A 72,089-nucleotide genomic window follows, 5' to 3' on the forward strand; every position below is an offset into this window, starting at 1 on the left:
CACAGTTGTTAATAGTATAGAAAATGTAAATACTGACAAGAGATGTAGTCATTTTTAAACTCAGTCACTGTGTTTCTTTCTCCCCTCTCTATAGGTAATCTTTTCTTTTTCTTTGATGGAAATAAAGGTCCATCTGTTTTGTCACGCCAGTGTCCAGAAGATTCCATGCTTGCTTTGTACAGTGGATAAAATTACAAAATAAATTTATTTGGAAATACCAGCTGGCAGAGTGTGGAGATTTCTTTACGTGTGGCTCTCTCCTGCTTCTTAATGATGATCACATGTAGTATGTTTGATGCACAAAGACAAGAGTCTAATGGAATCTCAGAGACTTGTGTAATTCAGAACAGACCTGTGGTGCACAAAAGCTAATTAACAGGACTTATGGAAGTAACACTTTTTTTGGAAGGCTTTTCCCTTTTTTTAACTTTTCTCATTAAGCAGACTTGACATGTCGTGTGGAAAAGGTTATTCAAATTCATACTTCTGTGGCGTTTTGTCGGATATGTAGTGAATGTTTCAGCCACTTGGGGGCAGCAGATATCAGCACTATGTCTGAACCAGAACATTTCAGATAATATGATTAATTTGTTCTACTTCTAGTCCAGCCCCAGTTTCCGGGAAGGTCATTTTATTTGTCATATAACTACTGCTGCTTGTGACTTTCCTTCAAGGCTTCTTTTTTTTTAAATGTATTTCTTTGCATCTGCTCTAATCTGGTAAAGGCTTAGTCACTTTTACTGTTGAGAGCCCTCTTGTGGGGTGGGAGTTATTTGGAACCCTCAGTCCGTGCGTTGATTTAAATGTGTTGGCAGTGCTTGTTTGTTGTGAGTTATGACCTCAGGCTTCTGTGACAAAGCCAGGAAAGTCATTCGCTGCCCATCCTGCGGAAAGCGCGGCCTTTCTCTTGTTTCATAACCACAGGTTTCAGCTTGGGCTCACTCCAGGAGGCACTGACCTCATTCACGTGCCAACATGAGTCTTTTAGGGTTGAGGCCGCAATCGGTTTATTTTGAATGTCAAAACCCTTGAGGGCCATAACCAAGTGTGATTACAGTGGAAGTATAAGTGTTTACACAGAAATGCTCTCATGACTGCTGCTTTTATTTTATAAGGCTGCATTAAGGTCTGGCATCTCTTCCAAAACAATTAATAGTTTTTCCAGGGAGGAAACTCCAGTAATAAGTGAAGACAAATAAAGGCATGTTTTATAACTGTTGAAATCTCTTTCCATTGATCAGGCATGTGCTGAGTAGACTTGCAGTCTGTGATTTAGGTCAGCATTCATTAATAAAAAAACTACTTCTCATCGCCTCTCACACATCCTGCTCTCTGTTCTCATTTCCAACCGGTCTGTCTCTTTCATCAAACCCTTCTCGTCCCAGCTGCACGCTCACACACTCATAAACAACACACACGCACTCATCAGTCAGCCCTCGGTGCCTGGAGACATGCGAGTAACACTTCAGACAGACGAGATGAAACGGCCCTGTCAAAACCACCACTTCTTTAATCCAGATTTAAGATAGGGGATGTTGAAACCAAGATGTAGTCTATATACCATTCTCTTTTTCTACACCACATTTTTAAGGCAAATCTCGTCGAAAGGCAAAGCAGAAAATGACCTTGTACTGTCCATGCACAACGTCTGTTCTATCGGCTTGTATTCAGTTATGTATCTAAAAAACAGTGCAGGACATTCCCACAATATTAGAAAAGAAGATATAAGGAACAAGTCTGTTTGGGCAGTAGCTCATTCAGATTAAAAATGTTGGTGGTTTTACACTGTCATGCCAGACATTTTTGGTGACGAGAAATGAGTCAGAGGTGAATCACTATCTTCTTTTTCAGTGTACAGCAGTTTCCATCAATAACTGCCTCAGCCACATATCCTAATGAAGCTAATGTCTCATAATCCAACTTTCTGACCTGAGTGTCAAAGTGCTGCCCATTGATATAGAAGCGATAGAGTGCTGTACGTTGATAAAGGACAATGTGTGTTCAGTGAGAGCCCTTACTCAAGAGCCACTCGATCGTGTATCAGGGCTGATGAGGCCTGAGATAATAAGTTGCTGTCTATCTCCCATGGATGCCCGTGTACTGCAATTAAAAGATTTCACCGTCTGCGCCCGGGAGTGAACAACATGATGCATGCTATGACAATGCATGGTATCATCTTTGAGTAGTACTCTAACACAAAGCGGCTCCCAGCTTTGTGTGAGTTTCATCAGGCTATATTTACCGAGTCCACCGTGGCAGGAATAACAACCAGCCCATGTGAATCATCATCATTTAGGATGATGTCAGCTCTCAAATGATAGTAGAGTATTCTTGAAACGTGATCACGACCATAAATGCCTCTAGTGTCATCGGCAGCCGTTTAATCCTAAAAAATGTCTGGTCGAAACAGCTCATCGATCTACAATAAATGAGTCATCGACTATAATGATATTGTATTTACCATTCAAAGTATTTATCAAAAAAGCATGAGCATTTGCCGTCTTCATGGTTTCATCTTTTAATTGTGTGAGTTTTGGATTTCTGGTTATATTAAACTTTTGCTTGAAAGAACAATGAATGGCAATTCATATCTTTAAAATGATGTGGTTTATGACCAAACACGTAAACAAAATAATGATATTTTCAAACAGCCTCAGCAGTACTTTGTGTTCAGAGCCTATTAGCAAATATTTTCTGAGAAACCATGCTAAACCAGCTGTGATTCATCATGCCATTGAGAGAATGTAACAATACTAATACTAGCATTTCTTATAGACTAAATATAATACAAATATATGTGTTGATGATTATGGCAAAACCAAAGTAGTGTATAACAAAAAAGGACAAAAGATGAGACCAATGAGGTGGTGGAAATTGATTTGAGCGTGGTCTGGCATCTGTCGCTGTAATGGTAAGAGCTCACAGTCAAGTGGTGGGCAATAAAATGAGTCATAAAGCCAATGGAAAGAATTTCTTTAGGGAATGGCGGAGGCTCCAACATGAAACAGACACATTGGCTGTAAAAAAACGTGTCACATTTTCCTGTATGCTGTATGAACGTCCTGATGTCATTGCATTTGTGTGGATTGGGATATGTAGTGACTTTCACCTCATCAGACTTTGAAACACAGATGAGAGTCTCTCAGTAGATACTCAAAACAAAATCCTCTTCATCTCCTCAATGCTCGTTAGCCTTATTAAATCATGGGACACACTTCACATGCACCCCCCATTGACATTTCACTCCTCATGTTAATGACTGTTCAGGCATTGGGAAACCTGTTCATTTATCAGGAACAATTATGAAAAAATTAAACGGTGTAATAGGTGAATAATAAGGGAGTTATGCATAAAACGGGGGTGTGACAGATGATGCATTGTGAGAGGGATCTGATTTTTAAACAGGTGCTGTGACTCATCGAAGAACATCAAGATACCTTCGATTAAAAATAAAAGGTATGAGATCACTCTTTTGATGACTAATTTCCAGGAGGAAATGTCATATTTAATTTTGAATTAAACAACAAATGCTTTCAATGCGCCGAAACATTTCTTTTTCTTTCTTTTTTTTTCTTCTCTTATTGTCATTTCACAGTACAGGTAATATGTAACGAAATTGTTCCTCTGCATTTGACCCATCCTAGTGTTAGGAGCAGTGTGCTGCCGTGGACGCCGCCCGGGGAGCAGTGTAGGGAACGGTGCCTTGCTCAGGGACACCTCGGTAGTACTTGGTCTTGCCGGTACTCGAACTGGTGACCTTCCAGTTGCCAAGCCAAGTCCCTATCGACTTCGCCACCACCGCCGCCTGTTGGTCCAGTTTTGTCAGTGCTGTATGAGAGGCCTGCCTAGTCTCATCACGGTAAATATTATTTGAATTTCCATTTTTGTACGTTTGAAAAAAAAAAGAAATCCCTGTGGCAGGTGGTCGGCTACAGGATATTGAGCGCCTGATGTGTGAAAGTAAATTAGAGACCAGAGACGGAACTAAGAGGAAATTAAAGATCTGGAACATTTTAATGCTTTGAGCAATGAGCCAGTTATGACTTTGGGGGTGGCAATTTTCCACACACCAAAGTGCACCAAAATTACACATATCATACAGCACGCATAATCTTCTGCCTTGGAACTTTAATATACTGCAGATGTTACATACTGCAGATATATAAACTCATTTTGAGGCTGCATTCCTGTGTGTGAAAACTACATTTCCACCTGCTGGATACGGTCAAGCACGGCTAATGTGCATCAAGAGGCCAAATTGAGGCTTTGCAGCAGCAAGGGAGTGAGGGAGGCATCCAGAGAGAGGAGCTGATTGAAGTGCTGACCTTTTGGAGGGACTGTGTAAAGAGGGGGCCTACAGACTCTCAGTCAGCTGTCAGATACTGCATCCAGCCTGGTAGTAGGAGTAGGGCCCTGACACCAGCCTCCCACCACTCTGCCCTGTTTGTGTCATCCATCTCTCCATTCTTACAGCTATTCCATTCTACACACACACCCACCCACCTGTCAAACACACACACACACACACAGCCAGCCAGGCACCGCCGCAAACACTCACCCAGACGCAAACATCCACACAAACACAAACATATTTCAGCTTGTGCCAGCTAGGTAACATTTCTACAAATAGCAGTGTGGGCATTTGGGAGAAAATCGCAAAGCCGCAAACCCAGCCTGCTGTAGGGGTGAGATAATCAGCTTTGTGGTAACAGCAAATGGCCCCTGAGTGGCAAGGCAGGTAATCATTGCACCGAGTGTTTTTGTCGGAGAGCAGAAGAGTGCTTTTCCGGCCTTGTTTGTGTCCATGCATTTTCACATAGAAAATAACAAGCAGTTTATAGGCATGTTGGTATAAAAACGACCACTATCTATAAGCTTAATTACCACGTATATTCATATGGATGGTTGGGTACACACCAAAATATCAATACAAAAACAACTCAAAATAAACACATTTAAGCAGCCATAAAACGTGAAGCTGTTTCTTGTGACATATCATCTTGAAAACCTGAGCCATACCTGCGTAACTCTTAAGTGACATAAAAAGGTCTCTGTTATGTTCAAAGCTGCTCTTTCGATGACAAGATTTACATAAGCGGTGACAAAAAATGTAGATTTGCTTGAATCCTGCTTGGAGTTATTCCCTATCCCCAGTCTGTCTCCAGGTTTGCAATGCTTTGATGATCTCCATTCATTTACGCATAACCAAAGTCATCCACATTTCCTTTCTAATTTTAAATGTAAGGCTCTAATGAACAGATTTGAGTTGTTTCATGCATATTCAACAACAAAATGGCAAAAGGAAGCAATAGCTGTCAACAAAAGGCATAGCAGGCCGAATTAAATCTTCCCTTGAAGAAAGATTGAAGATTTAAGTATGACGCAAGGCTGACTTTGGCCTGGAAAGGTGTACAATATGTCCTTCTCTGAAGCTGCTGCTGACAATGGGCATTGTGTCTGTTTAGCATTCCAGCTCAAGGAGCATGTATCAGTAGGGCGGGACCCAACCTGTGTGTACAGCTCAACGATAGTAGGCGTGTGTGCTTGTGTGAGGGTGCAAGCAATGTTTAAGAGAGACAGATGGTTCTTTTCTAAGATGTGAGATAAGAGCAGCTTGGCCTTTCATGCCCCTGCTGATAGTGTGCACAGATGCATGTTTAGTCATGAGGCAGATGAACAGGCTACTCCAGTCCGGCTTTACATTTATTGTGCGTTTCCAGCGGGAGTTCTCCACCTAAATGAACAACAAAACAGAAAATAGCACAGAATGCTGAGCTGCAGTTGTTTTACATCCGTAAATCCCAACCCGTGTTTGCTGGGGTTCACCTGATGGACCCTCTGCATTTGCTGGTGTAAAGAAAGTTGTGGAGTAGCTGAATTAAAAAATAAGATAAATAAGAGTTATTTCCCTATGTTGACTCAGAATTATCACACCTGAACGCATGCTTTGCATTAGAAGTGTTATCAAGCCAAGAGTTGGAACGAGTTATGTTTAAACAGTTAAAAAGTTTATCTGAAGTAGCACATCAAATTGTTGACTTAAAGTGACATTAACGTGAACAGTAATGATAGTTAGCATACCTAACAAACTGTTAAAATGGTTAACTAAAGTAACGTTGATGTAAACAAATGAAAAATAAAAGTTACAGAAAACTGTTAAAACTGTCAGGTAAAAGTAAAAACAGGTGACACGATTAGCTACAGCTAGTTTAAAACAACTGATCATCAGTTAAATCCAAATAACAGATAGCTGGAACTGTTAGATTAAAGTAACCTCAAGGATAGACAGTTAGCTTAATCTTAAAGTTGTTAGGTAAGATAACAGATAGGCTAAACAGGTAAAACGCCAAACTGAGAATAAGAATTAGCTTAAAGTAGGCTAATTGGCTAATAGTTAAATAGCTCAAACTAATGGATAAATGGTTGGAATATGTGTGCGTCAATAAAAGGGTATTTGAGGTGACAGGGCAGTGGGGGGGACATGTGAAAAAAATGTTGTGAAGCACTGCATTACATAATCTGCTAACATAATTCTCACACAGCGATTGATCACCATGGCAGACAGCTGGTACAGTTGCCACCTGTAACTGTTCATGTTAGAGTCATGATACAACCCGCAGCTCTTGCAGGGGGGGGGGGGCACCTAGGCCGACAGCTGTGAACCAAAGCTAACAGTAGCACCAGCTGAATGCCGCTAATCTTGGCGCTTGACTCTTACCAAACAAGGAATGCTGATCCTTCAGATCAGATGACGTCTGATTGCTCCACTGTCCTTTAGCAGGGTTAGTCATCTCTTGGATGATTGCAATGTTCCCACACGCTTTCCTCTCTCCTCTTCTATTCAGGTCTTTGAGTCCCATGTGATATTTCCATCAGGCCCAGGGTGTGTGTTTCTGCCTGCTGGGACTCAATCCACAGCTTGGTAAAGCTGCTCTGTCCCCTGTTTCCAAAACATCTGCTGCACATGCCTGGGCATGAGAGGACGCATTCACGTATACGAACATGAAGACTCACACTCATCATGAAAGTGCAGCGGGTTATTTGTTGCCCTATTAACCCTCCTGTTATCCTCAGATTTACTTTACACCCTTTATCCTCTGGGGTTCGACCCCAGTAGTTTAAAACTCAAGACAATGATCATATTCCAAATTTTAACCAAAATGTATGTCTCTGGTGCTTTAGGTATCTTAGTTGACTACCTAAATAACCATTTAAATAAAACATTACCCCAACCTTCCCCCCCACAGACCCCTTTATACATCCAGAATTCCTATTATGTGACTATCGAAAAATATATAAATCACCATAAAATCTCACTGATTGAAATAAAATGTTAAAGTAAGATCTTTTTGATGTTGTTAAAGGACCAATAACTAAAGCAGAGGGTAGGGTTTTTTTTTTATAATGATACATTTGCATGTAGTCACCTCAATAACATCCTACACAATCAACACAAATATGTGTAAAGTGTTGACATATGTTTTATACTACTAAAACAGCCTGGGGTCAAATTGACCACAACAAAAAAGATCTTCATGTTCATTTTATGTTTACCCATTAGTCCTCACTAAATTAGGAAAAGTCATGAAATACTAAGCAAAAAAAATAATGTGAACAATTTTTTTAGATACGTTAAACATTGAATGGGATCAAATTGACCCCAAGGATAACAGGAGGGTTAATTGCATGGTGAGCATGGGTGAGAGCTCTGCCTGTGAACATGCTTAACCACAACACGTCAAAAGAGGAATTGAGACAGAGTGTAACACCGGGGCACCTCCGTGTTGCCTTTCCTTCCTCTTGTGCTATGGTGAAACCTTTGGGTTATCCTATGTGTTCTGCGTGTGATGTTTTGAAACTTCCCAACTGACACAGTATTTCTTAAAGTTTCACTGATGATGTAATGTAATTGCGTCCATTAGGATGTCACTGAAGCAAAAGATAATTGACTTCCTTTATGTACAGCACAGTGATGACAAAATAATGGTAACCAACTCCTTATGTAAAAAAGAAGTTATACACACATTGGACTGAAAACAACGCAGAATGGGTAAAAGATAATACTACTTGTGTTTGAGCCTTTACAAATGTGCCAGTTTGCACACAGTCAGCCTAGTTGAATATTTGAAATTTTAAAATTCACCATCACTCATTTACCTCCAGTATGAAAAACAACTTCCTCAGAAATCTCCATTCTAGGTAGCCCATCAAAGTTAACATGAAGCCCATAACTGTTAAGTAAGTCAAATCATATGTAAATAAAGTGGTTTATCATTTTATTGCATATACTGAAAAGAAGACATTTGAAAGCAAAATGTTACCCCTTTAAAACCATGCTGTCATGATGATAATTAATGTCTCATACATACATATATCTCATACACTTTGCAATTTGCAGAAAGATCATGTCAAGTTTCGAAAAATAACAATTTTTTGATGGAAAAACACGGAACCAAAACACAGAAATTAATGCTGTTAATGAGTTCCCCTTTACCAGTACAGCTAATCCCTGTGTGCTAGGAGGTGACACTTCTAGCCCCAGAGTGACTTATAATGCATTGTGGCTTCATAGTCACAAGCCTCTTTGCTAAGGCACTATAGGAAAATATGCAAACAAGCTTATTTCCACCTTGGACATGCAGGCACGCAAAAATAACTCCATTGACACGCACAGACCAGCTCTGACAGGCAGGGTCTGGATTCCAGCACCCATTGGTGGCATAGGTTTCAACAAAAGATTTAAAAAAGGTCAATAAGTCACTTTGGATGACAACCAATAAATAAGAGATACATCTTAGCCTGCATGACTGCTTAAAACCTTAATGATATGGTAATCACTGAATGCCATGATGATCCATTTGGTCTACCACAAATGTATTTTATTTTATTTAAGCCATATTATTTCCTTTTCAGCAATATGAAACATATGGCATTTATCACAGATAATTATCTGCATTTGGTTGCCATATTCTCTATTAAATGAGGAAACTCCGATTACCACTGACCCACTGATGGATTCCTCTTTTTGCTTGCCCACCTCCCCCATTAACCCTGCTATCTCTTGCACTGGATTTTCCCATCTTTCATCATTTGGGACAGCTAAATGACTTGAGAATAAATATTCACAGTACACATCAGAAACCTAACTTTATCCCATTCCAACAATAACCCGTGCAAACCTGCTTTTGACTGCTGCGTTGTAACATGCAGCCCAGGTAGCAAATAGCTCTTATTGCATGAACATGTGTTTAGCATGAGTTCAGCTCAGGCCAGACCTCCTCTGAATGCAGCTCCTGACTGATTCACACGTGGAGGCTTGGGAGGTGGGGTTGTTCCATGACTCCAAATAGAAAGCAAACATATTTTTTGAACGGCTGTGAAAAGGTCAGGTAAATGGATTCCAGTATAGACGCAACTCTATGTAGAGTAACTGTTAACGATGTGGTTATCATGTTTTATCAGAATACAGCCTTCAAAGACCAAGCAAATTCTCAACAATGTTACATCTGTTCCATTGAATAAGAACATTCAATTTGATACCACATATTTACAAACATGTTCAACATTTTGGGAGGTTAGATGAATAGCTTGAAGTAAGATAAAAGATAGAAACCACTATATTGTTTTTTTCATCTAACTTGACAATAAAATGTCATTCTATTTATTTAAGACATAAAGATAAATTCCAAATGACTGATATCCAGTAAGTTTAATTTCCATCTTTAAATATTGAACAATATTATGCTATACCTGCGCACACAGACAACACACAACTGCTCAATTTTAAGATATTTGTGTTACTACTAACTGAACACATTTAGGCCAACGAATACACATTTTACTCAAACCAAATGCCCAGAAACCAAATAACAAGCAGGTCTGGATGCTATTCAGTATGTTGTGACTAACCATCTAGATAATAACAAGTATGCTGTTCACAATTCACGGGTCAAGAATTACATTGTTTCAAGTTGACCTAATGGTGAACCTTAACAATAGATTATCATTAAGTTGGAGAAGCAAGCCACGAAATGTGTTTGTTTTTTCAGAGGCAAAAAGTCAAACTGTTGGATAATGTGACTCGTTTATTCATGATATAATCAAACAAAGAATCATAAAGGTCCTTTTCAAATAGCCTGTGACAATACTGATAACCTTTGTTGTCTCGATTTATAAATATTTATTTGATTAGCACCCTAAACAGCTCAAGTGGAACAATCGTACAAAACCGTACATGCGATTTAATCCATGACAGACATTTTCCAATCCTCAAAGGTCAGATACTGAATTAACCTGATCTGCTGTTGACATTGACAAAATATTTTATTTTATGATGACACACTATGAAGCAGTGAATTACTGCCTCCGCCGCTATTTATAGTCTCGAATTACACTGCAGCTGAATTTGGTACATCACAACCAACCCACCAAGAAATGTGTCTGATTATGTGAGATGTTTCATCCACATTCTTGCCTTTGTGCGCCAAATGCTGGTGAGTTCTCGATAAACACATCCTCAACAAGCAGTCAGCACCAGAAATGTCAGCAGTATAAATAGACACAACTGACTAATTAAGCCTGAACTCATAGTTGGCAGACTGGCTGTATCAAGTAACTTCAGACAGAAATAATAGAAATGACTAAACATAGACAAGGCCAAGAGCCTTGTTGAGTGGGTGAAGTTGGTTGTCATCTGGTTTATACTTCAGAGCTTCAGGCATGTGGATGAAGGTTAAAACCAGCTTGATGGTGATAGACAGGGTCAAATATGAGCTGTAGGATTTGTATGTTGACATGAATATTCTTGCTCTGAAAGGCTATTTTTAAATGACTCTGGTTCCTGAAATGCCATAGTGTTAATAATCCAATACTGAATGAAGCAGGGATGAAGCAAATAAAGGTGTGAGGATGATTTAGTGTATCTAATGTAATCCTGCTTTTAGAATGACATAGGTTAAGCAACACTCATGGTCTGAGGCGCTACATAGGCACAGTTGTGCTTTGAGCTAAATGCTACCGTCAATATGCTAAGACACTATATGACAATGTTGATTTTTAGCAGGTAGAAACTTACCATGTTTAGCGTGTTAGCACGCTGTTGCTGTGTTTGCTTATTAGCAATCAAAGACAAAGGAAATCTAACGCTGATGAGAATGGCATTTGTTTTGCAGGTATTATTCAAACCAAAGACATTTAAATGTTGACCTAATGAAGGCGCTAGAGGTAAAGTTAAAAGTCATGACAGTTAATCCTGAGGGACATGTCTCTCAAACCACAAATGTGAACCTCATGGTCATGCTATAGGAAAAGTTACAGGATTACCAAAGTCATTCAGATGTATCCTCTGAGTGTCAATCCATTCTCTTGTTTTGATTCCATTCCCATGCTGCAAAAAAAGGGTCAGTTTCGCTGAAGAAAGTAGAAAAGTCGATTATGTGTATTAGAAACATGAGTACCAAAGATTACACTGCTTGTTTAGCATGTTTGCTGTTCCTTTTCTATTTTGTACTGGCTTGCATTAGCCTCAAACATATCCAATCATAGTCATGTAGTTCAAAGTCATTGTTTCTCTTGCTGAAACATGAATTGAGAGGTCGGAAACCATCAACTGTGATGGTTTGACCGTTTATGGTATCACTTCCTAGTTTAATAACTATATGATAATGAAAGCATCAGATTCTGCTTGGTGTGGGCGGTGGAGCTGTCACGGCAGAACAAACGGTGCCTTGCCTGTGCAAAGGGTTAACATTGAAGCCTCACCTTTGATCATTAGTTATATAGATACAGAGGGTTAGTGCAGCCTTCCCTGTGTGACTCATTTTTACTTCACAGTATTCCGCCCATACACAGTAAATATTTAACTACATTGATGGCATTCTGTTTTCAGTATCTAAATGCACCTCTTCTGCGAAATGACGGTGGCATTTCAATGCTTTGATTTTTCACAAGTGCCTGGCAAGTGACAGGCCGGGGAAGGCCGCATTCATTTGCATGTTATTATTACTATCATTTTTCAGATGAAAACCCTGAATGGAGGTTTCCCTTATTGCAACTGCTAGAAACATGTTTTAAATATCAGGCCTACTGTGAGAGAGCAATATAGAGAGCAATCAGCATAAAGTACAATGAACTCTCTTTTATGGAATTACTGCTGTTATCACGAAACACAAACAGTGAGATGGCAAAGAGGAAGAAAAAGGGAGAGACGGGGGCAGCATGCCCGGAAAGAAAGAGGGGGAGGAGGCATACAAAATAGAGAGCAAAGGAGTGAAGTGGGGAACAGATGAAGGGAGAGAAAGAGATAGGAAGAGAGGGAAGAGGGCGGCAGAGCCAGAGGGAGACGGGAATTAATGACGTCATCGGTGGGGACGGAGGGTATTTTAAGAATGTGACAGGCAGACGGCCGCTGCACACTCCTCTGGGCCGACGTCACAGATGAGATCAACTCTGTGAGACCTGCAAGATCATGTGACCCGTAATGACCTTCGCTATCAGTGATTAGATTACTGCGTGTCAACTGCAGAGCAAAGACCTGCTGTAGGGAGCGGACACACTGCTGCAAAGAAACAGAACATAGTAAAACAAATCAAAAATAGAAAGAGTCAAAAGAGTGAAGGAGTATATTTTAAGTAAGCAGATGGAGAGATAGAGAAAAACTAATTAAGCAGGAGTGTGAGTGCAAGGACCAAGGCGGGGGAACAGGAAGACAACAGGAGAGATATGAAGCAGAGGAGCACCAGCCAAAATTGCATTAGCCCGCAGCATCGGCTACCCCTAAGCCTAGGACGGAGGAGGATTAGTGGGCAGGGATTCTGGAGTGTGCGTGGGTGTGTGTGGAAGTATTCAACCGTGTGGGAGGAGAGCAGAGCGATTTGGCAAGTTCTGAACTTGCTTGCACCAACAAAGGAAATGCCTGCATCTGGTATTCATCACACTGTACTGTACTGTACACACATACACACGCACACAAACACACACACATGAACACGATCACTGCTATTATCTACTATCTGTTTTCTTGAAAAGTGCTGGATGTACTGATGTGTCAACATGTTGATCTTAAACTGATTTGGTGTCACCTCTATAAACACTGACCTCAAAGGCCACATTTGTACTACTGATACTTCTACAGTGAATGAGTTGAGCCATCCCAAAAGCTATATCTTTGTTTTACCAGAAGTAATAAGCAAGAAGTCCATTCCGCATTGCCAAAACCACCTACCCAGCCACCCACACTTCCTGCCCTGAGTGTCTCTCTCCTCCGCTCTCTCTCACTCCTATTTTCTGCTCTGTTCTATTTTATACACTCCACGCTGACACCTAACCTTTGTCGGACCACCAGTCCCTCTGGCGCTACGCTGTGGGCTGTCAAACAGACAAATAAACAAACAGATAGAGCTAACACACTCCCAGCTTGGCCGAGTTTCACAGCTATAAAGGTTCTTATCGTGCCCGGCTTGTGTCCTGTGGGTGGATTTCATTAGCTTATTTAGCACATTCAGCCTAGTTCCTGGCTGAGTACTATTGTGGGCTTTTTAGTGTGAGCAGACCGGCAACAAATTATCAAGTCCATTTTGTGAGGGTGTTGAATTTACACCATTTGGATTAAGCTGTCCAGTAATTGACAGTCGTGGATCTGGGGTTTGAGAGTAAACCACCACTATATGAGTCGTGCATCGACACGACACAAGTAAGACTGTGAACAGGACAAATGGTTCGCCGCACATGGACAGAATATGGAACAGAGTGTGAAGTATCCTGTTACAAACGTGATAGGCTAAGCCATAACAGTACATCGTATTCTCACAGGATCCATGTGGAGGCTCAACTCACAGTGCTGATTCACAATACTATGCTACTACAAGCAAATGGTGGTGACTATAAATAGGGCATTTAGGAATAGTCTGACATTTTGGGTATTATGCTTTGCTTTCTTTAATAATATTTGGATGGGAGAAATGATATTATTCAGATGTTTTTACACTAAATATGAAGAAAAAGTTACAGCGTTTAACTGGGGGATACAGCTAGCCTGACTCTGTCCAAATAGCAAACAGAGCCAGACTAACTGCTTCCCTGTCCTTATCTTACTTTAAAGTAGGCTAGGCTTATCATTTTTTTAGCTATAGCTTCATGTTGAATGGACTTGAAAGTGGTATTGATCTTCTGGTCTACCTCTTTGCAAGAGTTGTTCAAAATATTCCAAAACATTTTAACAAGCAAGTGTATAAACTAGTATGTGCAACTGTGTTAAAGTAGAAAGAGTGATGAGTACTACATCATTTAATCGGTTTCTATCAGTGGTGAGGAAGTTGTTGGTTACACAGTACTAGTATCAAAACAATCAGATGCCAAGATGTGTGAAAGATGCACTCTGATACAAACTTGATTCAACACAAAGCATGCCTCATCTACTCGGGAATGTGTCAGCTAAGGATAGAGTGACTAACATGTTCAAAATGTAATATACAAACAACCCACAAACAGTAAAATTGTACTCAACACACATTCACACATAAACTCAGCCATACGACGAATGTGTCTTCTGTAAAGAATGAACACAGATGAACTTGATTGTGAAATGTTTGGACAGTATCCAGTGTGCCTCTGGGCAGTGTTCAATCTACAGAGGTTGTTGTGCTTAGTCATCGCTCACTCAGCAGCAACTGAGAAACATAAACTTCACAGTACGTACCCAGGCTATTGTTGTGATTTATTTATCAGTCATTGACATGTGGAATTTGTTAGATGGAGTATGAGCTTCCTGAAAAGTTTTCAAAAAAAGTTTCTTAGGACAAAAGTCAGGGAAATGTCGTGACTACTGGATATGGGGGTCTGGTTGAAATGTCCCTGGCTTGGATTTCCAAAAGTTACTGTAAGCTGTGACTGTGACTCATATTATAGTCTGATGTGACACTTTCTTTTCTTGTCCCCTGTCATTGCACGTTTTGCACATTTTCTCTCTCTTTCTCTCTCTGGCCGGGACTCCTTACACTCTCCCTGGCACATTGTCTGCTTTAGTGTGTAAAGCCGTAGAGGTGTCGTTGATGTGTCATCAATCATCTGTGCTGTGAGCCGGGAGGGAGAGCGAGCAGCACTTCAAACAGAGCTCCTTCTGCAGGTGTGGGATCAGAGGCTCTGTCCACACAGAAGCTCTTCCCACTCCCACTCTCAGCTCCTCACCCCTCTGCTCTCTGATGACTCTTTTTTTAAACCCTACACTGTATCTTGGGTCCAACTCCATACAAAAATGTAACACTGATCCCACTCCACAGTTGCCACTATGACCAGGGTTCCTCAGTCTATGGAAGTAGGCTAGCACCAGAATGCCCTTATTTATAGAAAAGTATGTAAAAACTATTATTGACATATCCTTTCCTACTATTTTCTAAAGCATATTATAGGTAACCCTGGATAATGTTACATAATTTCTGGCTTGTATTTATCTTTTTTGACTGATTATGTAATAATGTTCTCTATTCATTTGTCACGTTGCATATACTTACATACTGGCTTACACATGAGCATATGTTGTCTGTCTATGACGTATTTTCTTGCACGAAAACATTAAATTAAATTCTGTATCTGACGCAAAACTGTGTGTATGTTGGTTTAATTGACAGAACTCCATGCTACACATTTTACCACCACGTGTCAGTACATGTATGATGTGTCATCACTTGTGCCAGTACATGTGTGATTGCATCAGATATGTGATTTGTAGTGTAAAAGGTTCTGTGTCACAGAGACCAAAGCAATAACTGATCACGTAACTGTCTGCTGATTTTGGGATGAATAGTGGAGTTATGAAATAAAAAAACATCATTTGGATACTAATTATTGAAATCAAATAGAAAAAACATCAGGAAAACACTGTTATTGTGAAATAATGAGCAGAGTTATTGAACTGTACTGGATCATAGATCACAACTTGAACAAAATGTCATTGTTATAAATTGTGTCTGTATTTATTTATATGTTAATTTTTATGTGATAATGTCTATTTTTATGTCTGAAGACAGAGGTTTTGCTACAAAAATATTTCTTATAAAGAGCCTCAAAATATTCAGTTTAAATTCACTAATTTTGTTGAATAGTGTTTTCATTCACTCACAAATCTTGCACGTCTCCATCCTAGTAACCTTGTGTCCCCTCATCGCCCACTAACCAGTAACAACTTCCCAATATTTCTGAATCTAGTTTAATGTTTTTAGTTGAAACTGACATCACAGTTCAATCTCATCCACTAGTCTGCCCGTACAGATCATTTAAATGGCTGAAAGTCTGCATCATTCAGAAACGTTATCCCCTTAACAGGCACTTAGGCTGTAGTCAATACCATCTTAAATATATTATATGAATCAAATTAGAGACACATAAATATCTGGGCCTTATTTAGTGAAAACCAAGAGTAAAGGCCGGGAAATCATGCGGGTTAGTCCATGAAAATTATGTATCAGACATGGGTGTTCTGCCTTTTAGTTATGTATATGTGAATATGTGTACCAGTATATATAATAAAAGAGACACTCCTAGTATGATGACACTTTCACAAGTATGAATTCACAACGTTTGTACCTGCATGCAAGGTATTCAGGCATCTGTATGTGTCAGCTTCCTGTGGTTATGTTGTGAATGCGGCTTGGTGATGACCGTCGAGGTGTGTCTGCCCCACTCACAGCCACTCAGAGTGAATCAGGGAGGAAATGGTGGCAGGAGAACAACAGCGGCAGGCTGAGTACGCCGGGCATGGTTCATTTTTCTCCCGAGGCAGAGGGCGGCCCACTGGTGACTTTGATGGATAGGAATGCTGCTCACCCACACACACACGCACGCCCACACATGTCCCACACACTCAGGCTCTCACACAACAACTTGCCCGTTGTTGCTCGCGCATGGACACACACACACACACACACACAGACAAACTGGGTACACAAGCAATCACACGCAGGCTGCTCTGTCCCACCAGATCTGATATCCAATGTGAAATGTTTACGACCCGCCCACAAGGCCTTCCTCCCTTGTCAATAAACTTCCCAGAAGTATGTGTGATGCATTATCATGTAGCTTCATATGGGGGTTGCTCTTGCGTCCTCCATCACAGGCTTAACCATGTGCATCTTACTGCACCACGCAGCACACAGGGGAAAACATTTAGCTTTTAGCCAGCCTGATGATAAATTTGAGCATTAACGCCATTCTTTTTCTTAATCACAGTGTGATTAGTCACATTAGCAAGGATAGAATGAGGGGACATACTGCTGTGGATTAAAACAAATTACATACTAAAAGGAGGGCTGTTTACTAAGAATAAGAAACCCAGCAGTTTGCAAAACAATGCCATGATCAATATTACCTGTAATGAGGATTGCACCTTTGTCATGAAACATATCAGATTGTCAGCTCAACTACAAGGTCTAATTCAGGCAAACAAGGTCAGAGTGTTCTGCATGACCTGAGCTGTGTCGACAGCCAAACCTGCTGACGAGCGCAGCCAAGCCGTCTCATTGCTGAAACAAGAACTTGACTCTGAAGCAGCCAGAGTGACAAACATCAATGCACATTAGCTCCCGCTCTGCACTAAATTCTCCAACACACACAGATCCCATGATGGGAAGTGTCAAAACAAGCTACAGAGCGAGCTAATTCAAAGGCACAGCGTTTGAGTCAAACAAAGGGTTGTGTTTCAAATGCAGGAGGGAGTTTAACCAGCTCCTTTCACTTTGTTCCACTGAGTCAGCATCTCCCAGAGAGAAAGAAAGAGATGGAGCCAGATAAGGCTGAACGGGCCGGGCACAGACAGAGACCTTTGTCCTGCAGTCTCTGGAAGATGTTTCTTTTGAACACACTCTGCTTTCTCTATATCTCACACGCATTCACACAGACACATGAGAATGATTCAGTTGTTGTGCAGTGTGATATTAAGCTGGTGGGGCACAGGGCACAGTGGGGATGAGTGAGCCTTTGTAATCAGACAGACTGTCCTGCTGGAAGGAGGGACAGTTCTTAGTTGGAAAATGTTAGGATGTTATGAGGCTAATTTGTTTGTTTTTCTTGCACAACATCCCTCTTGTCCCCAAAGTCAACCTTATTGTGATGATTACCGCCTAACTGTGTAACAGGGCCAAATATCTACACATGTCTAATACAATAGATTCCCTAATTTACAGTTTATGGAAAGCACATACTGTAAATAAGTATATTAAGGGTGCTACTCCATTTGAATTTAGCTTGCATTGATATTTTCTATCTGGATTTCAGCTGGAAAACAGCTTAACCTTAAAACCACTAGATTTATTTGACAGCTATTGTTAGTTGTTATTTAAGTTAAGATTAACCCATACAAAATGTTTCAATGAAGGTGTCGTTATGAGCTACACCTAGCTGTGCAGCAACATGTAATTGCTGCTTACACCCTGTGAGTATCAGTGATTATACAACAATCATATTATAAACCTGAATGGGGCAGTCCATTAAGACTTTTTTTTAACGTTTACTTAATAGCATTTGTAACAATGTCTATTTTATATGATGGACATTTGTTTTTACTTTGAGTCTAAATACTTATTTATTCAAAAAAATAAAAGGAAGTTATGTTTAAAAGTGTTAGTTGCAGGTCTGGCTTTTTTCACAAAACAATAGTAAATATACTTGTGTTTTATCAAATTCCCGTAAAATTCCCTAACTCCAAAGGAGTGTTGTTCCCCAAACACAAAAACAAACCGTGCCAGACACGTTTTTGTTTATCGGTGTACGTGCCCTCGTATCCATGGAGCCTGTTTACCTGCTCTGTTGCCCGGTGACATTTCTCTATGTCGTCAGAGACTGGTGGTTACACCCCTCATATCGCCAAAGCAGTCTTTTCAGTAATTATTTTTAAGGTGGTAGAGAACGGCGTGACAGAGAGTATTCTCTATTTAGGTATATTGCATGGTTAAAAGTCTTTCCTGGCGTTCAGAGAACCACTGACACAGATGGACATCTTTATCTGTTGGAGCTTTGCGTAGGCACATTCTTTCCCAACGACGGGAACACGTTGGGAAATAGAGGCGGTTACTGCGAAGCGAGGCCACCTTAAAACACATGCTGACATACAGAGAACACTTCTCTCCACCCCTATCCGACAAGTGTGTGCTAAGAAGTGTCTCACCTTCCCGACTGTGCTCATTACCAAGGAAGACGCCGGTGTACTAACTACACTCCGAGGCATCTCAGGACATTACTGCAACCTCTATTGGTCCGAAGTCTCCCGGTCCGCCGCGTACAACGAGGCACACTGAAGAGCCTACCGGAGAATTACTGAGGAAAACCTTGTGGATATTCAGGACAGGAGTTTGGAGTTTTACCTCTGTTTGGGTTTATTTTACATTCCAAAGCTGGGGGAACATACTGGAACACAACACACTTTAACGCGAAGCTTTAAAGTTCTCGCCAAGATAGTTGGTGAGTACACTTCAATGTGAAGTCTGTCATTGTATGCATGTAATCTGTAATGTCGACAAGTTTGACGCAGGCTGTAGCCCATTGTGTTGGTGGGTTGAGAAATTGATTTGAGAGAACCAGTCAATCGCGGATCGATAAAAGCATGTTGTCAAGTGATTGGATGAGCCACCTTCCATGTAAATGCTGTGGACATGATTAACTTAATAAGGCCAGTATCGACGACACAAGAATGTCACCGTTACTGTACATTATAATTAGTACCTGACAGCAAGTCGTTGCTGCTGTTGTCTTTTTCGAAGCAAATTAGAAACCTGATAAATTATATTGACAGCCATGCTAAGAGTTTCATAATTACTCTTTATGATTGAGCCAAGAGCAACCCAAAGTAAATTCATATTTATAGCAGATCTTGCAAAACTCTACCATTGCAAAAAGTCTAAAGTATGAATCACTTAAGTTTTGATTGGTAAAGTTCATTCCTTGACCACTGGGTGGCGACCGAGTATTTTCTATGTTATGTTAAAGCCCCTACTTGTTTTGGATGAATGCGTGGAGGTGAACTAAATACCTGCATGGTCCTATTTGTCCCTCTTTGTGTGCAAGTGTTGGTTTTCTTTGCTCAGTTTTGTAATCTGGCCATATCAAAATGGAAGACATGAGCTTGTGGCAAGTGTGTATGGTATGTTGAAACATGCAGAATAATCATGTCATGTTTCATATTTGGACATTAGCCTTTACATGTACTTTTTGAAACAGTTACTGGCATATGTAGCCTAATAATATGGCACTCTACTTTCTGTAGGGAAAACTCTGTCCAATGTTTAATTTGCATGTACGTATCACTTCAATAGTGTTGCGATATGCTACCGTGGTATGGTCTCATATTTTGTTCTATCCTGTAATTTATTATGAATGGCATAAACTCGCCTGCCCTCCACGTGGGTGTGAATCTCGTCTCTCTATTGGCTGAAATTCGCAGCGTCCTGAACTAGCTCTGCTGTGATTGGCTGGTCTGTCTGCGTATTTGTATCGATGGTGGAAGTGGGATACTTTGTGACTGTTCATTGTCGATATTTCACTGGAGCTGCGGTGGGTAGGAGTGCGCAGCGAAGAGCCTCTCACAACTAACCATATGAGGCTTTGCAGAACACGGACCGTTTGTTTTCTCATACAAAGCTTGTAAAAGCAGACAAAACACTGCGAGGGATTTATATTCTTTTTTTACTAGTCCTCCTAGTTTTAGTTGTAAAGGTAACCGTGGCGTGTTTTTGCTGACAACATACTTGCGTTTCTGCCTGGCATTTACACATATCTGTAGCATATAGGAAGACTTTTGCTTGCAACAAAGAAAACGATCAAACAAAGAGAAAAGCATAGTAGACTTTCCTGTGGGAATATTCTCATGATACCGACGAGAGAGAATACGGACCGGGTTTTATTGTGACTCTTGGAGAGCGAGTGAAAGAAAGAGAGAAAGCTCCCTGAATGCTGCCTTTGATTTGCGAGCAGAACAAGGGACGGTAGTCGGAGCGGAGGATCTGCGTCACCCTTCTCCTCCTCACCCGCTTCATACCCGGCTCTGCTCGTCTTGTCTCCCCCTCCCTGACTACAGGTTATCGGATGGACCAGCACCCCAGCGCCCGGAGCTGCACCAGCCGCGGGGCTTCGTCCTGCGAGGCCGTCCCGACTGAGCCCTCCATGAATCTGTACATCCACTCCACCACCGGCACACGCTTCGAACTGTCCCTGCCCCAGGAGGAGACCGTGGATGGACTGAAGAGGAGGCTGTCGCAAAGACTCAAAGTACCAAGAGAGAGACTCGCTCTGCTGCACAAAGAAACGTGAGTACACCGGACATATAATATAATATAATATAATGTATTTACTCTAAAAATGGTACCCTTTTTATGCATGGTTCTTAATCGTCTTAACATTTACACTTGTGTCCCGAGTGTGTAGCGGTAGTAAACGCTGACATCATGAGCCACATTGTTATCCGCAGTTTATAATGCGAGTAAACCGACTTTAGGTGCGTGCACCCCCCGGGCCTGCAGTGATATGCTTTAATCTATACTTCGGATTTATGCGTGGCCGAGCTCCTGGGGGCCTCAGAGACAACCTTGGCTGCTTTTGGTCATCAATACATTCAAGGAAAACCACTGACCATCGGGACGCACAGTATTGGAATTACGCATACGGGACGCACCGGTCACTGGAACAGTATCGACGAGGCGATCTGCAGACTTGCATTGATTCATGCCTCCTTCATTATAAATACTGAAGCCTGACTGAATTACTAATGCTGAGGGAATCAAACATGTTAAACATTAATGAGTGAAGTCACACGGACTTGCTAGTCTGTAATTTATTTACTCTGCTGCAGCACAGGCATATGCAGTACAATGTATTGTTTACAGTTGACTTGTTACTGTACAATGGGAGGTGGGTGTATCCTGTTCTTGGGTGTAAATGTAAGTGTTACATGGTAATAGCTGGTAGCTTTGGAAGCAGAAACTCTTTCTTTCTTTCTGAGAGGTATGGGCTGCTGATAATGGCACAGGAAGGCACTGCATGCTGAGGCAAACCCTTTATCATTCAGAAATTACCAAAACCTACAGTATTAGGCGGTTCCCAAATTAACCATGCTCAGGTTAAATGAGATGACAACAGTGCAGGTGGTGTTATGCAAAAAAAGAGAGGTGGGTTTTAGTACATGCAAACAGTCGGCATTGTTTTTCAGACCCCTTCCCCTCCCACCCATTGTAATCACCCAATAAATCACATCATCCTTTAAAACCCGAAACCCCCTTTTCAATCCCCCCCTGTTTCCCAAACTGTAGACTTACAGCACATCTTTGCTGAGGGTCTTTGTTCAGTTGCATGGGGTGAGATTTGGGTCATGCATGTACAGCAGGCTGTCCTAAAAAACCTTCACTAAACTAATCGAGGCAGTCAGTCAGACGTGTGTGTGGTGTTGGTGCTTCGTGACCTGCAAGAAAATACTATTTCCTCCATTGTGGAGCACACATTCCTGCTCTGCACCAACATTAAATAGTGAAGCCCTGGGAATGTATTGCGTATCAGCTTTCTTCAAAATCACAGAGAAAGCCATCATAATACAGCTCAATAAAGAATTGAGTAGACTTGCAATGTCAATAATAGCTGCATGTCGTGCCGTTTATCTTTTCTCATAACTCTTAAAGGATTCTGGTTTCATAGTTTCTGCTCCTCATTTGTACAACTCAAAATGGCAAAAGAAAAATACTTACCTCCACTTACGCAAGTGGCAGTGGGGCCAGATATGCACTGCGAGAGGTTGTCAAGCTCCACTATACTCGAAATTGAAATATGACAGCCCAATCAATACTTCTCTTTCATGGAGCTTTCACCCACGGCTCTTTTCCAAACTAGTTTTGGATTCTGTCTGCCCCCCTGTCTGAAGGCTATTTGTGTGTCTGAAGAGAGAAGATATTGTCAGCCTGTCTAATTATCATGCTCTCTCTAACCCTGCAGGCGACTAAGTTCAGGCAAACTCCAGGATCTAGGTATCTCTGATGGGAGCAAGTTAACACTTGTACCAACCGTCGAAGCAGGATTAATGGTAAGGCTCACCTGGCTGTGATTTTATTTAGTTTGCAGTTTTGCATATTTATTACTTTACATAATTGATGTCTTCTCATATTTGGTTCATTATAATTGATTGATTGTTTAATTAATTGTAAATTATTTTCCTCTCTCTGCAGTCTCAAGCATCAAGACCCGAACAGTCCGTAATGCAAGCCCTGGAGAGTCTAACTGAAACTCAGGTAAGAGAATGTTTCCATGTGTTGATACTGCAATAATGTTTAGTATCCTACCATGGTTGCAATCTAGAGAGAGCTTTTAAGCCTTGTGTGTTTGCATGGGATATGGGAGTTTGTAGCTTTGGTTAAGTCCAGAACAACACAGGGACTGAGAGGAAGAGACGAGATGAGCAGGCTGCACAAGCACAAGCCTCTTTGCTTGTCTAATCTCAGCCTCTTAAACAAGCCAAGCCAAGCTAGACATCCAGTGTGAGCTGTTAGGATATAATAAGCAGCAACACCCCTTGTATCCTAGTAACATCTGTGATAGCGTGTATGTGTGTGCACGCCGCTGCAGGAAGCCGGGGCGGACACCACACAAGAAAGGCTTATTTGTAAGCTGCTGAGAGGACCAGCACACAACACTCACTTGCACCTCTCTGTGTATACCTTTATCTGTAACCTCTCTCCACTCCTCCTGTATTTCATGCTCTAACACACATTCTAACACACATGCAGAGGCAAGTTTCCAGGAAGTTTGCTGTGGCTGCATTGAGATTGAGTGTAGTCACACTCACTCATAAGCATAGTGCTGGATCATCAGATGGCAGCCTTCTCTCACTATTAGCACAGGGTTCCTGGAAGCCCAGTTTTCACATATAGCCTGAGTGGGGCCTGCTCTCTCTACTTACAGTGAAACGGCTCTGCTGAAATACAGTATGCATTTGAGTCAGTTCGGCATGACTCACAGAAATGATCAATAGTGAGAGTAAAGAGAAAAGGCAGAGAGTACTCAGTGCTGGCCGCAGAGAGAGCGTGAGTGAGGCGATAAGGCTGAATGCACATAGGCAACAGTGTGACGTATGAAACACTCTGCAGCTGACTGACTGACTCACACCACTTCCTTTTGTAGCGTTGGGCAACACTGAGATGTACGTAAGTGCACCAGTGATGCGCTGACAACTGATGTCAAAACAGCACAAGATTGTGAAATGAATGATGCATTTGTCTAAGGAATTGTACTATATATTAAGGAAGTGGGCTGATAGGAGATAGTGTGGTTTGGTATGGCTTCATTCCCTGCTGATCATTTTCTGGAGGAAATCCTGGCCTTGTTGCGTGTGTGTGAACTCAGCATGCGCCTCGTAGCACTGACAGCAGATGATTGCATGTGTGTAGGTGTGTCTAAGTGAACGTGGGGCTGTTACTGGATGTGTGTGTGTGTGTGTGTCGGAGTGGTAGTGGGCTGGAATCAAGCCTTGGCCACCATTTAGTACGCCTTTGCTGGGCAGCCACAAGTGAACGTCATTTTCACCAGAGGCAGAGGATATTTCTCACTTTGCCTTTCTTCCTGTGTTCTTCCTATTACGGTGTGATTCATCATGAGTCACATTCTTGCTATTTCCTATGAATTTCTGACAGTGCATTACTGTTGCAATCAAATTTATGGGATATTAATTGCAATGCTGCAGTGGGGATGGAGAGAATGAAGGGCAGGGCAAGGCGGAAAGCAGGGTAAAGGTTACCCAAAAAAAGCACAAAGCTGCTTTAGTGTGTTTTTTATCCAGAGAAATTGATTCCTTTTTATTATTCATGAAGCGGAATGGACTGATATAGATTGCAGAGAGATTAAGGATCTGAGTAAGATTAGAAAATAGGAATACAAAAGCTTTCCTTCATTTCCTCTCCCCCCCCTAACTCTGGGGCTATCAAAAATCAATCAATGCACTTAGCTCTTAAAAGTGTCTGACATGATAACTGATATGCCCATACACCCAAAAATAGCCTGGGGGAGATGTTGGGCGGTTGAGGCAGTACTTGGAAGAAGCGGGTATGAACCCCTCACCCCCTCCACCCACCTTCATTTTCTTCATGTGTGAGGTCTCACTTCCAGATCGGGTGTTTTTGCCAGGAAGTGTGTGTGTGTGTGTGTGTGTGTGTGTGTGTGTGTGTGTGTGTGTGTGTGTGTGTGTGTGTGTGTGTGTGTGTGTGTGTGGTGTGTTGTGTGTGTGTGTGTGTGTGTGTGTGTGTGTGTGTGTGTGTGTGTGTGTGTGTGTGTGTGTGTGTGATGTGTGTGTGTGTGTGTGTGTGTGTGTGTGTGTGTGTGTGTGTGATGTGTGTGTGTGTGTGTGTGTGTGTGTGTAGTGTGTGTGTGTGTGTGTGTGTGTGTGTGTGTGTGTGTGTGTGTGTGTGTGTGTGTGTGGTGTGTGTGTGTGTGTGTGTGTGTGTGTGTGTGTGTGTGTGTGTGTGTGTGTGTGTGTGGTGTGTGTGTGTGTGTGTGTGTGTGTGTTGTGTGTGGTGTGTGTGTGTGTGTGTGTGTGTGTGTGTGTGTGTGTGTGTGTGTGTGTGTGTGGTGTGTGTGTGTGTGTGTGTGTGTGTGTGTGTGTGTGTGTGTGTGTGTGTGTGTGTGTGTGTGTATTCAAGGAAGACAGGGCTGAGCGGATCGCCTTCTGCCTGATCCTTTATCAGGATTCTGGGTGAGTTCACAGCTAGCAGCTAGCTAGCCAACCAAGCAGAACATGACAGCTTGCAGGGCTGTTTCAGACTTTTGTGGAGCGAGTAAGATAGAAAATGTTTTATGGAAATGGAGCCCCGGCAATTATCGAAATGGGATTTTCTTTCCTTCGCTACGTCCCCCCCCCCTTTTCCTCCTTCTCGCTCTCTTGTTTCTGCTTAACAGCTCTCCTAGGGCCCTATAATTTAAATGTGCTGTGGTCTGCAAGTCCGGCTAGCTGCTTCTATTTGACCGTGATGGCTGACTTCTTCAGCAAGGACAATCCCAGCCTGCCTTAATTCCTCCTCTGTCATCTCACTACACTTTTTGCACGACATCTAAGCTGTATTAAGCCACTGCCTTCTGACAACCCATCAAAATACAGTTGCCTGCACTACTCTCCTCTCATTCTGTCTGCTAAATAGAGGCTGTGTGTTCAGCTTACACATACAGTGATGCACGGACGGACACACACACCAGAATTGAAAGGATATATTTAAGAGGATTGAGTTCAGAGAATGAGAAAATGTCTGATCCCGGTAGTAAAATGAATGTATATGCAGAAGACAAGCAGTGAAAAGGAAATGAAAGCAATATTCATGATTTTCTGGCCATAGACAGTGACATCAGCTCTCCATCTATTGATCTCTGTATTTGACAGAAAGAAAAAGGATTATGTGTCCCTCTTAGCACACAGGGACTATTTGCTCATTGATGCACATTGATGTTAGTATAAAAGCCAACCAGGCAGGCAGGCATCACCCTTACCATCCCCCCGTTACCCTTCCCCCATGCAGCCACCTCTTTGTTCCTGTCTTAAAGCATGAGCACCAAACCTGCCCAGCTGACAAACCCTCAAACACACAACAATGATTGAGGGTCACCCTTTTAGGTTTGTTTCTCCCCCACAAACCCCTTTTATCCTTCATACATCCATGGGCGTCAGCTATACCCAATTGAGTGCAGCTACAGTGGTGCATACAGGTTTTCAAAATCAATCTCAAGCCGGAGCGAGGCTCAGCGGGCTGCAGATTGACAAATTCTGCCTTGAACACTAACACAGATTGCTTTGGGAGGAGGCTGTGTGTTGCCATCCCATATGTCCCCGCGGAATACGCCGTCACGTATCTGCTCTACTTTTCTTCCTCCCGCCGACCAGCAGCTCCACTCCCCTCCTCCTATTCTTCATCTAGGTACGACAAGCAACAATATGGCACAGTTTTGTCATTGTGCCTGGAAGCGGGCAGATGGGGGGGGGAAAAAAAAAAAGTAGGAATTTACAATCTGTGAGGAGTCACCCCTGGGTCACCCTCACCTCATTTCCTCACACTCAGTCTCCCTCAGGAGGGAAAAGAAAGGGAGAGCTTTGCACAAGTTATTCTGTAACATGTCGAGTCGATGCATGTGTGCAAGTTCTGTAGGTTGGAGGTAATGGGGAGGATGAGCTCATACGCTTGGATAACCCACAGTTGAAAGACGAGAATCTAATGGAAGAAAGGAAATCAACATTTGGCTTACCACTAGAAACGGCAGATTATGGAGACTGTGTGTGTGTGTATGTACAATCAACTGCGTACCTGTGCATGTCTGTGTGCACGCACGTGACTGTGTGAAACGGCTCAATGCAGATGGTCAATATGTTTCTTTTTCCAGCGCTGCACCCTGTAGACCACCTTTATCTAGATGCTAGTTAATCAGCAGGATTGACACTACTGGAAATCATTGGAGAGTAATTGTATTGAGGATTTAGGAGTGCAAGGAATTTTAAAAATGACTTGAGTCAGTATGTCGGTCAATATGAGCGGAGCGTCCCCCTTTTTAAGCATGCAGTTCCCTCCTCCTTCCCAGCGCTGTTGAAATTAAGGCTTTTTATATGCATGCCGTATAAGAGAGAGGGAGTCTTTGCTCTTTGGAATGGTAATTTGTTTTTTTGTTACCTAAATGAAAGCTACAGAAATTAATTTGTTGCTGGATGTGTAAATCAACCCGTGTATGGAATACAAGACAATGCTGATCTAAAGGTCTATTCACTTCCCTCTTCATGCAAATCCTGGCCTTGGAAATTGCATTAATAAGCAGATCACGAAGTGTTTTTGCACCTGTGTAATCCCCTTTGTGATGCTTAAACGCACTGTGGGAGGGGGCTGCTGGGCTGAATCAAGGTGTGTTGTCGGGCAATCAAGGGATAGACGGATTTTGCAGAGGATTTAATTGTCCTATTGTGTAGATGTGTGTGTGTGTGTGTGTGTGTGTGTGTGTGTGTGTGTGTGTGTGTGTGTGTGGCAACGTCTATTTGTAATGTCTGTGTTTGCTCGTTCAGCGGCCAGGGGAGTATTATTTCTCCATATTTGAGTCGTGACAGTCATTTCTTTCCATTCCCTGGCGATGCTGAGCTTTTGAGATTCAAGTTGCCGGCATCGTGACTACTGGGGCGACTGTGTGGGAGGACGGAGGCCAGGAATGTCACATCTGAGAGCCACCACCAAGGCTAATGAAGTCAATTAGACATATGCTGCTGGTGTAACTGAGAGGCAGGGGTCAGAATACCCAGGTCGATCCAATAAGTCATACAAAAACATACTGAGGAACGACATAGTGGCCATTCTTTCCTCCATTATTCCTCTTCTGCATCTCCTCCATTTGCCTGTACCCACTTACTCAAAAATGATTCTTCCACTTTTTTTGTTGGTGTTTACAAGTATCCACGCATTTGTCTAGCTGGGTACAGAACATGTTGGTCATGATGCTCTCCTTCTGATTACATTGTATTCCTTGGAAGTTATTAAAGGCATTCAGTGGAGTGAGAGCAGGCACACAAGTGAACACGAGGTTTTCTTTGCTGTTTGCTTGCTTTAAATTGGAGCTAACGCATCAGGGCTGAGAAGCTTGAATGAGCATGTGAGTCTCAGTGTAGCTGGTCACTTGTTGGCACAGCAGCAGCAGCAGGAGTGAGGAGTGGCTTGAGCATGAAACCTGATCATCGTGGACTTTGCCATTCTCATCTTTCTCTTCAATCAGACGATCAAATTCAGCGATGACCAGCTGGTCCTCTCTTGCCCCCTCTGTTTGATTTCAAGCAGTATTACAGACCCCTATCTCCCCCCCCGGCTGCGTTTAGGATTTGGGGCATGATGCAAGTGATTGATTTTTTTTCCCTTCTCCCTTTTTTGAGAAGCTGTTATTGCATCTTTAGCCGGTTTGTGTCCGCACAGAGACTTATCAATAGTGTCCTGGTGCGTTCAAAACATATAGGTCGATAGGCGGGTTAATAAGCAGGCTTTTGAAGCTGCTCTTCACCTGGCGGTTGGACAGGTGAGCTGCTGTGTTGGAACCAGATTGGCGTCCCTCTCTCTCTCTCTCTCTCCACCCTCCTGTCCCGCCCCCCCATCCTCTATCCTCTTTTCTCTGGCACAAAGCTGCTCAGTTGTTCATGAATGTCAGCTCAGTGCTGCCAGCGCTCTCTATCTTTCCCTCTCTCTCTCCCCCTCCCTCAGCCTCTCTGCCTCTTTCTTCCTCCCTCACTCCTTATCTCCCTCCCTTAGTTCGCTTAGTGTGCAAAGGAAGAACGACTGCAAATGAGTTCCTTGAACCACAGGGACCCCAATAAATAAAACTGTCAGCCAGAGATGTCGAAAGAAAAAAAGAGGGAAGGAGCCAGAGGCACACTCTCACTGAATATTTCATCACCCACCACCACTCTGACACCCTACCCCCATCGCCCCCATCCCCCCCTCACCATCCTTTCTCCCTTCCTCACTCATGCACCCCCTTTTTTTTCCTCCTCTATCTCCCCCCCCCCCCCCCCCCCCCCCCCTTATCATATTCTCCCCCATCACTGCATAGCAAGCAAAGCCTTCTGCTAAACAACCTCCTGGACAACTAAAACAAAATGGTTGATGGCGCCTGCTCTGGGGTCAGTTGTGAGAGAAGTAATTAAGTGGAACAGCTCTTTATCAACACCTGCATGTCACTTTGTCATGGCACTGTCTATCACATTTCTGTTTTCAGCCAAACACACCTTGTCCTTCAGGCGTGAGCTCCTCTTCTCTTTGCATACCCTCTGCTGCGTCAGAAAGAGAACAATGAATGGCTGGTTTCTCTCTGTCTGCCTTAACGCAACAAAAGTGGGGCCCTCCTTCTCTGTCTTCTGTCTCAAACGCAAACCAGCACAGACGGCCATAAGAAAGCCTGCTTCTCTCGCAGGCTAATTTGTAGCCTGCCATGTGGTGTTGGGAACTCAGTAGGAGTACATGAATTTTATCTTGGTGGTTTTGAATAATCCACACCAGTCATTATAAGAGTAATCAAGCCTCCTCTCTGTTTCTCCTGCTGTCACTCACTGTCGGCCTTCTTCTCTCACTTTCTCTCTCTCTCTCACACACACACAGGAACAGAGGGATGAAGCAAAGGCCCTGTTCAGACTTGACATTAAATGGTGTCTTAGATGATTGCTTCATAGGAAAAAGGAAGAATTCTCCGCAGGATTCAACATATCTCCACAGGGTGAACACAAATATGTCCACCCTGTGTAGGAGAAGATACTCCTACACAGTGTGTATAAGCCACCTCAAAATAACAAATTGTAAAAGTGCCCAAACAGTTTCTTCACTGTTAAAATCAAAAGTTAGCATGAAGGTGAAATCCAATTAGAGGCAGTAACATAAAGCAGACTCTGATGCCAGGTGTGAACTGGACGTTGACACAGTCAGATTGTAGAAACAGAACCATAGACAAATATACACTCACTTCCCAGGGGTGCCCCCGCAGTATTTCTCCCTCCTTTTAACTAAACACTGGCTTGAAGGTCTCCCTCAGGGCCTCTGACTTTGTAACCATGTTCGTTTGTGTGTGTGTGTTTCGGATTTGCAAACTGCCGACTCATTATTTGACAGCTGTCAGTCACAGACACAGTCAGCATCCCTACCACCCCCTCCCTTTTCTCTTTCTTTCTCTCCCCCACACCCACTTTTGGGGGTCCTCCTCCCCCCGAGACCTCAAACAGACACAACCATACATCTTGTCTTAGTCTTTGTGCACAGAGTTTCTTGAGAGCCGTCTCAGGTAGCACCTGAGACGGCTCTCAAGAAAGCCGTCACCCAGGGTGATACTGGGTGTGGACTGGACCATCAACAGGCCATTATGGCGCAGTTCCACTGCAGCGCGGAGCTCGCTTTAAGCGTGCCGTGTCGTGCCGTCCCCTTTTTTGGTTGTGCTTCCACTAGGCCTAGTTCCGGCGCGGCACGGCGCGGGGCCACTTTTTCACCTCTTTTCTGGCCCTAGAAAATTGTGGTTCTATCGGGGCCAACAAACAGGGCTGAGTCGGGCTGAGTATGCTAAACTAGAGAGAGGAGCGCTGGCAAGAGGGCTAGAACTACAACAAGATGGACATATTTGACCATGATTTAATTGTAATACACGTTTCAAAATGATGCCGAAGTAACAACATACTGATACCGGTTAGTAAAAACCATGAATTAATGCTTTGTCAAGTCTGCAGACAGACGGCAGGCGAAAAACCTTTTAAAATGCGTGTTTTTCTAGATGGAGATTGGCTAAGCTAACGCAGTATATGCTCCGACCATCCACACTCACAACAACGGCCTATACAGACATAAATAAAGCAGCGACTGTATTCACCATGACACAGGCAGTCTGTGGTGTGTACTTGTTTAACTTTTGTCGAGTTTCTGAACATATATAAGGAGCTGTGAGCTCTGAGTGCTAACAGCTAACGGCTGTGTTGTTTTTCTGGGGTTCTCATTGAAGATGACGTCACGGCTCCGCCTACACTGCGTTACTATAGTAACTACCCCAGTTCCTAAACTGTAATGGAAGCGCAGCATGAAGTGAGTCGGCCCTGTTAAGGCCCAACGCGGCCAAGCCGTACCGAGCCGTACCGAGTGTGGCCGAGGCCGACCGTGTAGTGGAAATGCGCCATTAGTGGCTGACTTAACACTGGGTTCCTGTTTATCCTGGAGCATCCTTTATGCTGATCCCGGCCTCTTTAGCTTTTGATTATTTACATGTTGAAAAGCAGCCATCAGATCATCCCAACCCCCCTCGTCCTATCACCTGCCTCTCTTCTCCCTCGATCTTCTCTTCCACACCATGTCAATACCAACGTGCAAAGGTCACCCTGGCAACAGAGAGGCAGCGGTCGATAGAGAAATAAGTAAGCAGAAGAAAAGGGAGAGAAGTGATGGAGGGCAGAGCCTGGTGATTCACAGGGTTAACTACAGGCCAGCCTCTCACAAGCACACTCCAAAGGCTGCAGGGTCTAGGGGGAGTGAGACCTCTGCTCTTGTTTGACGTCTTTGTATGTGTGTCTCTATTACTTGTTTTCTCAGCTTTGTCATTATTCCTTCTCTCCATCTCCCGTCCTCTTTGTGCTCTCTCACCCCCTTGTGTGGCTTTGCACTGCTGCTCCGGTCTTCCTGTTTCCCCCTCCCTCGTGAGTCTCTGGGGACTGAAAGGCACTATGGGTTGTTGAAACCTTTTTGGACAGAGGCGTCACTTTGTATTTGCCACTCTGGTTGTTTCAGTTTGCTTCTATTTGGGGAGACCTGGGGTGTCATTACGGCTGAGTCTTCAAGACCCAAAGAAGCTTTCTGACCCCCGTATGACTCTCATAAGAGAATAAACACTCTTACACATGCACAGGCTTAAGCAGAGAGTAGCAATGCACAGCAACAGAGCCACAGGCATGCGTCAGGGGGACAAGAGAACTTTTGTTGTTTGGTGTGAATCCTCCGGCCAAGTCGTGACAACTCTGCAATCCTGTGTGTGTGTTTGTGTGTCCATCCGGGCCACGGGTGGGACAGCGAAGGCCTCCACACTTGGCTCTTATTAGTTGTTGCCAGAGCTCCAGAAATGGGCAGCCCTTCCAGATCCGCCGCGGACAATCGGCCATTCTGTGTTCGAGAGGCAGGCGGGGTGTATTTCCTGGACGTGGGACTGATTTTTCAGGCCCCGGGCCAGACAGAAGGGTGGCCTCTGTCTCCGAGTTGAATGACACTGCTGACTAAGAAGGGACTGAGGGGCAGTGGGAGGCGAGCGAGAGTGGGTGCTATTTGTGTGTTTCCCAATAGGTCTCCTCATCCACTGCTCCCCACAGATGTAAATAGGCCAGTGTTACAGAATAGTGATTGATTTCATTATGGGCTAATGTGGTGTGTCGGTGTCTCTGTGAGAGGGGGAGCTCAAAGCACTGTTGTGTGCATTTCAACTGCCAACCATGGCGCGGATTGTTCATTTATAAAAGAGGAAGTCAATATGCTTTGGCTTTAAGTACACAATCTGGATGCAGACTGAATTTGCAATACCATTGCGCCAATTAAGCATGAATGTTTTGAAATTTAATTTTTTGGCACTTGGCAATGCTGTGTTGGTGTTCCTGTAAAAGCGGATGAACTTAACTCAAATTCTCTTTTGTCTACCTGCAGGTCAGTGACTTCCTGTCCGGCCGCTCCCCCCTCACCCTGGCGCTACGTGTCGGCGATCACATGATGTTCGTGCAGCTCCAGTTGGCGGCGCAGCAGTCCGGCGGCCCCCAGCTCCAGCACAGACACGTCATCACCCGGGGCAACGCCGACACCGCCGCGATGGGACAGCCCACCGGGCAGCCTCGTGTTCCCCACCCTCACCCGCACTCCCACCAGCATCATCCACATCCCAGCCCCCACTTGGCCCAGCCTCCCCCCTCTTCCCCAGTCTCCCCATCCTTCCCGCTGCCCTCCACACACAACCAGCCCATCCCGCCCATGTACCACCAGTCGGTCTCCTCCACTCACTGTAGCCCCCCTACTCCCCCTCCTCAAGCCCACTCCCCTCGTCCGTCAAACATCCCTGGAGGTCATTTCCGCTCTCCAGCCCATCACCATAGTCACCACCACCACTACCAACAGCCTTCCTCAAGCCAACCCAGCCCCGACGTGGGCCAGGCCAGCCCTGTAGCCCCGATCCTCTGCCCTGAAGTAAGTTCCAAAAACATTGTCAGTCAACTTCCAAGCATGCAAAATCTCACATTAATATACCGTTCTACAAATAAAGTGGTTGGAAAGCTTAACTCTGACACGGCTGATGTCATCAAAGGCACTTAGCCCTCTCATGAATGAACAATGGAGGAGGTGGGTTATGGCTATTTGACCCGAGGGCCATGCACACAACTAAATCATCCTCCATTTAATTGATTAGATTAGTGGGATCTCATGAAGGTGAACCCGTGGTTTACTCGGGTCTGGAAAAGGTTTGCGCGTGGTGTGTGTGTGTGTGCGTCCAAACCACAGTGCACTTAGTCATCACTGGAGTGCAGTCTGAGTTCCCAAATGCACACAAACAGGCCCACACACACACACACACACACACACATATACACACTAGGACGGGCACAGCATCCCTATGACCTCATTCTGCACAAGGAGATGTACGGGAAAAGGGGGGGAAGAGGAACAGCTTGAGAGACAGAGATTCAAACAGAGGCAGATTTAACGATCATAGTCGATTTTTGTTTTCTGGGAAGACTAATCATCATTGACCTCAGTGTTGTCAGCCATTGATCATTAACCTTTGAAACCCTTTGTTTAACTTTGAATAACTCCAAGAACAGCTAGCCAGACGCTCGAACAAACACACTTACTTACCCGTCTCCAACAACCAAATTAGCTGTTTATACTTTCTCCACCTCCCCCGAGCTCCAGCCTATGGAAAGCAAATAAGAACCAGATGTCAGTGGACTTTGTGGGAGAGATGGTTCACAACAAGAAAAACAGAAACACAGGCCAGTTTATTAGGGAGAAAAACGGAAATGGCTATTCCTCATTAGGCTTTCACATGCACACAAACACAGACTCTCACACAAACACACAGAGACCCTTGCTGGGTTTCAAATTCACGTTCACATGTCAGTTGAGTGATGACATGAATTTGAGGTGAAGGAACGGGGTTGATTAGTTTGCTCTTTCTCAGGTTTGAGGTAACAAGATATCCTCGCTTTTTTTAGGGCTATAGGTCGAAAGCTCAGGTTTCCTGCTTTCCATGGTTTCCTATATCAACCAGCACAGCATAGGCTACTAACATTGTGCAAATAGTGTACATCCTGATGTAAAGGTCACTAACTGAACCCATGAAGGTCTCCTCAGGACAGAGCTTATATCCTATACATTATAAGTCAGAAGAAACAGCTCACAGGTTAGGCATGAATGTCATTTGATGAACTGCTTATGTAAAGTACAGGATGTGACTGTGTACAAATGTGTTCTTTTTACACTGCTTCTCTATGCTCTGAGCCTCACTTTATGCTATTTATTATTTTTTCTTCCAGGCTAACTGCAGCCCCAACAGCCCCAACATCCCCAACAGCCCCAATATCCCCAACAGCCCCAACATCCCCAACACCAACAGTCCCAACATCCCCAACAGCCCAAACAGCCCAAACAGCCCCAACATCGCAAACACTCCCAACAGCCCCAGCGGCAGCGGCAGCGGCAGCGGCAGCAGTCCCTCAACACGCTCCCGTAAACCGGGCGCCATCATTGAGAGCTTTGTCAACCACGCTCCCGGAGTCTTCTCAGGGACCTTTTCAGGTGAGGACACTGAGCTGCCATTTAGATGTATTGCTGCTTCATCCAAAAACCCTGCGCACAGTGAGATCCAGCTGAAAGCCTCTTTTATTAAACCTGCATGCTTCACAAAAACACATTCTCCTCTGTCATTCTCCTCCGGGTTTTTTTGCCTTAAAATCTTCAACTTTTAGGTTTTACATTTCTTTTTAAACGAATCTCTTGTAACACTTTTCCTTTATCTTCCTCCCTCTCTCAGGCACTTTGCACCCTAACTGCCAGGACAGCACTGGGCGTCCCAGACGAGATATTGGTACCATCCTGCAGATCCTCAACGACCTCCTGAGCGCCACGCGCCACTACCAGGGCATGCCCCCCTCCCTCACCCAGCTCCGCTACCAGACCGGGTGTGGTTCGCCCACCACACCCTCCCCCTCACCGCCTCCTTCCCCCCAGGTTGCTGGCATGACCGGCCTCTCTGCCAAAGCTACCTCTGTGCCCGCCAGCATCCCCATCAGCCCTCCTGCTACTCTTCATCCGCTGGTGCAGTGCCAGAGCCAGATCCGCATGTGCAAACCCCCTGGTGAGTGACTCCACGCCACACTCCCACTGCTCATGCGAACATGTCAGAAACTCAACAGAAACACACTCACACACACATGGCATGATTGTGCATCCCTTGAGGCAGATGGTCCTGCAGTTGTTCCCGTGTGTGTGTGTGTGTGAAATGACTTCAATCTAGAAATTGTCATTTTACTGAGTTTTTCTCTTTCATTGTACCCTAGTGAAGAATAATTGTCATACTTTCTGTCTCTATTCCCATCGCTCACATGGTTTAGCTATCATTTCTGTTGGGATTATTTTTTTCCTCGTTGTTCAAGCACGTTTTTTCATCTTTAAAATACTGACAAAGCAAGAACAGAACAGTCAGATTAAAGAACAAAAACAGTCATACATATATCTCTCCTGGGTTTTGTAGCAGAGGGGGAAAGAGAGAGGGGGGGGGGGGGGGGGGGTCTCCTTAGTAATGCAACACAAGCTTCTCCAAACCTGTTCAGTCAGGCTTCACTTGTCAGGAAGCGGAGTAGGTTTACCCCTTCAAGCCCTATGTTTAGATTTAGATTAGGCTTTTGGTGATTTTACCTGCCTTTTTTTAACAGCAGGTCTGCCGCTGGGACATGTACGGGCTGGGGCCAGACAAACCCAGACACACCCTGACATACCCGTGCCCAAGGGCTGGGCAGGTGCTGTAGTGCAGATGATACCATTTAGGGACTGGGTTTTAGTGTTTTAAAACCTCCTTTCCTTGCAGAGACACAGGATGTGGAGTGTCAGACAGATGTCCAGAGCTGATAAGATTCAGTCACTGTTGTAAGGTTAGCCTGGCTGTGCTGAGAGAAACAGCATTGTCCTCTGCCGCCTCCTTATCTCCTGTCGAGGAAATCGAGCTAGCCTTTGGTGAGCTGTTGGTAGATTTTGTTGAATCGTCTGGTAGGGAGGGGTCCTGCAGTACAGGGATTAATGTTTAATGTTTTCTTTTGTTTCTTAAAGCAAGCACATACATTGCTATTGTCATGATCGAGCGTTGTCCCTGGTGTCGTGACCTTCAGATGCAAAACAGTGGAGTGTTTTAGTTTCAGCTGAATACAGATGGACCGGGAATGTCCAGTATTCCTGTGCGTCACCCTGGGTGCCCTTACAAGTGTTCAGTGAACAGTTGGAATAACACAGGCTTATTTTGCAAACTCAGGGAAAACCTTTTCTTCACTGCCCCCACCTACATATTGCCCCCCCCCCCCGCTCTTCCCCTCTTCTCCCACTCATGTCATCTCTCTTCGTCTCCACTCAGCAGCCCACGCCGCTGTTTCCCCCATTTGCTGTCCAAAAACAGCCTTGTCTGAAAAATCCATCTCTCTGTGTCTTCCTCCCTCTCTTTCCATGTCTGTGTTGTGCATCAATACAATGTCTGTGTTCATTTGGCCTTTTAATCGACAGATTTCATTCTGAAATGCAGCTCTGAAAAGAATTTGCTTTGTGAGGCTGAGGGCAGTGAGAGGAGGACGTGGAAGACCACAACACTAAGCCTGCATTCATCATATGGGTGTTTATATCCTGTCCATCAGACTACCAACGGCCCACTGATTAACCAAGGGCAGTAAAAAGAAAGAAAGAATGGCTGAAGTAATAGCCTCTCTAATGTCCTTTTTCCGACTTAACTGCCTACGTCCAACTTCCTGCCCGCAGTGTTCACTTCCAGAAAGTGAATGAGTAACCCGTTCAACCAAACACACTTAAGCTCACTGAGACAAAGAGTGTGTCGTTGTGTTTGCGTGGACAGAGGCTGCTTGCCTATCCCGTCCACATGGTGTCCTGAGGAAGCCGATGACTAAGCGCTCTTATCAGCCGACACCTGATGGAGGACTTACTGGACTTAACACCGCGGCTTAACTCTGCTTCACAGAAACCTGTCTTCATTGAGCTATAGGAAGAACCCGCGCTTCTCCTATGCCTAAATGTGTGTGTGCAGTCGGACTCGGGTTGAAACGGCCTCTCGAAAATGTCACATAGCTAGGCTGTCTCCTGAGAGCCTTTACCCTTTCCGCTGCAAGTTCATGTGCGAGGGGGAGAAGACGAGCGTAAATAAAAAGCTTGAACGTACTCACACACACACTGGCCGACAAATTCCTGGTTAAAGTCTACTTGCTTGGTTTCATGGCTTTGCTGAGTTAGGGGATTTGTCAGCCCAAGTCTCGAGTTGGATTTGAACAGGAGGGCTTTAGCGTGGCCTGGCAGGCTGATTGTTAGCTAAATTCCTTTACTGAGTAGGGTGGACCTCCCCGGCACCCCCCTCTGGCCCTTCAGCCCCCTGCCCAGCCAAACCCATTGTGCAGGGGCCAGGGACAGGGGCTGCATACAGGGCACCAGGCTGAGCCATTGTGGGTCAGAGATGGGGAGGGCTATTGGATTATAGGGCTGGCTTTTAGTCCCACTCCCACTGCAGCTGCCTTAGTTCAACACAGAGAGGGGCAACGCAGGGGCAAAGTTAGCTCTGAAAGCTTCTCCGGCACCCCCTTCCACATCCCTTGCTGTCCTCTTTAGATTTGTCAGGTCATGTTAGCTTCTGCCGGCGGGGACGGGGAAAGCCGAAGGAGGAGGGAGATGGGAGAACGAGGGAGACGCAGGGAAAGATCCTACGGCCTCATTGAGTCCTGTATATGAAACCTTGTCCTGCTTGGCTGAGGCCGAGTTCTCCACACTGGGGTTTGTCGCGACACACCCACGTGCACCGGTAGCTCCGTGAACACCCCGGCGACACAGTGCAGCACAGAGCTATCTAGCAAAGCCAGCCAAGCACATCAGGTGCCCTTTCCTTGTCGCCAAGGAGAGGGAGAGAGGGAATGCAAATGAAGTCTAAAAGTCATTGAATAGCTTTTGTCCCTGCAGGGCTGTCAATGCCCTTTCGCTGGCTGTCAAAATGTTCATAATGCTCAACCTGAGCAATAACAGTTTAATGGCGAGTGCGGCAAATGGAAGTTGTAACAAGCAGTAGCGCTGAGCAAAGTGACTAGAACCCAACCACACACTTGTTAAAGTCAGGCAACACTAACCAGGCTTAGTTTGATTCTGTTTATTTGTACCTTACTTTGACCATCCGTTCGCTGTCATTGATCATTGTGGAGAGCAGGCAGACGTTTTGTTTTTTATTATAGCAACTATCGGATGGAATCAATACATCGGCTGCACAGGTTGTCATGTCCGACTATCACAAGTAGAATCATAATGAAAAATACGCCGGTAAAATGTGCCGGCGTAGAAAACGGTTTATGCCACAATAGGATAGCAACAAGTAGTCAAGATAGTCAGTTTAGCTTCGGTTGCTATGCTAACATCACCCATTTTATACCAGAGAAACTTTAATAACAGCGTTGTGATGCCAAACAGCGGGCAGCACGGCAGCGGTCGGTAAATGCCGCTGAAACACATTAATAAACAATGAACCACGGCACTCTGGAGAAAAGTATAAGGGTTGAGAAGTAGTTATTTAATTTCATCTGGCTTCGTATGATTAAAAGCAACACGATCATCGACTCGACGCCGTTGGGGAGAAAATCGGCGACGTAAACGGTGACGTCATGACGCAGCCGCGGCAGCACCAGTCGGGCTCTGAGCGGTTAGAACAAAACGGGGGCTGAAAAGAAAAACCGATTCCGAACCAGAAGAGCACTAGCACGGAGCTAGAACGGGAACCGCGTTGGTGTGAAAGGGGCAATAGAGTTGTTTACCTGTTTGCATTGAACCGCCATGATTTGATTGTTTTAGACCCATCAGTTTCTGTCTTTACCCAACTCGTACTGTGCATTTAGATCATGCACCGTGGAACTACTACTTACTAAACCCCTTCACCTCTGGACCACAGATGTTCTCCAGTGAATGTAACTGTCAATATTGTCACGTACCAATATGTAGATAATACTGATAATGACTACAATATTAGTTTTGCCCATATCAATAAACCATCAAATGGAGACTTGGCAACATTGGAGGAAACAAAGGCTGACTTTGCGGCATTGTGATTTGCTGTCCTGTTCTTCCTCTCTCCCTTTCACTACCTCTTCCCCTCTGTCCACGCCTCCCTCTCTCCCCCGGTTCCCTGGATGCTGAGCAAACACAATGTTCTCTCTGCAAGATCACAAGACTTATCAAACAAACAAACAACAACACTAAGACAACTGCAAATGAAGGCCAATCTTTATAGAATCAATAAAAGGAGAAGCTCCGTTTAATCTCCCCGTGCGTCCTGCACACTGCAGCCCTCCTCCCTTGCTCTCTAGCTCCATCCTCTGCTTCTCCTACACACACCCACTCCTCCCCCCCCTACCCTGTGCTCCCTATCTCAGTCCTTGCTGTGTTGCTGGGCCGGGCTCAAAGGCAAGGAAAACTGACTGACGCATCGATTATTCATAGATCACCCCTTCTTTCTCTCTCTCTGTTTTTCTTTGGCTTTCTCTGCAGCGATCAGTGTATTTACAGGCGCTGTGTCAAAGTCTTCACAGAGGAGAGTTCAGGATGGAGATTTGGTGTGATTGACATTAAGGGAAGTGGTTAAAAGGAGAGGAGGAAAAGGGTAGACTGCTCTTTCCTTCCTCTCTGTGCCCTTGACCTGTCTGCCGTTTGATTTCTTCCACCGAGTGTTTCCTGGAAAACATCTGGGTTGTATATCGGACATGGATTTCCTCCTCTCATTCCCTGTCTCTTACTCTCTCTGGGTCCTCCAAGGTTATTGCACTTACATCAAAATGTAGTCTCTGCATCCACTTTGGGCCAGTGTGTGCATTTGTGTGTGTGTATAGTCTGTTCTTCTTGGCCAGCCCTAATAATAGTCCTACCGTCATAAACATAGTCTGGAGATCCTTGTGGCCAGCTGTGTCCCGCCCAGCCGCCCAGGGCTTTGGAAGTGACGCTGATGAATGACCACACACACACACACACACACACACACACACACACACACAAACACACCAAGTTTAGTGTAGCTCCACATTCTCAAAAAAGAAGTTCCCTTTATGGTGTGTTTGTGTGTGTGCCTCATTTAATGGTGAGTTGTCCTGGTAAATGAACCTCTTTGTAAAGCAAGATCATAATTGAGTGGACTACCCTGGTGAGATAAAGAGCTAATTCAAACTGAGACAGTGTGAAGGCAAACTGTACCAGACAAACAGATTTTGTACGTAGGCATGTTTTGGCTTTGTGCCATTTCATTGTGCATTGCCATATTCCGACACAGCTGAGGGGCGGTTTGGCTTGTAGCTGGAGAGAGCAGGGGAATAAGGGGAAGAAGGGGAAGAAGGGGAAGAAGGAGGACCGGAGGGGGAACAAAGCCTTGCGGCAGCGTGTGTGGATGTCACATGGAGCTGAGGCAGCGGAACAATGGCTCTAATGTAGGAGACCCCCCCCTTTTGGTACACCCCCTGTTCTCAAGAGATGACAGGCTGCCCTCACATACAACGAACAAGACATCTGGATGCACACACATACGTTTGTATCGGGTCAGAACACATTGGCAGGAAGTGGAAAAACCCGGTCTGTGTGTAGTGAGTGTAATGTGAAGAAGTATTATTTTCTGTCAACTCGGTGTCACTCTTCACTTCCTCTCTTCTCTCAAAAAGCAGCATCAAGGCTGCTTGATGGCAGTTTAGTTCTTTAGTATGCACTGCCAGACACTGGTGAATATTTATTGCTGGAAAAAAAGGCTCTGCCCTGCTCGATCCGATAAGCAAATGAGGGAAAGAGGTAAATTAAGCCCACACAGAGTCCGGAATTCATTCCGATGGGGGGGAAGAGCTGAGGAGGGCACAATCGATTTCGGAAAACTGCCACCTACGGCTGATCCTTTGCCCTCCACCCTCTCCCTCCGTCCTTTTTTTTCCTTTCTATCCCCCTCGCTCCTGAGGGAGGAATTCCTTAGCCCACATCGCCGGCCCGACCCCCCCCCCCTCTCCTCTCGCCTCCTGCTTCCCGTTCTTCACACTGCCCCACCTAGCTGTCTCTGGGGAGACATGGGGCAAGAGCTGGGGGAGGGCGGAGGAGGAGGAGGAGGAGGAGGAGAAAGGGGGGTGCGGGGTGAAAGGAGTGGGGGTAAAGATAGAGAATGAACGGGGGTGGGGGGTGTTGCATCAATGAGCTGAGAGTGGGAAGCTACAGCTATAATAAAGAAAAGAAAATAGCAGAAAAAACCCAATCTCTCCCTGTCTCTCTCTCCGCTTACAATTTCCATTCGCTTGCATTTTCTATTGAAAGCCAATAGCGTTGTCCTGGGCCCGAGATGGATGGCTGCACTAGAGCTAAGGTTTAATCAATAGGTCTTTTTAATTTGCCATCGATCCACGTTAAAAGCTACTGCGGCTGTTGCTGCTGTGTTTGTGCGTGCGTGCACCTGTGAGCGTGTGCACCTGTGAGCGTGTGCAGCTGTGTGTGTGTGTGTGTGTATGCGTGCAGGAGTCTACACATTGTGTATATTTTTTTGTGTGAATACATCATGTGTTCCAACGAGGATTTGAGTGTCAGTGTGTGTGTTTGTGTGTGTTCTGGTGTGCAGCAGAGGCAGAGATGGTCGCTGTGCTTCGGTTTATTGACATTCTAGCCCATCATTTAATTATTTAATTCCCAGACAGATACTAATGGTGCTGGCTAATAGATTGTGGTTGCCTTCTCCTTCCTTCCGAGCCTCCGAATATAAGTATAAATGGAATTAGGCTTGACTCGGCCACTGTAGGAAAGCATTCACAGTGCAATGCGAGGCGTCTCCCTTGAGACCTGATTCTCCTATAGGCACATCAACAGCTAGAAATGCACTTAGCAGCACATCCAGCCTCTGAGGCATGTCATCTGCAATTATGTGCGCAGATATGATAGGCAGCTATTCGTATGTGTCCTCTCCGGCTTGTGTTTGCATGTTTTGGCCCTGCTATTGGTTCTCAAGGAGATTCTGTGTCTGAAGGTCTTCCCACTCAGCGATAAGGGGATGAAATGCCACTGAGGGGGCTAATGATGCTCAGTGGGGGAGGTTAGGCACGAAATTCTACATTGTGCACATGGTGTGTATCAGAGCCAAGGGAATGTCAAGGATGTGTTGCTTTATCTGCTGCCTGCTAGGAACACACACACTGATGCACATATAAATGCCCTTAAAACCTTTTTTTTTGTTAATTATGCTCAGTGTACATGCAAATAGGGTTAGACTGACAATCTTTCCCCTTCCTTTGTCCAGGTGACCGTATTCGTCAGACTGAGAATCGCGCAACTCGCTGCAAGGTGGAGCGCCTGCAGCTGTTGATGCAGCAGAAGCGCCTGCGCAGGAAGGCCAGGCGGGACCAGCGCGCGCCGTATCAGTGGCTGCCCAACCGGAAGGCGGGACGCAGCAACAGCAACAGCAGCATCTCCAGCGAGGACTCCATGGACCTGGACTTTGACGACTCCGTGTGGAAGCCCGACGTAAAAGCCGACTTGAAGACTGAGTTCGTCATGGCCTGAAAAGCGTCTGATCCCACACGCTGTGGAAAAGATTCGCAAAGCATTGCTTGGGATTTACTTAGAGATATATTTTGATGGATTGGATTGGCAGGAGGTGCCACAGAACTGTGCGGAAAGCTGGCGTCAGATGAAATACAAAGCTCCCTGCGTACTTTAATCCCATCCGGTCCTTCACAGTTGACCACAAGAGAACTTTCTTTTGATTCGTGGATTTGGACAGGCAACTACCGGACTTAACAGTGTACAAGACTTTTTAAGGTGTGATTACAGACCATATCTGTACTTGAGCATAGCAGAATTCAGTGGGTGGTGGTGGTGGTGGTGGTTTTAGGTGGGGGTATTTTTCTGATTTTTGTTTCTACGTTTTGTTTTTGAAGCGCACTCTGGACAGCAATGAAGAGATCCACACTGGACTAACTAACAGGAGCACCGGAGGCCTCAGTGTTTCCTCCATGGCAGAACTGCCAAACTATGGACTGTTCCAACGGGCATTCTTATTGATCTCAAAACTCACCAACCAGAGTCTACTTTTTACCTGTTATGGGGTGGTTAAACCTTCTTTTTTTTTCATTTTGAAACATATTATTATATTTTATAAACAAAAAATATGTAGCATTGTTCACAAAGCATTCAGGTTTTCATATAACAGTTCAAAGTAGTTGTTGATTTGCACATTTTCTTGATTTATAACAGCTGGTCAAAGTGTGCAAGGAGGAGGAGGTGGGGCCTGAAATCGATAAAAGAAATGAATATGGAAGTATTGATATCAACCTCAGTGACATAGGGTATCGATAGGAATGATTAATGAGTAAACTAAATAAATTAATATTAACAGAAAGTGCTTTAGAGGATTTAAAAATCTTTAAAATGTATATGGAAAAAAATCTATTTTTTATTTCTCCTATCTGCTGTTTTCAAAAAACAGCAGCCCTTTGTGGCTTTAGTCAAGTTGTTGAATTGCCAACAAATACATTAATTTAATCATTCATTAGCTCATTCACAAATTATAGTCGTCTACTTAGAACAAATTATACTGAAAGATACATTTCATCCAGCCCACTTTGTGTCTTACAGACCTGAATGGACTTGTTGATGGTTTGTAACTGTTTGTGTACATAAATGTGACAATTGGCAAAGGTTTATGAGGGTGTGTGTGTACGTGTGACTTTAGTGTAAATTGATTTAGAATACCCTATGTTTTTGTCCAAGTTGTCCTCCCCATAGTTTCTCAAAATCAAAGATCAGCTGCGGTGAATGCATTGGTCACTAATTTAAATCCCGAAACATCAAATTCTGTTGCTGTACCGCAAGTCCTCATAATATCTTTTCATTGGCAAAAGAGGGAAAAGAAGTGGGCTCTGTATCCAGCATCATGATCTAGTGCCTCCACCAGTTCATCTGTTAACATATCAGGTTAGGCCTTTCACAATTCTGCTGCTACACATTAGGACTTCAGATGAAAAAAAGGAAAAAGTGACTTTTATTTGCATGCAGTGTGATCTTTTTTCTATTGATGGAAGAAAAAAAATACTGGTGCTGTGGGAATGAAGGTTAACAACATGCATGAAATTGTGAAGAAAAATAAACAATGCTGCTTTTGTTGGTTAGGTTTTTGTAATTTTCAATTTTTCAATGTTAGAGCAACAGTGTCCTGCTTAAGTATTACAAACGCAAAACCAAAACAGATGAAGTTAAGTGTGGACTCGCATCTTGCTCAGCACTGAACATTCCTGTTGTGAGACAATGAAGATGATTTTCATGAGCAAAGAGCAGCTGACTCTTTCCCCACTCCCTGAGCGCTGGTTTTACCCCCCATGACTCTCAAGGACCCAGACAAACTTTCTAGCCACCTCCCCCCCCTCCTCCCAAACTGAACGCCAACCGAGGCTCGTGTGGACGTTCTCTGGCAGGGAACTAACAGACCAGCGGATTCTCAGTACTGTCCGTCAAAACCCCAGAGAAACATCCGGTCTGTCTCTTTGTCTGTCTGTCTGATCGATGGACCACCCTACCACAATTGCACTCCCACAGATTGCAGTGAGAGATTACCTTTTTGGTGAACCTCAACTTTTTTTTTAAGTGGCCTTACCTTTCACTAAAAAAATGAGACACTTGGGGACAATGGGGGCGGGAATGTTTTTTCTTTTTGGTTTTTAAACTTTCTGTGTGCATCATTGTCGGACTTGTTGTCATCAAGGCGCCATTTTTGTCACTGAGGACACTGGGCATCTGTTGTTTAGTGCTTTTAGCTGGTGGAGTCTCTATTATGTCAAGGCTTCTGTGCCTTAAAATGTTGCCCTTGCTGTGTCAGTGTCAGATTTAAGCTTGTTTTCATTGGTTGGTACACAGGACTGTAGTATTCACAGCCATGAGAGTTGTAGATTTAAGGGGTAAAGCTTGTTTGAGTGAAACAAAAACGATTCAAAAGTTGGTGTTGTTCCTCAAACATGGCCTTCATCCCATTTCCTCATTGTGTTGCCATGCTTGTTGGTCTCCGTTGTCCTAACCTCACATCCCTCTATACTCAGTCCTCTCATCAACAAGCTGCAAAAGGCTACAAATCTGTTTAACTTTTGTTAACTGAGGAAGTTTACACCACAGTACTTAGATGGCAGGAAACAACCCTGAATAAGAAAAGTCCTCTGAGGACTCCAGACTACATGCACTTCCTGTTTCCTAGGATACAACATTATTAAAAGGACAATTTATCCCTTGCCCCTCCCAAATTTTATTTAAGTTTGTTTTGCATATGTATGAAATATAGTCTGTGTGTGCCTCACTTCTGTGTGAAACTCAAAAAGATGAAACAAAACAAAAAAGCATACAGAGAGGATAAAAAACAGTATGTTGGTGGAATTCTGATCACGTCATTTGAGTTGCCTGTTCTTTCTTGTAGCCAACTATTGAAAATAACAGGATCCAAGAATACAATTTACAATGTTCTAGCTCTAGACCGGTGTAGCACATGTGTGACTGTATTAATTTATGAAACCAAAATGGTAACTGTGAATTATGTATTTCTTTGTGCATTTTTAAAAAAAGCTGGGGAGAAGGTTGTCGGGACATAGCAGCAGCTGATGCTTGTGTCCAAAAAAAACTTTTGTTTTTTTGGTGGAATATAATGGAAACAAAACGTGTTTCTGGAAAAAAGAAAAAAAAAAGATAAAAAATGAAAAAATGTAAAAAATGAAAAAATATATGAATATATTTTTTTTTCTTAAGCAATACATTTCAGTGTGACTTGTGATAGAACATTTTCTTTTTTTAGGTAATAAATAAATAAAAAACAAAATGAGTACGTCAGTTTGTCTCCATGAGTGTTCATTACTAGCCCATTCAATAACATTGAGTGAAAGCTGCTACTCAGTCTAATATTTCATGTGGGAATGTGTTTCATAAGGTAACATGAGTGGCATATGAAAATGTAGAGAAGCTTGGAAATGTATTGATGAAATATGTAATTGATGATAGATCTCAACCAACACAGATGGCTGAGGGGTGGTCAGGGCTTATGAATGGATTATTGTGGGCCTGCTCGTGGAGGCCTAGGGGCCCAAGGGGTCTGGGAGCTGTAAGACAGAGCCAAAGGACACCTGAAAGTCAAAGATCTCTATCATTGTTGAATAGAAATCAAATATATATTTTCTACACTACAGAGTGGTGCAGGAATGAATCCTTAAACCTGGAAATGAGTTAGCATGTTAGCCTGTCCGGTTCGCCAGTTAATGTTAATATCTGGTCAGATGCCTGAAATAAGTTCCAAGGTTAAAACCAGCTTTGGGACTTCATAGTTTTATTATACGGCAAAGAATATGTCAGTGAATACCCCACTCAGGAAGCTCTGAAGCTTCTATGTGTCATAGAAAAGGTGGTTGCTTTAAGTGACTATATGAGACATCTTAACGTCATCACGCTGAACATGGGTCCACCTTGAGCTTTGTGGTTGTGAAGTGAAGCCATGCAACCGTGATGTAGCTTGTTTATAGCCTATAGGTTCTCTTTTTAGTTCTGGCGATAGGCATTTACACAAAAGTGGTGTTATTATGTGGAGATTATCCTGGATTAAACAAAACTGGCAATTATCATAAACGTGTGTTGGCCACGGAGCTTTTTTGTGCAATATTCCGAAATCCCATGAAAAATCCCAAAGGCTTTTTGTCGAGGGTATCCTTGGGATGCTAACTTCCGGGTCAGCCTACAAAAATCATCCCTGCACCGTTTTATACACCTGCACAAATACTGATATCCAGGTGCAGCTTTCAACCAAAACAGCAGTTTAGACTTTTGGTTAACCTGCAAAATGTTACTGAAAAGAACCGGGAAACTAGTTGTTTGTGTGTGTATGTGTGGGTGGAAAAAGGTGGAGGGTGGGGGCAGTTCAGTGAGAGCCAACAGAAATGTTCTCCACATCTGTGAGTGCAGCCCGGCTCGAGATGAGACAGAATATGGAAGTGGAGTGACAGCTGGGAGAAGGAGAAAGAGCCGTGCCTCATGTGAAGCCCTGCTTCCTGACACATGTACTTACAGCAAAAGGTGTTTTGAAGCAGCACTTATAGCTCCCCTCTTTTTTTTGCGACCAGCGAGGCTGAGAACAGAGCTTGACTCGGAGCATCAAGAAACGGCTGAAAGAGGATTGAACATGAAAGAGAAGAGCTAGTGTCAAGGCATGGCTGAGGCAGGGCGCTGCTAGGAGCTGCAACATAGCAGGAAGACAGAGAACTGTTTCTGCACTTCATAGTCATAGGCTGACATTTTAAGTGTCTTTAAACAAGGCAGAACTTATCTAATTTATTCAGACTCAGGGATTTAGTTGATAATGTAACAGGCCAGATGCCTCGTGTTGTTTATACCTCCATTGTGATAGAAGCCAAGGACTAGACATGTGTCCCTTGGCCTTTTCTCATGCCTGACCTCCCTTCCTCTTTCTGCAGATGATTCTGGTAATGGAAACCTCCTACACAGTGGCCTTCTGCACATAAGTAAACACGCCTCCTCTCTGTCCGTGGCCTGTGGTGAACGCGGGGCCAGCAAAGTTTGATAAGAGAAGCAGGATGAAAGCGGGTATCGATGAGAGCTCATTGATTAGCCCACCAATGGTCATGCATTTCCCTGAAACCACAGGATAGATAAAGGGGCAGGCTAAATATGGAGATGTTAGCTGCCTGCTTTTATCAGCTTCCAACCGAGTAAGGTAAACGCAAACAGTTTCAGGTTAACACCTGTCACTTTGTTATTCAGCCTGGTGTAATGTTTGGTAAAGGCTTCAGCCCACAGTCCCCGCTGTTAATTATCACATTGAAAGCTTTTCTGGCATTGAGCTACACCCAAGCATATCTCAATTGGATGAAATGTAAAGCTTAAATGTAAATATTCTAAGAAGACAAACAGATCGGGATTTGCATTTTATCAGTCAAAAGTTTTTTTTTTATTATTCTGATGCAGAATAGTGTTTTGGTCGTTATTGAGCCCTTTTTTTTGTGTGTGGATGTTTCTTTCTTTTTCTCTTCAAGAATAAAACGGTAAACTGAAAAGAGAATATTGGAAAAGGGATAAAGAAACTAACTTTTTATACGGGTTTCTCCTTCACTTGTCAGTTAGGTGAGACTCAAGCACAACAAACCACAAGTGAGACTGAGCCCACATGTTTACAATGCATACAGCAGGTGCTTCTAATGTGCTCTTACACTGATTATGTCTTTTTGACGGTTTGCTGTTCACAGCTTTACATTTTACTGGATGTAACGTGAGCATGAAGTGCAGTTGATACATTCTCATGGCTTCTAGTCATACTGCAACTATCAGAAGCCTTTTTCTGAGAAGTCCCTGCCTATTTCTGACTTCACCAGTCTCAGCCTCCACATTTATCTGCAGCATTCTGCAAGCTTGCCGTCTGTGGATGTAACTGCTTTGAGACAGAGGAGAACAGAGAGGGCTCAGCTGCTACCGCAAACTGAAACCCTGTGGCTCTGGGATTGAGAGGAGTTCCGCAGAGTTGGGGTTTCACACGTCGTTGTGTGATGTAAGATAAGACACACTCAGCTGTATCCTCCCTTCACTTAAAAATACACACATGCACACACACAAGCATAACGGAAAATATTCCAGGATGTCACACCGCATGAAGGGGTGTAGTATACCCTCTTGTAATAATGAAAGTTCATGGCATGTGTGTGTAGTTAGCTGTTTGTGTGTGAGGGCTGCATAAGCTATGTGCATTAGGCTACCTCTCATAAGTTAGTTCAAAACCACTGAAAGAAAAACAAGGTGCTTTTTTTCAAAGAATTAGAAAAAGTGAAAGAAAATGAAAAGATGTTTTCGCCGTGAACATGCAAAACACAGATTGCAGGGACAGATTACCGTATGATAGTTACCCTTTGCTAAATCAATAAAAATCACTTGAGGGTGTTACATTTAAAAAAAAAAAAAAGCTTTTATAACCTTTTTAGATAAGAAGATGGAGACCACTCTCATCTCATGTGTGCTAAATATGAGGCTAGCCAGGAGTGGGTTAGCTTAGCTTAGCACAAAGAATCACAACAAATTAAAACAGCTAGCCTGGGTTTGTCCAAAAGTGACAAAACCAACCCTGCAGTTTCTTTAAAGGTCATCAATTATGGTAATAATTATCAAATAATATTAGTAATATCTAATTTGAATTGTTTTAAATAGTATAAAAAACATGCTAACATGGTATGCTAGCTTCATTTAAACCAAGTGTCAATCTTGCTAAATGTACTTAATAACCCCAAAAGTCTAGGCTATTACTTTCAGAAATGTATTCTATATATTATAACTTTTCGCATTGTAGTCATCAAACAGTTTTAGTTTCTTTGGTGTTTAAGACAGATTTAGGCTCACGCTATTATAGGGATACATTTTTAGGCAAAACATTTTCCCTACTTTGTGGATGTTGTTTTCTTCAAAACCTTCCCTTTCCATATTTTGCTTTCATGCATGCTTGTCCCTTCTTTGAATATATGCTTTTATCATTTTAAATAAGGACAACAAACAAGCTCTTTGCTCTGATAAAAGCCCCATCTGCACAAGAGAGTAATGAAGCGAACACACTGATGATGCATTTTGAATTCAGGTCAGGGCATAAACATTAGAGCTCTGCTTCCCAGTCTCCTCCTCTGTAAGACCCAGGGCTGTTTGCATGGTCAACAGGGACCTTGTTGTCTTTTGTCTCTTTTTGTTTATTCCCTGCACAGTTTAAAGAGAAGAATGGCTTTCTGTTTGAAACATTACCTGATGGATATTTATGCAGCTGTGAGGCTGTGAAGAGAACCGTTGATATATTTTTCAGGCTCTACACACACACACACTCTGCAGGAACACACACATGCACTCTAAGGTGCTCAGCTGTCCATCCTCATCCATGTGGAGCCGACCTCGGAGCTTGACCCTCTGACCCCGGGGAAAATCACACAGAGGTCATGGTTAAAATAAACCCTAGAAACTGGGTAAACAGGATGTGTACACCCACCCAGACATATGGCACTCACTAATCAAACACCACTGAGCTGGGAGAAAAAGAGGAGGAAATCATCTCTGAGGAAGCTACAAGCCCACAGTATTAGTAAAAAAACCTTCTGTACTGTAATATAAATGGATCAAGCTGCTTAGCAACAAAACCAGCGGCTCCTCAAGCTTAGCAAGTGTTCTCTCATCAAAAGTACACTTATTTATTTTAATACCAAGACAAATACTTCTGAGAGGAATTTGGAAATGTCAAAGTAGTATACAGCGTGAGGAGTTTTCTGTAATGAATCAGAACAAACATAATGCACTGATAATAAAAGCAATCTATCAGGCGTACACCTACAGTATACTGTGCCCTGCATTACTGCCTCTGTTCATGTTAGGATTACTTTTATTACATCCTCTAAGGTGGTTATGTTTATGGCAGTTTGTCTGTTTGTCTGTCAGCAGGATAATGGAAAAACTACTGGCTCGATTCTCATGAAACTTGGAGGAAGGATGTAACATGGGCCAAGGAATATCCCATTACATTTTGGAGCAGCTCCGAACCACTGGTGCACATCTTTTACTGTTGATAACATTGCAAGATAAGACATATGTCCTGCAGTCATGTGGCGATGGAAAAATCAGGAAAACGATGTCCTCATGAGAATGCCCCAACAAGTCTAACCCACAACTCTGAAATACCTTATTCCTTGGACAATAGCATCCATGTTGAAGCTCATGAACACAGCAAAGTTGGGAAATGTGAATATTTGAGGAACCAGTTAATGCACTGCTGGCCTTGTTGGAGAGAGATATGATCAAAAGCTTCAGAACAGTATGGCCTTAAGATTTTTTAGCCAAATTTTAAGCATGTGGATTTTTATTTGAATGTAATAGAAATTACATTTTTGTCTCCCACACATTTTGGGATAAAATAAAATATCAGACTACGAACAGTGGTCTTTTTACTCTTTGTAATTGTAGTTCACTATTGTATCGCTGTTTTATGGGGTGCTATCACTTTCTGCTCTGGCCTCTGCACTTTGATGTTGCTGTTACTCACAGATTTAGCACTTGGAAGGTTTCTGGCAACTGTTATTTGTGAAATGCCCTTTTTGACGGTGTCCTCCACCTCTCCCCTCTCTCTCACACACTCTTTTTCCTCTGAGTAGAAGATCAGGTACCTTTCAGCAGTTGCTCCAGTGACCTTTAGCAGTTGTGGGGGTGAAATTGGCTGAGCTTCCTTCACCTCATGCTAGTTCCCTCTTGCTCTCTCTGCATCTCTCTTCGCGTCTCTTGTATGAATATACTCTCCTGATTTACATATCTACAATATTCAAAGTTCACAATATTTGCAAATTGGCATGTGGTATGATTTACAACTGCAGAAAATAGTTTTTGCCCGACGGACATTGAAGGAATACAATAAAAAGTGTTTTTTTCTGTTAATCTTCACTTTTTCAGCCTCTGTGGCACATGATCGATTGCACTGAAGAGCTCTGACATTACAACCCTGTCAAAATGTATTTACAAAGTACAGCCTGTTATGGCAGCATATAGCAAACTGGATCTGTTGATGCCAAGCTGGCCTGGACAGTCCAACATTAACGAAATGCAAACCTGTTCTCATCTTTAACGAGGCACAGTTTGGAGTCTCTATACATATGGGTTGCAACCTTTATATATACAGTCTATGGTTGCAACCCAGTCTCACGGCATATCGTGTTATAGTCACGACATTTAATCTATTGATTCGTGTTCACCAACATGATTTCCCCCTTTTTTTCGTGTCACACAGAACGATTTTAAAAGCAATGTATTTCTATTGGTAGTGTGTTTCGTGCCTGCAACACGTCTTTTTGTCCGGTCGGGTCTTAGAAGACCGGAAGCTGTGTGGTTCATAAAAACATGTTCTTTATATATACAGTCTATGGTTCTTACTCAATATCAAGCCACGATTATTGTTTTTAAATCGTATAATGTCGGACTTTTTTTGTCGTCAGTGAGGAAAATAAATGGGGCTCAGAGCCTCAGAATTTGAAATCTGTATTTCTTTTAATCTTTTTTTCCTTCTAATTTGTTATTCTTGTCTAAATAACACACTGTTATTTACTCAACAATAACACACAATTATCCTTGTTTTTATTTATTTGTTTATTTTTTTTTCATTTAATCATTTATTTGGCAGGAACAATGCACAGTAATGAACACTTAAAACATTAAAATGTATCAAGCGTAACAGTGCCAGATTTAGCTTTGAGCTAATTTCCATCCGCAATCCCTCACATAAAACATTTAAGAAAATTACATTTTACAAACATAGCTAAAACAAAATACATGATATGCAAAAAGTGCAAGAGAGCAAAAGCAGCATACACGAGTATTTATGACATGGGAGGCGAAGTCCCTCCCCTTCCGGTTGAGCTCCATGGGACCTTATTTCGGAAAAAGTATGTATTGAAGTCAATGGAGAGAGAAAGATTATCTTTCGATTCCGTTTGAATTGTGCCACAAATTACACATATGATGTTTGTCAATTTAAAAGTTAATTTTACAAGTCAAAAAATTAAAATGTGTCGTAAAATTGTGAAGTAACACTTTTTTTGTGTGAAACCGCTCAATGAACTACATCTCCCGTCTCGCACCACACACCAAGACGGCCGTCACGTTGGCACATTTCACTTCTTTCTTTCAGAATGAGGCGAAAAGTATTAAAAGAGGTGAAAATCACTACAAGTCTGGGCATGTTGAGAGCTGTACATACACACAAGGGGAGTTAGTCGGTTCCGTAGAGCCAGCATGCAGGACCGGGATTCTGGGATTTGTAGTCTTTCTAGTTGCGTATTTTTCATAGTCTTATATTTCAACAGTTTTACGACAAACTGTGACTTTTTTGACATGGAAATTATTATTTAAGATTGACAAACATCATATGTGTAATTCGTGGCACAATTCAAACGGGATCGAAAGATAATCTTTCTCTCTCCATTGACTTCAATACAAACTTTTTCCTAAATAAGGTCCCATGAGTCCCACCGGAAGGGGAGGGACTTCGTCTCTCTATAAAGTGCAAGAGAGGTTTAATTCCATAATCTCAGGCTTTTTTGCCGTCCGTCAGGAACTGAATTTCAAAATAAAATAACCGGAAACAGATACACAGCCACTGAACTGATTACCCAAGATCCTCAGCTATGGTTGAAGCTCGGTGATTGGATTGTTTAGCCGCAATGCACGTTGGGATATGGTGTTTATGCGATATGAAATCCGAAAAACATTTAAAAAAAAAAGAAAATAATACTTTATTCCGAGTTTGCTTGCTTTTCTCTTTGAAAGTCATCACATAACGGCATTGTAATACACGGTTCGGCTGCATTAAATTACACATCTGCCGTAGTTCTTTATTTATAGAGCCCTGATTAGAAGACTTCTCGACAAACTGGAACAACTGCCACGGAAACTGAATACGTGACGTGAATCAGATATTAATGTGTAGAAGTAAAACATGTGAAATAATATAGCAATATGCTGTAAAATTATGTGAAAACATGAATAAAACTACACATCTTCAGATGTTATACATACATAAGATACTGTAAGTGATCTCTACAATAAAACAGTTTAGTGCAGGATGTACAAAGATATTAATAGGAGGATGTGCAAAACAGATAAACGAATTAACCTTTATTTAAACATTAAATAATACTTTAGATTAAGGTCTTCTTTTAAATAAGAAAAAAGCTTTGGGGGTATCTACAGATAAATATTAAGCCTGACAAAGTACTTAACGTCTAATATATTGCTTTACTGCAATGTTAACTATGTTGAAGCACTTATTTTAACTGATATTATACATATTAATTATACTCTTATGTATGTAGATAGTATAAGAAATGTGCAGAATATGACAGTTTAATGGTGGAGGTATACACACATATTGATAGATGTCTTGTAATGCACTGTTGAGGAACCTGCGACCCAAGTTTTTCATTCATTGCTTTACACCTATAAATAAATAAACCTTAGAAAATCTTGAAATCTTGAAAGGGATGTGCAAAATAGCCATTATATACAGTCTTTAATTAACTATTAGTAGAGAATAACGAGTAATGAATATACTTTATAGGGATCTGCAGATAAATGTTTAGTCTTCTCAAGCACCAACTATCAAATATCTCGCCTGATTGTTGGCACCTTCCCTGAATTTTACTCAGGTGTAACTTAAGTCTGATTTAAGGGTTGTTACACATCATTAATCAGAATCTGCAAAGTAACTAAAATAAATGTAGTGGAGTAAAAATACCAGGTTAACCTCTGAATTGTAGTGGAGTAGAATTACAAAGTAACAATGAGCTGTCATGTGGGTATATATTAATGCTGCCCATTATGGACACAAGCGATTTTCACCCATTTATTAATTACATGTTTTACATTTGATAACACCAATGTGTTTAATACTGGCAACTTCTAATTGTGGGAAAAACGAAAACGTTCCCAGTAGAGACGTCCCATAGAACATTTTGCGAAACACAATAGCCAGCTTGTGTAGTTCTGGGGGAGGGGGGGGGGGCTGGTCGAATCCAGTTTTGGATAGTCTCCGTGGTTTCGTTCCATTTCAAAGAGCTGTTTGACGCTCGGCGTAACCTTGGCGCACTGCCACTCCAACATCCAATCCCAGAGCTTGAAGATTAATCACGGGGACTGTAGTCCCAAACGATAGCTGGGGATTATGGGTAGCGTAGTGTCTTTCGGCCATCCTAAACTCGCATTAACACCATGGCCGTTTCTCAATCGCGAGGATGCTGGCTTGGTAGCACAGCCGAGCCGAGCATCTTGCTTCAGAAGCAAGGCAAGAATACTTCCTGGCATTCGGAAAACAAAGAGTGGAACAGGCTAGCAAGTGTGCAGGTGTGCGTCATATGAGAGGCCCCGCCTTACATCTTCCGCCACAGATTTGGGGAAATTGGTCCATGCGCAAAGCATTGTGGGGATTTTAAGGACGCAAAGTCTACCCATGTGTAGCCTCGAAATTTCCCCCAAACCAAGGACGCGGCCTCGGTGGAATTCCAAGTATGCTGGAGATTGGAACAGTCCTTCGGCGGCACTCGATGACGTAGCATCCTTGAAATATTGTCTTGGAAGCCAATATCCTCGCAATTGAGAAACGGCCTATATCCTAGTGCATTGCGGCTAAAACATCCAATCACCGAGCTTAAACCATAGCTGAGGATCTTGGGTAATCAGTTCAGTGGCTGTGGGTGTTTCTCAATCGCGAGTACGCTTGCTTGGTAGCACATGTCTGCCGAGCATCTTGCTTCAGAAGCGAGTCAAGAATACTTCCTGCCATTCGGAAAACAAAGAGTGGAACAGGCTAGCAAGTGTGCAGGTGTGCGTCATATGAGAGGTCCCGCCTTACATTTTCCGCCACAGATTTTGGAAATGGGTCCGTGCGCAAAGCATTGTGGGGATTTTAAGACCGCGGAGTCTACTCATGTGCAGCCTCGATATTTCTCCAAACGGAGTACGCCGGGCTCGGTAGATTTCCAAGTATGCTGGAGATTGGAACAGTACTTCGGCGGCACTCAATGACATAGTATGCTTGAAATAGTGGCTCTGAAGCAGCTTTACTCGCGATTGAGAAACACCCTGTGTATCGCAATGATGCTCGAAATGTCCCATATAGGCCTACGTCTGTTTCCGGTTATTTTTATTTTGAAATTCAGTTCCTGACGGACGCCAAAAAAGACCGAGATTATGGAATTAAACAAATAAATAGGATAATTGTGTAATTGTTGAGTAAATAACAGTGTGTTATTTAGAAAAGAATAACAAATTAGAAGGAAAAAAAGATTAAAAAAAATACAGATTTCACTATTCTGAGGCTCTGAGCCCCATTTATTTTCCTCACAGATGGCAAAAAAAGTCCAACATTATACGATTTAAAATAAAAACAATAATTGTGGCTTGATATTGAGTAAGAACATGTTTTTATGAACCCCACAGCTTCCGGTCTTCCAAGACCCGACCGGACAAAAAGACGTGTTGCAGGCACGAAACATAGCCTACTACCAATAGAAATACATTGCTTTTAAAATCGTTCTGTGTGACACGAAAAAAGGGGAAAATCGTGTGGGTGAACACAAATCAATAGATTAAATGTTGTGACTATAACACGAAATGTCGTCAGATTGGGTTGACATATGTGCATTCAAACCAAATCTAGGGATAGGTTTAAAAGGCCAGTCCTCCGATTCATTTGAATGTGGGTAATATGCTAAAGCTGTAGCCGCAGGGGATGCTAGGAGAAAAAACACAGGGGGTGTTTCTCAATGTCGAGGAAGGAACGTTCCAATGTCCAGGATCCTTGGAATTATACCGAGGCCGGCGTCCTTCGTTGCGGGAAATTTCGAGGCTGCACATGTGTATCCTCCGCGGTCTTAAAATCCCCACAATGCTTTGCGCACGGACCAATTTCCAAAATCTTTGGCGTAAATCGCGCTCCATTTAAGGCGGGGCCTCGCATATGACGCACACCTGCACACCTGTTAGCCTGTTCCACCATTCTTCGTTTTCCGAGGCTAGGAAGGATTCTTGCCTCGCTTCTGAAGGACCTGACTCAGAAGACATGTCCTACCAAGAAAACGTCCTCGACATTGAGAAACGCACTTCATGCTGCATTAGAAAATCACAAAACTGGAAAGACACATGTTGTTTACCTAGCATTCCACTGTTTTACTAAGCAACTGTGTTCCTAAAAGCTGCCATGATGACCCTTTCCAAAATTGTTTAACCCTTTCATGGGGGACTAACAGACATTAATTGAATGTGGGGATTTCTGGTTTGTAGTTCTACTCTTGCTACAATCTGCATAGCTTACACAAATGGGTAATTTAAGTGATACTCCCACTACCCCGCATAACCCTGCGCTTATCGCCGCAACTACTGGTTTGGTGTGAATGCAGCCTCACCTCCAGTAGATGCTCAGGCTTGTTGCCTAATTAGGCCTGTGTCTGAGCTAATTGTGAGAGGTGTAGTGTTGCTGCACGTTGCTGACCATGCTTCTTTTACAAACGATGTGATTCCTTCTGCTAAGCACTCGATGAAAAGAGCAGGCCGGTGGTTTTGGAAGCCCTCCAACAGGTATTCATGGCAGCCAGAGTGGAAAGGGCGTGAGGGCAGTAGGGAGAGAGAGATTGTATGAAACAAGATAAATGTACATTTTTCGCATCGTCCTCCCTTCTCACCTCCTCCATTCCTTTTCGCCCTACTTATTCAGCTATCCTTCCATCCATTCACCTTTGGCCTCCCATAAATGAATGTGGTGCTGTGAGTTATGGAATGGCTTTACAGTGTGCTGAAACAGCTGAGGTCATGGATACAGACAGAGTGCATGTAGCTTCGTGCGCTGAATGTAAATTAGTTGGCCTTTCTCCAGCCGGGAGTCGACCTGTACGTGATGTTGTCCGCCCCTCCCTCCGAGACGCCAGGCAGGGCAGGGATCCTGCTAATCAACTCAAAGTATGTAGGACGTCAGTAGTCATTGTTTAGATACAGACAGAGATACTTTTGAAGGAGCCACATCCCAGTTCCTAAACACAAAACAATACTTTTCAACAGGCATTTCTGTTTTTCTTGTCTGACTTGGGGCTTCTTAGTCGTCCCCATCTTTCCTGTTGAGCATGAAGCGAGGAAACACCCATTGTGTGCGTGGGTTAGTTTAGTTTCCACTGAGAAGAAATGTGAATTTCAAACCTCCAAAAGAGAGACAGACTCAAGTGCAAGAGGCACAGCAAAATGGCTCTGATAATGGTTGTTTGTTGTACACTATCTTGTTAGCAACGGAAAAGCAGACAGCTCTCATGCTGTAAAGTGCAGTGTATAAAAGCCCCGGCATAATTAACATTCGGATCAAATAACAGGCTCCAACCTAACCTGCTGTATGCTTTATCCTTTGTTCCACAGTCCCTTGAAATCCCATGTCAAGTAGCATACCCATTTACATTCCATTTAACTGTAAGTGGAGATAATTGTGTGCAAACGAGGGAAGTTACAAATGCCTGATAAGGTGTGTGTGTGTGTGTGTGTGTGTGTGTGTGTGTGTGTGGTGTGTGTGTGTGTGTGTGTGTGTGTGTGTGTGTGTGTGTGTGTGTGTGTGTGTGTGTGTGTGTGTGTGTGTGTGTGTGTGTGTGTGTGTGTGTTTGTGTGTGTGTGTGTGTGTGTATGTGTGTGCCTGTGTGTGCAGAGTATGTGTACCGACTGTGTGTGGATACTGTTAATGGTGTTTATTTGATTTTGGGGGAAGCCCTGTGACCATTGTTCATAAAACCCCATATATGGTAATGTAAACAGAGCGCTTCGTAACTCCTCTGGAGCGTGCACACAAAAATGAATGAACACAGGAAGACCCACTCTGGCAGGAAGTGGCAGCTGCTGCCATGGTAACAAACTGAAACCCCAGTGAGCGAGATAGAGAGACTCGCCTTTCTCACTTTCTTGACGTCATTTCTAGTACGCTACGTCTAAAAGGCAGCAGCTGCAGAGCACAGCACACGCAGAGCAAACATAGATACAGGGAAGTTTTGAGTGCTTACAGAAAATTGACCAGGGATCCGATAAGTATTTTGCTAGTTTTGTCCTTTTCAAGATAATCATTGCACTGGAAAATCCCCATATGTTCACCACTTTCAAGGACAGTCATTTGAAAGAAGCACTGATAGCATAAACAATACTATAGCATATTATCAAAAGTGTGACTGATGAAAATGCATATGTGTTAAAGCCAAATAAGCAATATGGCTGCAACACATTTTTGAGAAGGAGAGAATGGGAGCAATCTGATCATTTTGTGAAAATATAGATGGTGCAGCAAAAAATACGACGAAACAAAGCAATTATCACCACCAGCTGGAAGGGTGTTGAAGATGGTGCAAACTGGGAAATGGAGGAGGACTGCGGGCGAGCATGCATGCATGCATTAGGGACAAAGCAAAAAAAAGAAATGCCAGAAGCACGCATCTCAGGCTGTCAAATTTTTAGGTCATGGCTCAAATATAATATGTCAAAGCCCTCGATGCCTTCAGGGCTGAAGCAGTTAACTCATTTCTTTAACAGTCTCTGCAGGAAAGCTTTCCAAATTATTTAGTATTACCTAGAAAGTAGCTTTTACCCATGACTGAATATTATTTTCTTCCAGTACTCTCTCTGGTGACCCATTTAGAGTGAACACTTATGCTAGAAGCATAAACCATAAATGAAAAATATAAAGAAAGTCTACAAAACAGGGACATTTCACCCATTACTCAAGTAGGTGATTTGTTGTCAGTCAAAGAGTAAAGTGTCCTGGGCCAAGAAAATAACTCCCTCATGGCCTGGCTCATCTTCCCCTCTCCTTTCACCCCCCTGCTGCCTAATTAAAATCTCGGCATCCATACAGATTTATCTCCACAACAGAACCCCGCTCATTAGCAGCCACGGCCTTATCCTTTGTAATTAGCTGTTGCTTCTTAATGCTGCTGCTGTATATTAGAATTAAGGTTTAAAGAAAGGGGGTCAGATTTCATTTGGCCCTCAAGGCTAAATCCATAGACAACAAACCTCTTTTAAAAGGGGGTAGGGGAGGGGATACAAGTGTGCATCTGTGTGTGTTGGCAGGGGGGGGTGCTTAGTGAATGAGGCACGTGCATAAGCATAGGGGGCTTAAGAGGAGGTGTGTATGCATGCAGATTGGGGAGGGTTGGGACAAACCCTAAGCCCAACTCCACCCACTCTGACCCCGTGTGGTTTGTATGATGGGGGGCTTGGCACTGGTTACACACACACACCTACAGACAAACATCTGATTTTTTTGGCCCCTATAATTATCCAGACGGATTTGCTCCCCCTTTCTCAAGCCCCCCATCATCATCCGTGTTTCCCTACAATACTCTGAAGGGCGCGGGACAGGTGCTGGTGCCTCGTGGGTTTTAAGCTCCTCCGAAATGGTCTTACAATCATTAGCCCCTTTTTAACCCCCCTTCACACACCCACACACACATACACACACTGATGGGAAAGCGGGATTGTTATTCCATGTATGTCAGTGGTTATGATTTATGATGGTAAAGCTCTCGGAAGAGCCATACGTTGAAACATCTGTGTCTGTGGCAGTAAGTAGGATTATGGGGTGTCAGCAGTTGCGTTGCCAAATGGTGCTTTTGTTGGAACAATTTGACTCAATCTGGTTGGTCAATTGGAGTCAAGAGACAGTACTGTGTACATTTGGAACATTTAATGTAAGAGTATGTGCATATGTTTATATTTGACTGATGGGGTCAGTAACTTAAACACAAAATGAGGACCAGCCCCATTGAGGTAATTGTTAGTTTCTGTTCATTCCTACAGTCTAAGTAGTTTCCAGTATTTTAAATGTGACTATTTGAAGGCAGAACATGATAAATACAGTTAAAATGACCTTTACCCAGATGCAAACCTCCTGCACCATTTCTAAAGGTGGGAATGTACGAAATAAAACGAAATGGTTACACAAATAAATAAATACAACTTTTCTTAAAGTTGTGGAGTTTAAACATATTTACACTAAGGGCTTAGAAGCTGACAAACCAGATACAAATCTAATTCAAAGACGAGTCCTGTTGTCTATATTCAATTGTCTAATTTAGTTTATCAGCAACCACCTACAAAATATGATTACGTACTGCTCATTTCCTTTGACAGAATACGCTTTGGAGGAAATGTAATAGATGCCCAGATTACTGTCAGAGGCAATGTTTTTTCCCCATACAGGAAATATGACGTATGTTATAAGAGAAGTGTAGTACAAATATGATTAATGTCAACAATCAAGGGTCATAAAAAGATGATGATCCTGATCCTTTTAACTTATCTAAAGTGTGTTTTACCCAAAGAGTGCACAACAAATTAAAAGTGTTATTATTATTATTATTATTATTATTATTATTATTATTATTATTATTATTATTATTATTATTATTATTATTATTATATTATTATTATTATTATTATTATTATAATTATTATTATTATTATTATTATTATTATTATATTATTATTATTATTATTATTATTATTATTATATTATTATTATTATTATTATTATTATTATTATTATTATTATTATCAGTAGTAGTAGTAGTAGTAGTAGTAGTAGTAGTAGTAGTAGTAGTAGTAGGGATAGTAGTATTAGTATTGGCAATTTTGTATTAATTATTATGTTATAAATATTACTAAAATATTAATAATAATAGTATTTATTCTTCTACTACTACTAAGACTAATACCAATAATTATAATAATAACAACAATAACAACACTAATAATAATATAGAATAGTATCAATAATGATAACCTTATTTATTTTATCCATAAAAACAGTGGTAATGTAATTCTTTCCTTCTCCATTGATGATGTAGTGTGTGTTGGGGTTGTCATTAACAATGGAGCTGTGAGTGACACATCAGCAGCCCTCCAGTAGATACCACTGAGTGTGATCCAATTGTCCACGGTGGGATCAGTGGATCATCCAGGACCCTCCTGCTAGGCTGCCCTCCCTCCCCCTCCCCTAAAACAGTGAGGGGCCTCTGGTACAACAGGGGGGCCGTGATCAATAGGGATTGTGTGTTTGATTGTCTGTGTGTATGTGTGTCTGGAGCGGCCTGTTCCCCAGTCTGTGTGTGTTTAAGTGAGGTTGAGGAGGGGGTGAGGTGTCTTTTAGTTCAGTGCTGGTTGTGACTGATATGGTGGCGGGCCCCATCGTGTCGGGGCCCAGGGGACGGGCTCTGTATTGGCGGATTCAGTAGAGAGGCTTTCTGTTCCCCCATCGATCCCAACATGTCAATTAGACAGATTCAAATAAATGTGCCCTCAACCTCAGCAGAGCCTCCATGTAAACGACACCCACACATCGGCCCCGTGTCACCGGAGCCCGGCCATACCAAAGGGTCTTCTGGGTAAGAATTGACCGAGAGCTTTTCCGCTGCACAGATTATTTTTCAATCGGCCTTTGTCACACAATGTTTGTGACACTGTAGGTGGATTACCTTTTATGGCTCTGAGTTTCACTTTAGTTTCTTCTGAGAACCGACTGAGTGCCGGGGTGCAATGGCCGAGCCTCGCCCTGGGTGAACCACCTTGGTTTACAAAAATGAGAGAGGAGGACAGTGTGCCCCAAACTTGTTTTTGTTGTTGAAACTTATAGTGTAACTGCCGAATAATAGTGTGAAACATAGGCTGGTTGTGCCTTTGAAAAACACTTTTGATAATGTTTCAGAAAGTCAGAGGTGTTGTACTAGACTATTAGTTTGCGGGAACCACTCATTTCCTGCAGGCTTACCGGTAATTACTCATTGCGAAGAAGTAGTTACATGACACCATAAAACTTTTTTTTTGTATAACTAGAATAAACATGAATTCAATAATGAGCTCTTTTATTTACAAAAGATAACATGCAGAGGTTGGTAGAAATCTTCACATCTAGCTCTCCACAAAAAAGAGTATAGCATGCTTTAAAGCCATGTTTGAAACACAAGATTTCTCTATCTTAACACAGATGCATGGACCCACACAGACTCATAAATACACATTTGAAGAGCCCAGATGAGACTATAAAATTGACTGTGTCCAAACATGCCTGCCATTAGAGAGACAGATTGGGGGTGAAGCCTCTTGAAGATAATGACAGCGAGAAGTGAGTGACCCCCTGACTGGAGGTGATAAACCTCCATGTCTTCCCCTCTCCCTACCCCCCCCCTCCTGCTCTATATTCTCTCCTCTCCATCAGCCCTCTAAACCCAACTCTTCACGCCTCCTTCACCAGAGCAGACGCCCCTGTGAGAGGACAGCCCACCCTCCTGCCACCCCCTCCTCTGTGCCCTCCGTACTGATCAGTAGGATTTACTGTGCACTCGTCCGCGGTTCTCAGCCGGTCACACACGCCCTCTGGGTCGATCCAGGTCGAATTCAATTTGTAAGATATTATGTATTGATCCCTGTACTCTGTCCTGGCCGCCCCCCCCGCCCTCTGCGCAGCCCTGGCAGGCACTCATTGACCCACATGCACCATTCCTTGGATCATCATCATCATCATCATCATCATCATCATCATCATCATCATCATCATCATCATCATCATCATCATCATCATCATCATCATCATCATCATCATCACAGAAGTGTGGCAGTCTGAGCCAGCATTAGGGTCGCTGGCCTCAGGCCTTAAGTGGCGACCCTCCTTTACATCTGCTGCCCGAGATCTTCTGCACAACACATAAAACAGGAGCATGCTGCTTATTAAAAATTCATCATAAAATGTGTTGTGACATATTTCTCAAGGCTCAAGAGACCTCTTTTATTAACATTTGTCAGCGTGAAATGTTTGTTTGAATAGTCCAGTTTTCTTAAATTTGGTAAAATAACATTTAGAAAAATGGAAAACAGATTGATTTAGCCTACTATATATAACTGTGCTATGCATATATTTATGAAGACGAGATAACCAGACCCCCACAGCATTTCCACTAACCATCAAATGCTGCCATTTAGCTTAGCCAACAGGCTCTAAATCTTTCAGATCAATAGTCGCTCCCCAGTCTCTATATCAAACCCATAAGTAAATAATTCAAATTAGATAGTTAAGCCCCTTGGAATATAAATTGTGGAAGAAAAAAATCCTCACTGTGATTTGGATGTGCGATTTACGGGCATAACATTCACTGCGTTGAGCTGGGGGGGGAAAGGAAGGGGCTGTCTATACATTTACAGGTTAAATCGATGACTTTGACTGGATAAATTGAGGTCTGAAAAGCTTTTATGACTTTCCTATTACATTAACATCAAATATTCAGAAGGCTCCGGATCACTTTCCCATTAGTCAGATCTCGGCTTTACACTTTTGTCAAAACAAAACAGAAACCACACATTTGAAACACATCCACACACATCAGCAATGCAAAGCCTCAGACCCAGATACATATTTAGGTGCAGCACAAATGACTGACACATTAACACATGAGCCGAGGTCCTGCATGGCTGCCACTGATAAGAGAAATAGGGTCACACGCTAACAGGGGAGAAAGCGCAGTGCCAAGGTGAGAAATGGCTCTGACATTTCACAAACTAGGTTAATTCCTCTGAAAAGGGCATGTTGCACGTTATTGCATCACAAGGGTGATCATCTTCAGTGCATATAAGAGTGGTTTAATTTTTCCCCGTGCAGCTTTCATTTTTGCCCTGTGCCCAGTAATGCTCCTTGTCAAAAGAGACATAAGCCATCACAGCAGGCTCACACATAAATGACCACGCTTCATGCTGTGCATTTCCAAAACAAAGCTTGAAAAGCATGCAGAAGTTACTGAATGAAACAAGGAGAACATATTTAAAGAACAAATGTGATTTGAATTGTTATCTCTGGCAGACGCTGCATGGGAAACCATTGTCTCTAACTGAGGACATGAGGGACTCTGTGCATGCACATGTGGACTTAAGTGTGTAGCAATGCATCCATGTGTGTGTGGCTGTGTGTGTGTGTGTGTGTGTGTGTGTGTAGGGGGGGAGAAAGAGTCCCTGCGGGGTGAGTGTAGGACGGCACTGTGGAGTTTCCTCGTCAGCGTGTGGGATTCCCTCTGTTTACCCCTCCACTTCCTGTCCCAGCAAGGAAGCATGAAACACTCTCCGACTCCCCTGGCAGGAAACTGGAGCTCGCTCTGCTTTGTGACTCACGTCATGACCTTCAGCCAAACCCTCTTCACATAGCAGGTTTAGAAGCGCCCAGGGGGAAAGTTAAATGCACTAAGAATACAAACGTTCATGCTGACGGTGTATTTTGATGTCCCTTTCAGTGTGCAGTATGATTTTTGTCAAGGCCATTTTTCAAAAAACACAATACTCCGGAGAAATGTATGTTATTTCCTTCTGTTTTTACCATTTCATGTGAACTTTGACTGTTTACTATTCAAAAAGTAAGATATTTACATTTACACAGCACTTTTTCTGTCCCACCACCAGCTCACTAGCATATCGGTATAACACCTTATACTGTAATTATGTAGTGAAAGGAGTGTTGAATGACCGCTGTCAGTGTTATGTTATTCGATAATTATTACCGATAAACTACAATGTATGGATGATTTTAAGTTGAATAGTCAAATTGTTTTTTATTGACAGGGAATCTTTAACAGTGCATCGTTTACTCATAATTTATTTTTGAATGTCAAACCTTGATTTTATATAACTATACCTACAGCTGTATTATAAATGTTGTATAACTAGAGTGCATTGAATTATACTTAAGTAGCTTTAGTACTTACAGTAAGTATGTTTTTCCACCACTGCTATAGGTACGTACGAGACAGACAGCATAGACAAGCAGACACCATGCAGGATGCTCACACGTTATATACGTCCTGTTGTTTTCTTGCGGAGTATTTGATGAGAAGATGTATACCTTTTTGATGTGGTGTAAATGAAGCTACAGCCAGCAGTAAGATGGAGCTTAATTTAGAGCTTTAAGACTGCACAGACTCCACAAGTAGATATGTAGATGTTGAAGCCTTTGGCAAGCATTCAAACATAATGTTATGATAATTTCCTGTTATTGACTTAAACATTGTATTACTCCTAGGGTGTGGTAATTTGTTAGAACTTCTTGTAATAATAGTATTCCATAATTCCCCAGATCATGTATAGTTTTGCTCACTTGCTCATCAGTGTATAGTAAAACTGGCAGTGATCTTCATTGTGAAAGTACATTTAAAACACAAACATCAACCTTATGGTGGTGCAAGAAGAAATGCAAGAAGCTAGGATTCATCCTCTGGGCACCATGAATGGTTGCATTATAACATCTTAAATTACAGGATAAGTAAAAAACTTGACCTGCTGGTGGAACGAATGGAAAGGTCTAGGATTCATTTTCTATGATTATTTGCACCCCATTTCATGATAATCAATTTCATAGTTATTCAGACGTTTCTGTCTGGATCAGTGTTCTCAGAGCCATGCAATAAAGTTCAGAAAACTTTTCTTTGAATAAGTAGAACTAGTTCCCTTTTTGAACATGTCTAATACCTCACATTTGTTTCCATTCGGCTTGTTCCAATAAAAACAACCTGGCAAAAACCCTTGAATTGTGTCACAATGTGTAAGCAGTGACTGAGTGATGACTGGCTGTTGTTTTTCTTTCTGAGTTGACAGTCTTGGAAGTGTGCTTCCTTCCTTCCTGCCCTCCAGATTTCAGCTCTGTCTGAGTTTTGGTGTCATGGGCCAACAGTCAGAGAGGGGGCCGGCCTGTGAGCCTGGACTACATCAAACACACACCAGACGCTCAGCCGGAAGACAGGCAGGAACCGTGAAGCTCTGCTCGGCTCTGTCACTGTCTATCATCAGAAAACTGACCTAGAATAGGGCAGTGCTGCGAAGGTGGGAGGCAGGTGGGGAGGGATGCGAGCCAACATTCAGTCTGCTTTCTGTCAGCGTGTTCTTCTGTTCAGACTCGTCTCAACCTCGTGTTCAAGGGGAAAGAAAATGAGAATATGAGAGTAGAAGTCAAGTGGCAACTGTATCCTCATTCATCTGTGAGCCTTTCTCCTGGTGCAGGGCAATTATAAACAGCGGTACATGGCAATTTCTTCTGAGGGAAAAGGTTATTTTCAAAGGATGAAGATAGACTTTCCACTTGACCTGCGTATAATCAAAGAGCATAACAATAAAACCAGGCTCTCTCTGTGGTTTCCCCCCTGCAGCTTTCTGACATTTAGCAGAGCTGTCTTCTACCTTGACTTTTAAATGAAGAGAGAGAAAATACGGAAACATGTGAATGTTTTTGCATTCATCTGAGCCATGCTGCCCTCTTTTACTGCTAATTTCAAATGTTGGAACATGCACATGTAAAATAGATGAATGTATTATGTCTAAAAATGAAAGGAACATTTTGCTGGAAAGAAAAAAAGCATATCATACTAATTTGTTCTGTTAATGTACACAAAATAATGTTTTTGAGTGCCTTCTAAAGTCTGCTCTTTTTTAAATATTGATTGAATAATCGGAAACTGCATTTGTTCACAAACTGTATAACATTTCCAGCTGTAATCTTAACATGTCAGACTTGAACAAGACCAGACAGGACTTAAACCAAACCAAGCTAAACTAAGCCGATCCATGAGCAGAGGAAACTATCCCAGACTGGACCGGATCAGAGCCGTCCGTCAGATGTCCGTCAGCCTGCAGAGGCCGTCTCAGCCAGTCTGAAAGTATTGATCTCTGATTGATCTGAGGCCCTGTCCATCTGCCTGATCCAGACCTTTAATGCAACAGAGTACACACAACGAATAGGGGGGAAGGACAGGAATGATGAAGCGATAAGAACACAGATAGGACGGTACATCAGGAGCTGTGGAAGAGTAGGAGGTGATCGGGACAGTCTAGTCTGGACAGCTGGTGTTGGTAACCAATCTGCTCATTGCTGGCGCTTTTTGTCAAACATGAAACCCAGCAACCTGATAGCATGAATTAATAAATGAACAATTTCTTCTACAATGGGGCCCCCTGTTCCATAGGGGTTTCTTTACACGGACACAATAGATGCTTAGAGGGGCCCGCAAGGGTGTTCATTCCCTCAAGTACTACTATACAGACCACTGCATGACTGAGAACCACTTGATCAAATAATGACACAGAGAGCTTATATCCTTCCCGGTGTAGCCGTAGTAATATGCAGTGTGCGATCTGTGAATAGCATTCGGGAAGGAACCGACTGCAGCTTCTCTGTTTCTTTTTTCGGTTATTTAAAGCAGGCCTAATAAGCAGTGTGGGTGGTGAATGAGGATCCATTAGCTCAATAGCTGAATGAAGCGAAGCTCTGCCTTCTCTTTGCTGCTTTGCTTTTCACCCCACGGCAATGGGAACACCTGCACCGAGACACGGGTACGGTGGGAGGGGAGGAGGGGGAAAACAGTGTCAGGGTTAAGAGGTGATAAAACGTTCTGAAGAGCAGGGCGTTTCTTGCTTGCTTGCTTCCAAAGAGTTAGATAAGAAGAAGATAATATCACTCTCGTGTTTGTCTTATAAAAGGCGTTGGCTTGGCTTAAAGACAAGTAAAACAGGTAGTCTGCTGTAACCTGAGGTAATATATACATAGATGATCTTGTTTATTATACTATTTGATTTGCCTTTGTTCAGAGCTAGAGCTATAACGGAGAAACAATTCTTTGAAATGCATATCCCTTGTTTGTTTTGATTCAGTTTTTTCTCACTTCCTGAAAAGAACACTCAAACGAGACGTCTGTTTCACAGTTGACAGCTGCAATTGATGAAACTGATGACGAAAGGTGAAAAGAATGAGACCAAGGCATGTGGGTGCTGAGTTGAGTAGCCTGTCAGAAGGGGGGTGATGTATGGGCAGGGCAGATGCAGAGAGGGTGGGGGGGTGGAGGGGGGGGGATGGAGGGATGGGACGGAGCTGGGGCGGTTATAGGCTTGGCTGAGGTAAGCTGGCAGGCGGTGGCACAGGGAGGGGATGGGAAAGGGGGGAGAGAGAAACAGAGAAGAGAGAGAGAGGAGAGGAGGAGAGAGAGAGGAGATGAGAGAGAGAGAGAGAGAGAGAGAGAGAGAGAGAGAGGGAGAGAGAGAGAGAAGAGAGAGAGAGAAGAGAGAGAGGAGAGAGAGAGAGAGAGAGAGGAGAGGGAAGAGGAGCAAGCATGCAAGCTATGTGATGATATCAGAAACACAGGGGCCGTTCTGTTCCCAACCCTGCCCGGGCGGGGGGCACGGGCCGAGGGTCCCTGAGCAGGTGTGCAGGGCGGGGGAGCACATGGGGAGGGAAGGAGGAGGGGCCTTGGAGAGTTAAACTATAGTAGGAGTGAAAAGGGAACAGAAAAGACTAATTGGAGAGAAGACAGAAGTGAGTATTGATAAAAAATACTGAAAGACAGAAATGTGGTCTTGATGACATCATGGCCGCGAGCGATCATACGTTAGATGAGAACCGAGGTCAGGGTAGGTGGAGGAGAAAAGCTGAGAGCTATGCCGGTCATTAGCGACTCTCGAACGGCTCAATAAAGAGCTCAGACACTGGAAGACTGCATGCCTTCCAGCATTCGTCTGTATAGTTAGATGTCAATATAGAAACAGCAGTGTATCAGAGGAATGGGAGGGATCAATGGAGAGAAAAGGTGAGGGTAACTGGATCGCTGTGACCCTCAGCTGACCCCTCATCACCAGGACACACACACTACAGTATGTCACCTGTGCCCCAGACGCATATTTACTCCTCTCTCTCCATCCCTCACACATGCACATGCACACACACAATTGACCTCTCACCTCATCAGTTTATTGTCTTTCATATTTCTTTCTTTCAGCCAGTGCACTGATGTGTGAACAACAGAAGGAACACAGAATTGAAGGCTTTACACTTACTCTGAAATCCAAAAGGGAAGATTTTTGTTATTTTAGATCCACTCTTAAGCAGAATGACTGTCACTAGGACGATAATGCTTTTGCACAACACGTCATATTTCTAAAATCACAACCTTGAATGAAAAGGTACACTTGTGGTGTATTTGTGTAGCTAGGACAGCACATATATGGACTTTAGCTATGCTAAAAATATGCCTCTCTTGTACTTCTCTTTCTGAGTATGTTCTAAAGCTTTTGAAAGGGCAAATAATTGGCTCGGCAGCACAACAGAATTAAGCACCAATAATTCAGCAGAGACCAGCGTAGGCCCTTCAACACACACACACACACACACACACACACACACACACACACACACACACACACACACACACACACACACACACACACACACACACACACACACACACACACACACACACACACACACACACACACACGCACAGCCACTGTTGCCTTGTCAGCTGCTGCTGCTGCTGCTGCTGCTGCTTCTTCTGGTAAAGAGCGGAGGCTGTGGGAGTGCAGGGACATTTCTCGCTAAGGGAAGTGGTGGGTTTTTGTGGTCTAGTTTTTTAGCCGTGCGTGTTGAGAAATGGACGAACGCTACTTTCATTTCAAGCCAGTGGGCTCACAATTACAATCTGCGTATCACGTGGCTGAGATGCATGGCTTTTTACTGCACCACCGAGACCCTCCAAGGCTGATATGCCAAGAATGAAAAATTAAAAGTCGACCCCTCCCCCTCACTCCCTCTTATACTCAGATCCTCCCCTTGCACACACACACACACACACACACACACACACACACACACACACACACACACACACACACACACACACAACACACACACACACACACACACACACACACACACACACACACACACACACACACACACACACACACACACACACACACACACACACACACACACACACACACACAGCCGGTCCCTTGCCCTCTGAATGGCTTCGAGGCCAATATGTGCACGCGGCTCATCTTTGCATTAATCAGCCTCGCAGTTTAATGAATACCTTGCTCTGGAATGAATGGATACGCCAATAATGCTTCAAATGCTCCTGAGCTAACATGGCCCCGGCCCATAATGCCCTTATTGTTCTCTGTTGTATTTGCTCCATTGAAATACAGATCAATATCCAGAAACAATAGATGACCAGCAGCATCAGATGAAAACAGCACACATTCATTTAATTGGTGGAGAGTTGTCATTAATCTCGACCAGTGTGTGCGCGCCTCTCATTGTCTGTGCACCCTCTTACTCTGTTTCAAAGTGGTAGAAAGTTCTAGATGTTCCCAACGACAGACAGCGCATCTTTTACTGGTCAAGGAGGACGTTGATGAATTGCTGCAAGGCGAGCCGGAGAGGCACAATTAAGATTCCATCAGGATAAAGGTAAAGGTAAATTATTTACATTTAACAAGAGGGCTCAGCTCAACCGAACATTACTCCACAAATAGAGGAAAGAAAAAAGCACCTACGTCTTGAAGCAGGAGGCGCAGACTTCCGTAAATTGTGAGAGTACTGAGGGGAGGTAAAGAGGAATGATGTGGTGGCTGGTGGTGGAAGAAGGAGTTTGCTCATTAAAATGGCCAAAGGAACACAGACGGTTCTCTCCTTTGGATTTTTGCTATTTTAGACTCAACTCTTCAACTTGCGATCAGAATCAACATAATTATAATTTCCAAAAAGTTTGTTGTTTATGCAAGGTGCAATTTACTCATCATTTTTATACAAATCCTAATCAAGATTCATTCTGAAGATTGTTTGGAAACATTGCACAACAAATACAGCTCTTCTGTTTGCAGTAACATTAGGAATATTAACATGTTTTAGTTTTTTACAAGTATTGCATGATTAATATG

At 43.2% G+C, this 72,089-nt stretch overlaps 2 protein-coding genes across 2 annotated transcripts in view; both read left to right on the forward strand.

Annotated features, from left to right (window-relative positions):
- atp5f1d (ATP synthase F1 subunit delta) overlaps window positions 1-220 on the forward strand; it is a gene marked incomplete at its 5' end in the record, with an annotated part of 4,602 nt that extends 4,382 nt beyond the window's left edge. The window contains 1 exon segment of the mRNA XM_034146997.1: window positions 95-220.
- Window positions 221-19,117: 18,897 nt separating this feature from the next.
- On the forward strand, window positions 19,118-46,611 carry midn (midnolin). The gene is given in 9 exon segments (XM_034146689.1): window positions 19,118-19,446; window positions 21,059-21,287; window positions 22,960-23,047; window positions 23,190-23,252; window positions 33,165-33,348; window positions 35,062-35,178; window positions 35,181-35,303; window positions 35,539-35,862; window positions 43,048-46,611. Coding segments are annotated over 8 exon segments (1,383 nt in total). The 5' UTR covers window positions 19,118-19,446; window positions 21,059-21,066; the 3' UTR covers window positions 43,311-46,611.
- Window positions 46,612-72,089: the final 25,478 nt, after the last annotated feature.

This window comes from Trematomus bernacchii, unplaced genomic scaffold, assembly GCF_902827165.1.
Source record: "Trematomus bernacchii unplaced genomic scaffold, fTreBer1.1, whole genome shotgun sequence".
NCBI lineage: Eukaryota > Metazoa > Chordata > Actinopteri > Perciformes > Nototheniidae > Trematomus > Trematomus bernacchii.